We start from the raw sequence: 51,313 nt of genomic DNA on the forward strand, positions 1-51,313 counted from the left end.
AGATAAGAATGATTTGACCTCGTTAATCATGACAGTGTTAATCCCAAATATAAGTATATCATCCACATACAAGCACAAGATCATTGTTTGATCCCCACCATGGTGATAATATACGCACTTATCTGTTTCGTTTATGGCAAAACTAGTAGACGTTAAGGTTTGATCAAATTTTTCATGCCATTGTTTGGGTGCTTGTTTTAGGCCAAACAATTATTTTAACAATCTGCATACTTTACCTTCCTGTCCCTTAGCCACAAAACCGTTAGGTTGCTCCATATAGATTTCTTCCTCCAACTCTCCATTAAGAAAAGTTGTCATTACATCCATTTGATGAATGTGTAGACCATAGGAAGCAGCTAATGCAATGAGCACCCTAATGGTGGTTAACCTGGCCACAGGTGAATAGGTGTCAAAATAATCTTCACCTTCTTTGTGAGTAAAGCCTTTGGCCACAAGCCTCGCTTTATATTTTTCAATCGTGCCATCTAGTCTCATCTTTTTCTTGAAAATCCACTTACATCCAATATGTTTGCACCCAACAGGATTTTCAGTGATTTCCCAAGTCTCATTTGCCATGATGGAGTCCATCTCACTACGGACTGCCTCTTTCCAATACTCAGCATCTGCAGACGCATAAGCATCAGCTAGAGTAGTAGGCACGTCATCCACAAGGTATACAATAAAGTCATCTCCAAAAGATTTCTCAACCCTTTGTCTCTTACTCCTGCGCGGAGTGATGACTAGATTATTATCCTCCTCATTAGCCTCTCGCAGAGGTATGTTCTCAATTTGTTCAGAGTTAGGAATGACTGCATCCACATTTTCTAAAGTACTGCTACTTGGTCTCATAGGAAAGATATCCTCAAAGAAAGTAACACCCTTAGACTCCATTATTGTATCTACTATAATCTCTGGAGTATTGGATTTAACTACCAAGAATCTATAGACAAGACTATCCTGAGCGTATCCTATAAAAATGCAATCGACTGTTTTTGGCCCAAGTTTTCTTTTCTTCAGCTTTGGAATGTTGACTTTCGCCAAGCATCCCTACGTTCGCAGAAAGTTGACATTAGGTTTTCTGCCCCTCCATGCCTCGTATGGAGTTATGTCACTTCTCTTGGTGATAACTCTATTGAGCACGAAATTTACGGTCAAGATTGCTTCCCCCACCACATCTTAGGCATATCGTCACTCTCTAATAAGGCATTCACCAAATCTGTAAGTGACTGGTTTTTCCTCTTAGCTACACCATTTGATTGTGGTGAATAGGGTGGTGTAAATTTATGGATAATCCCATGCACAGAACAGAAATTAGAAAAATCATTAGAGATATACTCTCCTCCCCAATCATCTCTAAGTCCCTTAATCTTCTTTTCTAACTGGTTCCTAAAATAGTTCAGCGCTTCATTTTTAGTCTTGAGCAAGTAAGCTTCAGATCTACCGTACTAACACCAAGAACAGAAGCACGTGTTCCGTTTCCCATTGGGATGCTGGATGCCCCTGCTGCCTGATATGAAAAAACAAGGAAGCATCAGAACACATATGAATATTTGCATCATCAATAAAAGTAAGAAAATACTTTTTTCCTCCTTTAATCAAAACACCATTCATCTCATATAAATCAGAATGGATCAAATCTAGTGGTGCCAGATTCTTCTCAAACTCTATTGCCTTAAAAGGTTTTCGAGGTTGTTTTGCTTGCACACAAGTTTGACACTTAGAATTTTTGACTATATCACATTTAGGAATTAACTCAGATCTGGACATTCTACCAATTGTATCAAAACCAACATGACAGAACCTCGAATGCCATACATCTGCAGAATTTTTATTCAAACCAGTAGTAATATTCAAACTATAACAAGAATCCATAATACTTAGCCGGAACAAGCCTCCGTTGTCATAGCCTTTTCCTATAAATGCCCCAAATTTAAACATTACAACTTTATTTGACTCGAATACTAGCTTATAACCACTCCTACACAGGAGAGACCCACTCAACAGGTTCTTGTTTATCGCAGGCGTGTGCTGGACATTCTTCAATTGGATGGTTTTTTCTGAAGTAAGCTTTAGATCTACCGTACCAACACCAAGAACAGAAGCACGTGTTCCGTTTCCCATTAGGACACTGGAAGCCCCTACTGCCTGATATAAAGAAATCAAGGAAGCATCAGAACACACATGAACATTTGCACCAGTATCAACCCACTAGTCGATAGACTGAAATGCAGAATAAACAACAGGAGATTTACCATACCCTCCTGGAGTCGAGGCCTCGCCAATGGTCACATGTGTGAACTTTTTGCTCAGTTCAGTGGTTCTGTCCTTGCGGTCACGCCAATCCTTGGCAAAATGATCAGGATTACCGCACCTGAAACAGGTGAGATCCTTCATATCCTTCTTCTGTGTTTTCTTCTTTTTAAAGCTAGTAATCTTATTTGCCTTGGGACCCTTCTTCTTGTTAAATTGTTTCTTCTTTTAAAAAGAATTGGCACTGCTCTGCACGTTCTTCACCTGCGCATCTTTTGCCCTTGCCTTCTCTTCCACATCAAGAGCTGCAATGAGATCTTCAATAAAAATCTCTTCTCTTTTGTGCTTCAGAGATGTAGCAAAATCACACCACTCTGCAGGAAGTTTAGCAACAATCATGGATGCAACAAACTTTGGAGGTAGAGCACATCCCAAATGTGCAATCTCGCCAACCAAAAGGTGGAGGTCGTGTGCTTGAGTTACAATTGATTTAGCACTGTCGATGCTGAAATCAAAGAACTTTTTGCACACATACAGCCAGCGATCGGCTTCGGGTTCTGCATATTTTTTGCTCCAAAGCCTCCCACGGCATGGTGGCCGATGTGTAATTTATATACACATCATAGAGTTGGTCCACCAAGATGGTGAGGATGCAGCCCAATGCAGTGTTATTCGCATTATCAAACTGCATAGTCTGCTCCTCTGTGAAGGGAAATACAGGGTATGTCACCCACCACAACCCCAATGACATGGGCCAAAACTTGGCCCTTGTCTGCCATCTGCGGAAGTTCTCACCACCAAACCTCTCAGGTTTCATGTCATCAGATGCATTTGCCATTGCTAGATCACAGAAATAGGCACAATCAGATTTTTGAATTGTTTGAAATATGTGCCTAAAATACATTCTAGATTTTATTTGGAGGAAAAACACATAGATAAAAAATGATACAAGCATATAACACATGTAAACAGGGAATATAGTGACTAGAACAAAATTGCGCAAGGAAATTACTCAATGATCCCGCGCAGAACGTAGTCGAACGTGTTGAAGTAGATGTTGCAGAATCACCAAGCGGTCGCGTGTATATGCTGCCCAAAAACCTGATTGCCACCCCGTGCAGGAGTCTCGTGGTTGTGGTTTCGGAGATCCCGCTTTCCTTCAAGTTCGGTGCACGCCGATCTCAAAGGTCGACGAGGCACAACAACAAGAAGTTCAACACAGCAAAAATGGAATGCGCATGTGGGGAGGCGAGCGTGTGACAGCGTTACTATCAACCAAGACGTCTTCTGGTGTTATAGGCCTCATAGTGCATCAATTCCCCTCATCAAGCAGTTGAAACTGCCCATTTGAATGACAGAAACTGCTGCAATCAAATAATAGAAACTGACACAGCTGTTTAAAATGGTAGTTTCAATCACATTGAAGCGCCATTAGGCTCAGCATAAAAAAATAGAAATTGCACAAACAATAGACCATTGTACACGTACGCGACGCAAGTTACGCGATTTTTCACACGAAAATATGCGCGGGCTGCGTGTGCGTGTAGTAATGGTCTTCTTCTCTCATTTGCACCTATTTTGCACAAAGAGGAGACTCCCATATTTAAGTAAGGCAACCTCTCCTTAACTTAGCAGTATGGGACTAAAGGTTATACATGCTTTGGAATTTTCAGATTGGGCCACACATGAGCCTAAATCCAACAGATCCTGTAGCAGTTATAGCAATTAAACTGCGGCCAGAGGATTGTTGTACACTTGCACCATGTCTTTATAAACTCTAGATCATATTTTACTTGTCAGCATAGGGTTTTCAATTTCATTTTTCACTTTTTTCGGTCGCCTTCGAAATCAATGAAAATCACGAAATTCAGTGTTATTTTCTCGGTCAAATATTTACTGAAATTTGGAAATTTTGAATATTTTTAAAGCTTTGCAAACCTTCTACACAAATGATACTCATAAGTTTGGCAGCAGTGGAATGGTTTGGTGATTTTTGCCTGCAAGTATGGCCCCGAGTCAGCCATTCCTTTTTTTTTAAGGCGAGAATCGATCCTCCAACCTCTAGGTTCCCAGGAAAGCACTAGACCACTCCCAGGATATGCGAGCTCAAGACCATATCTGCGCTATATAAACCTATTTTATTTCAAAATTTTCGAAATATTTTGGCCGAAATTGATATTTTTCGTTCGCCGTGGAAAAGTGCAAAATTTCGCAGAAATTTTGTTGGTTCTGACGTTTAAACACGTTAAGGGAGTTGTGATGTTTAAACACGCCAAGAGAATAGAGGAACGAACGCGGCACCACCTCGAAGTGCTGCCCGGTGAAGCAGTCGACACAGCTGCCCTCGAACCGCTCCGGGTTGCACTCGTCGCGGGGTTCTCCCGCACGTTGACAAAGAAACGTCACCGAGCTGGTGGTGTCCACGCCGCCGAGGACACTCCTAGCACCAGCAGCCCCCACCGCCGCGTGCCTGCGGGCACCACGAGCCCCTGGCCGCGGCGTCCAGGAACGCCTCCGGGAGCGAGCGCCACCTCCTCGCCGCCCACCGCGCTTCACCCACAGCCAGAGGAACGGGAAGCTGGCCTGTTTCCCATTCATATTGGGCCAAGATGTTTTTTTAGAGGTAGGTGGGCCTAGATTTTGTTGTACTGAGGCAACAGGCAAGCCCACATAAGAATGTAATTCCAATACAGCCCGGTAAAGAGACCCGATCCAAACAAGAGAAGTTTTTCACACAGCCCAGTAAAGTCCTCCCTCTTTTATGACACCAGCTTTTCTTATCGAGAAATTTCGAAAATTGATCCTGTATTCGAACATTTCAAGATTCGACACCGTGATCCACGTGTTAATGACTCAGAATGGCCCCACGTGTCATTGTGATATGATCTCTTTCTTCTCGGCCGCCCCCCAAACGCGAAATTTACCAAATCTGCCCCCTCCCCACATCTCCCCGAGAAAATTCGCGCTTCTCCCCGCGGCGAGCCGGCGAACCGACGCCTCCGACTTCGTCCCATCTTCCTCTTCCCCTTCCCCACTTCGCAGCGGCGTAGCGAGCCCACCGCGGCTTGCCCACTTCCTCTACCCGCTTTCTCCGAGTCTGCACAAGCACAAATCCTAGCCCCCCACCCCTTGGGCTGGCCTAAACTGGTGTGATCCCTCCGGACCTCTCCAGGATCGACTCTGTTTTGCCGGTAAGGTAACGACGCCTGGCTTTGCTTGGATGGGTTGCTGTGTTAGTGCCGCGGGATCTTCTCTTTGCTGTGAGCAATCAAATCCGAGTAGTTTTTTTCTTGCTGCCATGGATACTCCGAGCCATCCAGATCCAGTTTGCTGCTGTTGTACCGGTGGTTTTTTTCTTAACAATAACACAAATTGAGCTTCAACCGAACCCCTACACCCTATGTTTGGTCCGATCCTGTTCACATTATGCGTTGCGATGCGCCTTGGTTGAGGGAGCTAGAGATGCATTGCGGTTATTGTGTATGTTGACTAAACTGGAGTACTTAAACACATGCAATGTTTTTATTGGGAACAATATTTCGGCGTCGATAAGCATGATCTTGTTGTTTCAGGAGCTTATCCAACAACGTGACTCTGTGTGAGATTTGCTCTTTATTCAGTTACATGATTCAACAACGTGACTGTGTGAGCTTATTCAACAGCGTGACTGTGTGAGCTTATTCAACAACGTGACTGTGTGACCTTATCCATGTTTGGTCCGGCCTTATTCACACTGTATCCCAATCCAGTTTGTTATGTTTGTTTGTTAGTTGTTGTATGTGAAAATATTTAGCCAACTATATCCTTTTTTTTGTGCTACCCTGGGAACTATGATGAATCTTCATGGAGCATGTAACTGATTTTGTTATCATTTCTGCTAGTGCTAATAACCTTGGATACAAAAATGGAAGGGTGTCCCTCAAAAGAAATATCATCTGCCGAAGCTGTCTTCGTGGGAGCATTGTCGTCTGGTGTTAATGTAAGAACATTCTTTTGGTGGTGCAGAATTACTGCAACGAATTCCACATTCAGTGTCTTCCATCTCAATTCAACTTTTATAGTGTCTCTTTTTGCTGCAATGTAGTGTTCTTTGCTGTACAGTGTTCATTATACTAACTCTCATATTCAACCTTGTCTCTCTTTGGCCCTGTTTGTTTGAGCTATCTGGCAGCTTCTCAGCGTGAAAAGCTAGAAGCTCAAACAAGCTCAAACAAACAGCGATCTTCTTGTGTAGCTTCCGAAAAGCTGGAAGTCTAGAAAAGCTGAGTTTATATGGAAAGCTGGAAAGCTTAGTCTTATGAGTTTTTCGTAGCTTTTTGAGCTTAGAAAGCTAAACACATTTTGTAAAAGCTAGTCTTGGCTTTTTAGAAGCAAAAAGCCAGCAGCAATTTTCAGAAAAGCTCAAAAGCTGCAGCTCAAACAAACAGACCCTTTATCTGGTTTGGTGTTACACAAATTGACAAGAAAGCTTAACTGATGCTGTCTTGCTGTGCAGGCTCCCACGTGGTTTGTGCTGAAGATCACATTTTTGCTCCTGGCTTTCTGTTTTACTGCGATGCTTGCTCTAGCATTTTCATCGAAAAACTTTGTGATTGTTGGGCATGTTCTTCTGCTCGTGACTATTGGCACAGTGCTATTTGTTCTGCTTAACAGGTCAGTCCTCCCCCAGGTGGATCCTCTCGATGAACACCATTACTCTTGTTGATGAATGGTTAATTGAAGTGTCGTTTCTGTATTGTAGGTTTCTAGCAGAAGTTGGGTTTGTGCCTGTTGAACAACAGATGCAGGAGATGGGCATCCACAAAACAGAAGCCACAGATAGGGACAAAAGAAAGTAAACTGTGACAGACTTTTATTGATATTAGAAACAGCTTAACACCTTACATCACTCGAATGTGTTTTCAGTTCAGAGTTCAATCAGTACAATTTTGCACAGATGGTCATAGCTCTTTGGACATACTTCTTAATGCAACCTCTTCCTAATCTGAAGTGGAATGGATGTAGCAGCAGTGCAGCACACATCAAGCCTGCTTTCCCTCTTCCTTCGGTTTGCTCTTCTTCTTCTTGATGTAGCAGAAGCATGAGCAGCAGGGGAATTGAAACAAGAACTTCATTGTCAGATAAATCACCAATACTTTGTTTGGAGAAATGTTTTGCGGAAGGGATTTGCATGCAATGCAACCCTTAAATATACAGCTTGGATGCGTTGCCTTATCAATCTGACATTAGAATTTGTGGTCCAAATGTCTTCGGCTTGAAGTTTGTACCACCTCTGATACTTTCTTTTGTTTGTGATCTTAACGTAATGTCATCACGTTAAACTGTTAGTGAGCAGAGGATATTTTCACAGCAAGTAATTATCGTTCCTTTGGCTGATTCTTGTATTAAGCTGTATTACGTGTGATGTCTAAATCCCTAAACCAGATTCAAAAGTCAGGAGGGTTTCTTATTCTTGGAAGCTTGTTTGTAAAGGTAGGAAAGCCATCCGTCGCCCATGATGGAAGGCATATTCTTTACTTTTAGTCTTTTGGATTCGGAGGGCAAGTGCATACGTGCAACTTCTGAAACAAATTGTTTAAGTACACATTTCTTTTGGGTTGTCATATAAACTCTATTTAAAATAGTCTTCTTTCATTGTTTATGCCCAATATTCTGTTACATTTGCATCGTCAGATGCTTCTTGCTTGTTACTAGCTGCCCAAGTAGCATCAAATATATTCATAAATTTCCTGTCCTGAACCACACACAGCAATCTAAAAGAAGACAATTGAACTGCGTTTCTAGGTACGCCATAATTTTGAATAATAGAAGACAATTGAACAACGTTTCTAGATACGCCATAATACTTGCATAGTATACCATGTAAACTGTTCAGAGTTTCGCATTCACCACTTGGACCCAAGAATAGCTAAAGATAATTGATTTGTGCCACTTCAAAGTTCAACCCAATTAAATACGTCTCTGAGGTAGACACAAAATAAATCATATCCCAAGAGCATACATTCGCCAAAATGTACATCTCCGTCATTACAGAGGGCAGTTACAGAATACAGTTCAGACTTCAGTGTGTGCAGGAGTGGAACCTAAAGGCAACAGCAGGTACTCAGATATTGCAAGCAGCAACATATGCCCAGAGAAACATCAGCAGTTCAGCACCCTCATCACACTGACCTACGCCACCACCATCGCCTCCTTCAGTTTTGGCTGCAGAAACCCTCATTTCTCCACATGCTTAAGGATTCTTTTTCTCTACTGCATTACATTTCCTCTTTTTACCATGGAGCTTTGCACATGGGTGACACAGCGAAACACAATCCTATCCAACTCTGCAGCACTCTTCCTCAAACATTCATCGGCATCCTTCACTTTCAAATACCATCCGCTCTGTGTTGGCCCATTGGACGAATGCACTGGTTTACTCCTACAATGACAAAAATATACATATAATCATTCACGCAGCCAATGCATAGCAAAACCCAGCCATTCATTCATGCAAACATACCGCATACAGGCACCAATCCTGCCAGTGTAGAACCACTGGAGGCCACCATCCCCTTTGTCACCAGAAGCTTCAATATTGGTCTCAGTCTCTAAGAGCAAACCAAAATCACCAAAGCAAACCCTAACCCACTGCCACATACACTTAGCAATTCACCAGATACGCAAAATTCAGCATATATTCCTACCAGTTCAACCTGAAGTCTTGCAACCGAAAATTGAAACCCCACAACACATTTTTTTTTCTTGAATAAACTCTGACACATAACTGAAAACCCTTCACCCCTACTCTTCCAACCTAACCAAACGAAACAAACCCTTGAACAACAACATGAACTACTAACCTGTGGTTGCTCCTCACTCTTGCTTCCTCCATTTGTACTGTATCCCTTGTTACTCCTGTAAGATAAGAGGATCATTGCCAATTTGAGGAAGGTGAGGAATGGCAAGGTCAACTACCGATCCAGTAAATGGGAGGAAAAACATCGGATCCATGGCCTCCATGTGCAGTGTCATCCAGCGGATCTGCTCACCTAATGCGCATATCCCTGTTGCCTCCAGGCATACCATGTTTGTCAGGCCAGGGGCTAAGTAATGGATTGTGGCTATGGAATGAATTCTACAATATGTGTAGTTATGTAAGAAGATAGCTTTAGCTCTGTGGCTTTCTGCATTTTACTCTTGTTTTGTTTACTTGAGTAAGTCAAATGACCCTTGCCCATACTTATTTGTAAAACTATCAAAGATGCTCTGTTTCTGTATCAAATTGCATACAATGAAATTAGCTGCATTCTATGTTTCCTTATTGTGACAACTACCAAATCCACTTTAAAAGGGTGTGTAATCACTCACTTTTCACCAAAACACTATTCAGTTGGGTGATTCTTCAAAAAACTATTCAGTTGGGTGATAGCTTGCATAGGTGCATGCTACTTTTTTATACATTACTAATAAAAGAACCTCATTTCAAAAGCCTGAACTATGAATGAAATCAAGTCCTTAATCCTCCATAGTATCATGTGTTGTTTACTGATATATGTACATTTAAATGGGAACAGCATACAAACCTTCTATAATGTTACCAAACATAGTTGATATTAAGAAATGATCATGCCTCCATTTTCCTATTTGGGGTACAATTCTAGGATGGACAAATTCAAGCTTCTGAACTTTCCAACAGTGTTTCTCATCACATGTAAATATTAAAACACCAATCATTATAAAAGAAATTCATGTACTCCAAAATGACATCTACTCCTGGTCTCCATGAATGGTCAAGGCTGAGCCACTATGATACAAGCCCTTCAACCTTCATATCGTGATGAAAATCATGTATTGCACACAAAGGTGCAAGTGTATTAGGACTATTGAAAGTGCCCAAAGATGTGCTGCCCTTCATCTTCAGCAAGATAAGTTGATCCACTGCCTCATCCAGCTATGTATTCCAGCCGTCCAGGCCATTTCAGCTTAATCAGGATGAAAAGTGACAGACTATATCATTGATATATTGGGCCTTACATCTTGGACAAATGCAGTCAAGAGTGTCATAAACAGTGATCCCAATATCTGACATTCTGATGAGTACCAATATGGAGTCACAACCAAGGCCTCTTTGCATAATGTCATCACTCACCAATAATCCCCACATGAGCACAATCCATCCTTGAAATGATGAAACCGCTTTATATCTCTAACAATGATCTCTCGTCCAGTAAGCTTTGTAATAATCTTTATTGCTGTATGACAATCAGTGCATACCCGGAGATTCTTTATGACATGGATTACTGATCCTTGTACAGAGTTCATTAGCGCAAAAGCAACAGCAAGCTTTTCACTATGGATGCGCAACGTGGATTCTTTTTCTTCTTCATCCAAATCATGATGAACAGAACCTGTGTTTGGTGCATAGCCTGCTTCTTGCATTCTCTCAAGAAGTTTATCCAAATAAGCATAGATTTCCTTGTGCTGTGGGTGTCTCTTGTCTCCAACATAAAATAAATGGGTTTTACCTTTCAACTCAACTGAGCTATACCCTGGAGGCTTTTCCATCCCTCTTGTTTTAAACAGAACTCTCATTCTTTCCACATCTTTCCACATTCCTGCTTCTGCATATATATTGGACAAGAGAACATAGTACCCAGAGTTAGTTGCATCCAGCTCGAACAATCTATTCGCAGCAGTTTCTGCCAGCTCAACATTTTTATGGATCCGACATGCACTAAGTAGAGCTCCCCACATGGCAGCATCAGGTTTGACCTTCATTTCTTTAATAAGTCCATAAGCCTCATCAAGACAACCAGCACGACCAAGAAGATCCACCATGCATCCATAATGCTCCACACCAGGCTCAATTCCAAATTCTTTGCTCATGGCATTGTACCAATGACGGCCCTCATTCAAAAGACCGGCATGACTGCAAGCAGCTAAAACTGAGATAAAGGTTATGTAGTTGGGCTTTAACCCTGATCTCCTCATCTCACTAAAAACCTCAAGGGCTTCTTGCCCATGACCATGCATGCCATAGCCAGCAATCATGGCAGACCATGAAAGGATATTCTTTTCCTTGATTCTGCAGAAGGCCTTCCTAGCCATTTCAACTCTCCCACACTTGCTGTACATATCAACTACAGAAGTTCCAACATAGACATTCTCCTCCAAACCCATTCGTACCACCTTTCAAAAATATAATTAAGAGGAAGCTACTTCAATTTCATAAACACTGAACAGAAGGAATTGCATAGCAAAATTCTATGATTAAAAGGCATGGAAACTATGAAAAAAAAGGTGAACAGTTGATTCAATCAAATGATCAATATCCTTCCTACAACACCAGAAGAGAGTTGCTTGAGCTTAGAATAATTTGACTAATAAATTAATGTAAATGACCTAGTATCAAAATGATTTCTAGATCCATAAAAACAGATAACTTATTGGTAAGGCTTAAACATAGTGACAAACAATTTACTCAAGATTCTCAAACACATAAGTTTACAATTCGTCCAAATCCAATCAATTGGAAGTGAAAAATTGCTCACCGTCATGGCGTCATGAAGACTGTTTATCCTAAACTCAAAAATTTGTTGATAAACAAATTTTGACAGACATACTAAAGATCTCCAAAACCAAAGCAACAGTTGAGAAAAGTTACTTTCTACTCTGTTACTAGAAAAAAAAAGGCGATAATGTACTTTGTTACTATGCTTCTGTGTTTACATTTTTCAGTTTTTTTTTCAACACATGCCTATCTATCGATCGAAATATAGTTTTATTTCATATAAGACTTTCCTGAAACAAGGCCAGGAACTCCTGAACTATAGAGACAATATTTACTAATAGGCAATTAGTAAGCAATGTTTATCCAGGATAATGCATATAGGTACAGTTGGTACTGTAAAGCCATCTCACTCAAAAGATGGCTCGTGAGGTCAGACTTTCTTCAAGGATAGAACTGCAAGCCATGCCCTTGACAACTACTGTAGGACCTCTAACAGTTGCAATAAGCTCCCTTTGTTCAACAAAATAATGTAGACTGACGTTTTAATGGTGACATAGTCATAGTGTTTGATCCCAACAATTAATTCAAGTGGTCAATCAACATCTACCTGTAGACAAGGAGCAAGTAATTCACCTGATTATGAATGCGCTTTCCAGTCTGTATTGCCCCAGCATGCGCGCAAGCCAGTAGCACAGCTGACAAAGTCACGGCATTGCACCTAATGCCACCACCAACATTCAGCATCTTACCATACAATCCGAGCGCCTCTGTCGACAGTCCATTCTGTGCATACAACGCAATCATCGTGTTCCAGGACACTGCGTCCCTCTCCATCATATCAAAGAGCTTCCTCGCAGCGCCCAGGTCATGACCACCGCCTTTTGCATAAGCGTCTAGCATCGTGTTAGCCACACCAGCATGCCCGTCCAAGCCAATCTTCACAACAAGAGCATGAATGCCACCAGTAATGCCGCGGTCGGGGACGCGTGCGGATGCAGAGAGCGCCACCAGCGCAGCGGCCTCGTCGACCACCCCGGCGGACTCAGAGGAGACCATGGAGCGGAAGATGGCGAGGGCCGGGTATACGAGGTTGTTCCGCACGCAGCCGGACGCCATGGCAGTGACAATGACGGGGTTGGGGGCGGGGATTTCGTCGAACGCCCTGCGGGCGTCAAGCGGGCAGGAGCAATGGTGGTACATGTGGAGGAGGGCGGAGGCGGCGTACGCGTCGGAGGGGAAGAGGCCCGAGCGGAGCGCGAGGAGGTGGAGCTGGCGGCCGGCGGCGAGGGAGGTGGCGGCGGCGGCGGCGCGGAGGGCCGGGGGCAGGGCCGGGCGGAGCGCGGCGGGGTTGGCGCGGAGGGCGGCGGCGAAGGCGGCCAGAGCGGCGGCGGGGTCGCCGGAGGAGAGGAGGTCCGCGACGGCGGCGGACCACGACGAGGGGCGGGAAGGGTCGACGGCGCGGAGGAAGAGCGCGCGGAGGGACGGGGTGGGGGCGTCTCGTCGGCGTTGGGGGTCGGAGGTGGGAGCTGTGCGGTCACGCGCCATGGCTAGTGGTGGTGGGTCTGCGTGTGGAGGCATGACGCTTGCTGCCGCCATTGCCGAGCAGCCGGTGCACTGCGGTGGTTGTTTCCCGGAGTCGGAAGGGACGAAGACGAAACAAGGTTTGCACGGTCTACGCTAGAAAAACGAAAATTCTACCACTGTACTACAAAAACTTTTTTCCCCCACGACCTTCAAAACTCACACACATGTTCCCCTATATACAACTCCAAAAAATTATACCGGAAATCTTTAAATTAACAAATTTGGTAGGATGTCCTATCTCGAAAATGTAAGATCCTACTTAACTGTACCAAAATAAAAATAGGATAGGATAATGCATCTGGTTGTGAAACGGTAAGGCAAGTACATTGGTGTCGTCTAATAGACGGTTTCATGCATTGACACGTAATCTTGAGACGATTTAACAGGCAACCTGTACAATGGGTTGTCCTATAAGTTGTCTGGTAGTGGTATATAATTTCTTAATTTGTGCATAAGAAAAATAAAATATTATGAGTTGCATGGCAACAATAACTCGTACAATGGTTGTTAAGTTGTCTCGTAGTCCTACAATTTAGCTCATGAGGTGGTTGTTTCGCGAAGCAAGGACCTCTTTCTCTCTCCTCGCTCTCTCTCCTTCACATCATCAAAAATTCTACATGGCACTGCATGAGACGACCTATGAGACCGCTGACGTGTAGCATATTTACTAAGGATCCAATTTTATATATAAAGAAAAGAATACATAATTAGAGTATCCTAGGTATCGGACCAAACAAACATGGTGAAAAAAGGTTAGTAATTTTTTAAAAAACTTTCAAATACAATATAAAACGAAATGTCTAACCATTATTTAAGTAAATTTCTGATCAAAATTCCTTTCTCAAAGGAAATTCTGTAGCAACAACTGAGAAATTTGTATATGCATGTAACTGAACTTTTCATTTGGGCTAGGTTTCTCATCTTCTTTTGAATTTCCTTTGTCCCGAAGAAAATTACTTGGAGCCCCCTGAACTTTGTTTGTTTAGGGCGAAAACCGAATTGTCTGCTGCTGCGGTGTTGCCTTCCACACCGTCCCACCACGTTGACCGCTCGGCCGGCTGGGCCCCAACCCAAGACTGCAAAAGTGAAATCCAGTACAAGACCGCCAAACGTGATCTGCTCCGTCCGCTGGAGCCACCTCGCACCCTTCCCCGCCGTCCGTTCTGCCAGCCCCGTCCCAGCGCCTTCCCCTTCCTCCCGCTCCGCCGCTCCGCCCTCGCGCCATGGCGGCGGCGGCGGCGGCTCTCCGTACCCCCGCGCGGCTGGGACTCAACGGTGCCGCCGCTGGGGAGAAGTGGCTGCTGCAGCGGCAGCGCGGAGCCCCGGCGCCTGTCTTGGTGCCGGCGGCGCCGTGCCGGAGGAAGGCGGCGGTCCGGTGCCAGCGAGCCGTCGGCGCCGCCATTGTGGAGAAGAAGGATGCGCAGGAGGGAGCGAGTTCCGGTGGGGCCGAGCCGGAGCTCACTGTCGTGATGAAGTTCGGCGGGTCGTCGGTGGCCTCGGCCGAGCGGATGCGCGAGGTGGCCGACCTCATCCTCAGCTTCCCCGAGGAGCAGCCGGTCATCGTGCTCTCCGCGATGGGGAAGACCACCAACAAACTCCTCATGGTATTGTCCACACCGCCAGTCCCTTGCTCCATTTACCTTCGTACGCGAGGTGCTAAATGTTTGTGAAATGGAGGTGGCTGTTGGGAATTGAAAGTGGGTTCTTGTTTTTTGGATGCAGGCTGGGGAAAAGGCAGTGCACTGCGGCGCGACCAACGTCTCGGAGCTGGACGAGCTCTCCTTTATAAAGGAATTGCATCTTGGGTATGGTTCCACGAACTGCAGTGCATTAACTTGGGTTCAGTGGATTGGTCTGGAATGCTTTTGCCTGATTCATTTTTCTACTGTTGCTTTGTCTAGGACGGTTGACCAGCTTGGGCTAGATAGTTCAATTGTTTGTGGTAAGATGTTGCTCATTTTGCCAAATAAATTTCCAAGTCTTCTTTGTGTTTCATCATCTTCAGGGTTACACAAATGTCTGTTACCTTGTAGTGTGGTCAGCTTCACCCAAATCATATTTCCTCAATAAATGACTCCATATAGGGTATGAAGGTGGAAGACTGGTGCATGTTATGGACATTTAGATCCACCAATAATGTTAACCTTAGAATTACTGTGTCAAACATAATCTAACAAATCAATTTCTGACACCAGTAACAATAGGAGTGTTCACATATATGAACTGACAGTGTACTTTTCAAGCTTATGCCTATATATGTTTTAAGCTTTCTCTTTATATCACTCATGTTTACTCAGAACCTAGTTTCTTAATCTGCTACATGAATATTTCACTTTCTAGCCTTTGTCTGTGTGCTGTCTATTTTTCTTGATACCGGATAAATAATACCACTTCAAATATTAAATGTTGTAGGTTTGCTGGATGAACTTGAACAACTTCTTAAGGGAATTTCTATGATGAAAGAGCTGACTCTTAGGACACGAGATTATCTAGTCTCATTTGGTGAATGCATGTCTACAAGAATATTTGCAGCACTTTTAAACAAAATTGGGGTAAAAGCTCGGCAGGTACGTTCTTGAGCTTTGATTTTGGATGGTCTTTCTCTTTTTTTTTTCAAATTTGTGCTTCTTACTTATCTAGTTATCTTAGTGCCATGCAGTCTAGTAGCAATTAGCAAATTCATTAATGCACTGCATACAGTACAAATACAAATTTATAGTTCCAAATTTGTTTTCTGTGCAAGTCATTATGATCCTTTGAGTAGAAAATATTGGTTGTATTCTTGTCGAGGTACTAATAATAATTGTTTCCTAATCCAAATTTTGTTCTAGTAGATTTATGTCGATGGACAAGAAATTCTTCCTGTAAATCATCGACCAAGTGGATGTCTAATTAAAGCTATATGATTCTCGTTGCTTTGCAGTATGATGCATTTGAAATTGGTTTTATAACTACTGATGATTTCACAAATGCGGATATTCTGGAAGCAACTTATCCTGCCGTTGCAAAAAGGCTACATGGGGACTGGATTAACGATCCTGCTATTCCTATTGTCACTGGCTTTCTTGGAAAGGTTGGCCATCTTACATATTTCATTTGAGGGGTATCAATGCTCCATTTGTCCATATAATGCTTCTGGAGTAATGAGTTTGATTGCAGGGATGGAGATCTTGTGCGATAACCACCTTAGGCAGGGGTGGTAGCGACTTGACAGCTACAACCATCGGCAAAGCCTTGGGATTAAGAGAAATCCAGGTTTGTAACTTGTATAAGGACGTTGTATTCATTAAAGGAAGCATGGATAATTTACGATGAAAGATAGGTTTATGTTTCATCTTGTAAATGTAAAATGTTGTTTATTGAAGAATTTTTTTTTGAGGGAGAATATGGTAGGGAAGGACCCTACTGTAAGAAGAAAATGTTGTTTATAGAAGAACCTTTTTTTAGATACGGGAGAGGACCCTACTGTGAGAAGAACAAAATTTTGCTCCAGAAGCTTCACTTATAAAAACGAGAGAGTACACCTTTGCAAATTTTAAACTTTTGTGTCGTTGAATTATAACTCGTCTTATTTCTATTAGGTTTGGAAAGATGTTGATGGTGTTTTAACATGTGATCCTAATATTCACCCAAAGGCAAAACCTGTGCCATACTTGACATTTGATGAGGCAGCTGAACTTGCCTATTTTGGTGCACAGGTATGTGTTGTTACCCACTAACAAAAAAATTGACAATTGGACCACTCCTTCAGTGGATTTTTGTTAATAGTTCTGGTGTTGTTTTTTAGCCTATCAAATTACCAAGCCAATGGTTTTCTATGATATTTCTTTATTGACTGGTTTCCATCAACTATTACTTTTAGGTTTTGCATCCACAATCAATGCGACCAGCTAGAGAAGGTGATATACCTGTTAGGGTTAAGAATTCGTATAACCGTCAAGCCCCTGGTACCCTCATCACTAAAGCAAGAGATATGAGTAAGGTTTGTTGCTTGGCTAAATACTGATCTTGGACTTAGCTAATTGTTCTTACTCTCTGATTCTAATACTGACACGTTTTATTCTAGAGTATTTTGACTAGCATTGTATTGAAATCAAATATTACGATGCTTGATATAGTGAGCACGCGCATGCTTGGCCAGTATGGTTTTCTAGCTAAGGTACAACTATTTAGAAGCACTTTTCTTAAGTTTACTCTTGGCATTTCAATCTGTTAATTGTAACTTTTATCATTTTTCAGGTCTTTTCGATATTTGAAGATTTGGGCATCTCTGTTGATTGCGTGGCTACCAGTGAAGTCAGCATATCTTTGACCCTGGATCCATCGAAACTATGGAGTTGTGAATTGGTTCAGCAAAAGATTGTATGGACCTCAATTCATTTTTTTAATGCTATATCAATAATTCTATATGTTGGCCCAAAATGATCTTTTCCATTAACCACAGCCACAAAGGGGCAGTTTGGGGTACATATAGGCCAACAATGGGTAGGTGGCTTAGAAGCTAAGCAAAGCATCTAAAGAGATAAGGTGCACACAGGCACAAAGATAGATAGATAGAAAACCCAACACACACATGACTTAGTTTATCACTATATTTCTTCAATCTTTGCTTTCTGCATAATCTACCTAAACCACATATCACTTTTGCTTCAAAGTTTTCCTTGTCAATTTTCCTTTTGTTCTACTGACTGTACTATGTTCTCACCTGATGTTTTGTGGGGATAGACCTATAGCAGCACCCTATGATTTCCAAGCCTGTCAATGGTGCTCTTCGTAATAAATTAGTTAAGCTTAGGATATTTGGTTTGCTTTGCTATTGAATTATTATTGACGGGGCCTTAAGCCATAATCTTAGAGATTAGATTCCTAATTCCTTTTATTAGGATAAAGAGACACTTGCAATTGGATTAACTGAAAAATATTCAATATCATTCTGTGTATTTCTCTATTCCTCTCCCTACTCGGTGCCCTTCCCAACACTACGGCTATAAATCCTTCCGTGCCCACGTCTACAAAGGTGTAATGCACCAAAGCATATAACATATAAGATTCTCAGGATCTGGAACAACTCCAAAGATGTAAATAAGCATGCTTGTCGATGTGCTGAATAAAAGGCATGTAGTGGTTATTATAACAATTCATGTCCTTTGTAATATGAGAAAATTAGATATTCGGCTGAGGCAAGAGTTGTCCTTTATAAAGCAGACTAAAGATATGATGCATCTTGACAAATCTAGTTTTGGCTTTTAAACTTACTTGTATTCATACGTCATGACATGTACCAGGAACTTGATGACGTCATTGAAGAGCTTGAGAAGATAGCAGTTGTTCATCTGCTTCAGAACAGGTCAATAATATCTTTAATTGGAAATGTGCAGAGGTCGTCTTTGATTCTTGAAAAGGTAAAGTGTATTTCACCTAATCTTCAAAGTTGAGCTACAAACTGTGGTCACAGTTTTAGGTAGTGTGCACAAACACATGTTAGAGTAAACCTAGTTGGTCAGTTGGTCTACCATAGAAATGATTCAATACTAAAAAGTAAAAACTCACATACTGTCTCGAAAGGCAATTCCAAATCCACTTTGTCTATGAAATGAGGAAGCTCTATGTTTATGATTGATATCCACTGCTGCTGCATGGCAGGCATTTAACGTTCTACGAAGAAACGGCGTCAATGTCCAGATGATCTCACAAGGGGCATCCAAGGTACTTTTTTTCTTATGTTTGATGGGGCCACCATACTTGTTGTGAAACTCCAATCTGATGTAGGTTGCATCATCCTTAAACAGGTGAATATTTCCTTGGTAGTCCATGACAGTGAGGCAAAACAGTGTGTCCAAGCCCTCCACTCTGCATTCTTCGAGAACGGCTTCTCCTCGGAAGTCGATAAAATGGATATTCTGCACAATGACTTCACATCACATTCCGAGGGAACCGTTCACATCCATTAGCTGAGATTTTAATAGTGTCCCCCGTTTTGCTACTGTAGGGTCATTTGTAGTTTTTCATATAAGTATGATTAAATATTGATATTGGGTCGACATTCAATGTTTCTTGATGCCAGGAGGGGTTCTGGTTTATAGCTATTATATAGTTAGCCTGGTCAACTTAGCACGATCAACATGCCATGGAACTACCATTTTTTGCTGTCAACTTATTACTAGCACTATGAATTTGTCCCGGCAAGATCATTCTGCAGCTGGCAGCATTGCTGGTGATGTATTATAACTTAATTTTGTAGTTGTGCTACTTTAATAGTCGGGTGATCTTAACTAATCGAATGGAGAGATTCCTGGGGCTCGTTCTGTGAAACGTAAGCACATTATTGGATACAGTGTGCTTGTTTAACTCTTAAGCTAGTTAGGGCATTATTGTTGACGCTGGAATTCCACAATGTTCTTGCAGAAATTATATCTGTCCACGTAAAATTCTTACAGAAGTCCAATTAAAATCTTGCCGTTCAAGTGGAGCCTGACTGTTTATAATCTGTCAGTTTACAAGGACACTCTGTTGCTGCTGAAGGATCTTTTTTTGAAAGTAATTGCTGCTGAAGGATCATGTATCGACTTGTCTTGGTATTTCTGTCGACTGTCAGGTATCTTGCAGGCAGTTGTTGTGGACCTCGTTGATCGCTACACAGGCAGGTGAGTGCCCCTGCTGAGGAATCGAGGTGATGTGTGCTTGTCTTTTGTACTGTGCAAGGAATGCTGAAAGGGAACTGCCTTCCGGTGTGGTTGATCCAGTGTGAGACGGACGGTCAATTTTGACAAAAAGGGTATCAGATTTTGTGCAAGGATGAACTCGATCCGGTGTCTGTTCGATTACACCATTCACTGACATGTCATAGACACAGTGCTCGATTAAATTGTATAATATCTTAAGGCTACGTTTGACGTTGAGGTGGATTATGATTTTGCTAAGGCCACTTCAGCAATTTCATTGTTTGGCTGATTGATTTTCTGTTTAATTTAGATCTAAAAAAATATCCATTTAAAGCTACCCGCAAAAAAAACTTAGGCAGCCACATAACATGATATAATTTTTTCCAGTTAAAACTTAAAAAAAATGGATAAGATCGTAAAACATAGTGCCCTGTCGCCCTGTGAAAGGATCACGCACAAAGGATGTCAAAAAAAGAAGTTACACAAAAATGCGCCGTCCGTGGGGATCGAACCCACGACCACGTGGTTAAAAGCCACGCGCTCTACCACTGAGCTAGGACGGCTGGCACATCTAAATTTGTTTGGTTAATAAATTAACCGTTTGTAGACTTTGTCTGCACGTATGCATGGAGACATGTCCTTCAAAATGTGATTTTTCATATTTCATTGAGGTCATCGAATTTTGGAAATCCAGCATTTTGTAAGTCTTGTAGGGTTGTCAAATGATTGCTGCAAGCAATATCGCCATATATAATTATTATTATTTAAGAGTCTGTTGGGTAGTTATTCACGTATAAGTATATAGCCATGTTTTCCCTATAAAAAGGTACATAGCCACGATATGGTTGATGCAACTTCCTTCCCTATACTCACTTTTGATATCTTCCAAATGTAAGACAAAGTCTCTCCATGAAGTTTCAAATGGGCGTGGTTGCTTGCTGGCCACCGTCAGCCATGCCACAAGTTGTGGCGCCGATTTCTCTCGCCACAGCTACCACAAGTTGTGGCGTGGTGAGTTGTGGCCGTAAGCCAAGCACGCCCTGTATCCTCTTTTCTATACTTATTGATCTTCCTTTTTCGTAAAATGAGTAAACTCAACTGTATATGTTTTATTTCGATAAAATTGTGATCCCATTATCAGAAGACAATGACTAAAACATCAGTCATTTCTTATTTCCATTTGGGTAGGAGGCCCTAATTCCCGAAAGCCATGAACAATCATCCAAGGTTTCGGGGGAAGATGGCGATTGAACTCCAACCCGTCATCTTCGTATACAGTCATCAAAATTCAAGAACCAATCAAATTACATCTTTCAGTTCGAACACCACAATAATCCAACTGAAGTCAAATGAGAAGGGTCTTTGAACACACATGGTTCTCTCTTCCCCAACAGATGGTGAGGTGCGAACAGCGGACTCGTGATTGTGCGCTCGGTCGCTTTAGGGCTTGATTGGTTTCGTAACGAGCTCAGCCTAGCTCGTATATGGGAGGCTGGCTCTCGGCGGCCAGGCTCAGCGGATGCAATATCAATTTGATTGATTGCATGTATTTATCCAGCCAGGTTATGAATAGAAGCTGTTTGGTTGCTTATACAAGGATATGTTTGCATAAGATAAAATCTTATAACTGAGTATCCTTATGATGTTTATGTTGCATAAATATATTTTAATAGTTCTGAGTTTATCTTATTAAACTTTAATCATCTTTAGAAAATGCTAATATCACTTGAATACACGCTAATCACCTACTTAATATGATCATTAGCTAGTGCACGACTGCATCCGACGAGCCTGGCTCACGGGAAACGGACTTCATTTGCGTTTCCCGGGAGCCAGGCTCGCGGGTGCTTTTTGCATGCGCCGGCCCAAGCTCAGGCGACCCTCTAGCCAACCAATTAGCGACAGGATGCATCTCAGGAGCCTAGCCCGAGACTGCTGCAGCCAACCAATCGCCCCCTTACTGTGCTGCAGGATCATAAAGTTCTATTCACTCTTCCTTTTCTCTCCGGAAACAAAAGTCTTACACCTAAATGCCAGTCCATTTCGATGACTATTAGTACAAGTGACTCTGATAGTTTTTTTCCCCTCCAGGATTGGATTTTGGTTCATGACGCCAAACTCGCTCGAAACGAGAAACTAATAAATGATGGGTGCATCAGCAGGAAATATATTATAAGCAAACCCAAATTTTATGCTGGTGATAGCTTACTACCAGCTTCCTAGAAGTTCCAGCACCAAATGGTCAAGAATTCCAGCTCTTGGTCACCTTCATACGAAACTTATTTGCAACAGTCATGGAACTTTCGCCCAATCAGGTCAGACGATTTAAAAAACTATCATGTTAGTTGTGTGTGTCTTACAAAACAATTTCTAGAGACGATTTATCGTAGAACAACACACTTATAGTGAAGTCAGTTATGTACTCCCTTTTAAGTATCAGCAGGACACACACACATATATATATGTATCAACCGACAATATGATCCGTAAAAATAAAACTAGCTTATAGAAATCCGTAACTGACAATATGTTGCTATGCTTATTAGTTAACAAATTGTTACCAACAACCAGGCAGACTTTTAGAAATGAAGTTCGGTAGGGATCAGAAAAAACATTTTGTCTTGAAGGAGTAATAGTTTTATATGTGTTGTAAAATGTGTGTGAAATAGTGCAATCTATAAAATATTTTATCATGGTTATTTGATCATTGTAAAATTCCAGCTATTTTTATTTTTTTGTTTTAATACAGCAACGCTTATTCTGGATGTCCATGCAATGCAAGTGCAAAATTGGTCAAGAATCACCTGCAAGCATGCTTCAGAGTTCAGCAGGGGTTCTGACCAAGAGTTCTTGGCAAATGGCGGGAGCAAGTGTTGACGTATAGTAGACAACTCGGTATCGCTTGAACCTTCTTTTAAGCTGCCGTGCACTTTAGTTAAATCCATGACATTTTGTCAACACCTTGCTGCAATGGTAGTTTTAATTACACTGCATGTCAAGTTCTCGACAATATAATTTCTTATTTCTATTTGGTTGAAGTTTAAAGCTGCAGTATATATACATCCATCCAAAGCGTTGACTTTGTTTTTACCCACAGAATTATTAGTCTTATCTTATTAGGACTCGAACCTCTATGTGCACAGCATATGGATCAATAGTCCAACATCTAGATGCAGCATCATATGAGACACTAAAAGTTATGGCTCTTGTTCAGTTGTTTTATCTAAAGCACTGTCATAGAAATGGTCATTTAGAAGGAGGGTTGATCAGCTGAATTCATAGGTTGGCGGTAGATTGAACAGTCACATTTCCGGAACATTAACTCTTTTAAAGATTATTAAGCAGCTGCTTTCTAACTTATCAGCAATAAAGAAATGAATCTTATTATTAATAATTGGATGTCTTTTTAAAAGTTTTTACATTAATTCTCACAAGATGAAGTACATTCTCCCCACTGGTGTCCAACTGGGCACATACGCTCGAATGGTATGCCAACACAACAACAAAACCAGGTTATAGTCGGATGCAAATCGTACGTTTTACCTGAAGCAATTCCCCTAGAAAATGATAAATCCTAACAATTGCTATAAAAGTTAGAAATTATCCTAACATTCGTTTATAGACTATAACTATCATTGCTAATAATAGCCATAGGTTTGTTTTCTTTTCTAAAAAATATTATATTCTACCATTATGAAAATAGTCTAAAGTAACGCCCTAATTTCCATCTAAATTATCCATTTATATATCATCATGAAAATAATATAGAATAACCCTCTAAATTATCCACCTCCACCACCGTTAATAACAACTAATATAACTCATTAGGTTCCTTGTGGCGAAATGTACCCACCTTAGCAACGTGGCTCATTCACTTATGAATTTCCAATAATTATGTCCGTTAAAATTATAGCCGCAAGTTGATGGACTAGTTTATCGTAGCAAATATTTGTTAGTTAATAACATTGCACTGCGTGAGGCAGCCTCTTCTCACTAAGCTATTGCAGAAACCTATTGTTTTGGTACAAATTCTGGTTTTCGTTTCCAAGGATGACTCGAAGCAAAGGCTGTGCCAAATTGAGTCCAAGTAGTTTCGGCGTGGATCCTCATCCTTAAAATACCAAGTGTGCAAGTGAATCTCCAAAACTTCTCTCATTTACAATTAGAAGTTGAGGTGGATTTAACTTTACACTGGGTCAACACCAACTAGCTTGATGTTAATAAAACAATACAGTATTGTTGCTCAGGGTTACCTATTTTCCACACGAACAATGTTCAAGTTGGAGCCATGGAGAGATGCTCAGTGTAAAAGTGAAGGTTCTTCATGTCAAACCCTGCGTTACCCCAATCGTACAACAGGACTGTCCGTCCTTCAGTCTTCACCTTCAGACAGAGTGTTCTCCCTCGCGCGCATGGCCATGAGCCACCTGCTCCTCCTTGCTCTTCTCTTAGCGTCAGCTTGCACATCCTCCGCCGCCAGCGGGAACACGCTGACTCAGTCCGGGAACCTCACAGGGATCCGGACGCTGGCCTCGCCCGGCGACGCCTTCCGGCTGGGCCTCTTCGCCGCCAGCAACCGCTCCAGGTGGTTCCTCGGCATATGGTTCACTGTCTCACCGGACACCGTCGTCTGGGTCGCCAACCGCGACAGCCCGCTGACAAGCCCGTCCGGCGTGGTCGAGGTCAGCATCGGAGGAGCCCTGGTCCTCCGCGACGGCGCTAGCACTGTCTGGTCGTCCTCCGACTACTCCAACTCCTCCGCCGCGGCCGGCGCGGTCGCCGCGGAGCTCCGCGACACGGGCAACCTGGTGCTCGCGGACGCTGCCGGCACCGTGCTGTGGCAGAGCTTCGATCACCCGACCAACACGTTCCTCCCAGAGATGCGGGTCGGGAGGAGCCTCGCAACCGGCGCCGAGTGGTCCCTCTCGTCGTGGAGCGCCGCCGACGACCCGTCGCCCGGCGAGTTCCGCTACGTCATGGCCACGCCGCGCGGCGGCGCGCCGGAGCTCCACGTCTGGAGCGGCGGCCGCAAGGTCTACCGGACGGGGCCCTGGAACGGCGTGCGGTTCAGCGGCATCCCGGAGATGACCACCTTCGAGGACATGTTCGAGTTCCGGTTCACGGCCGCCGCCGGCGAGGTCTCCTACATGTTCCGCAACCGCGACGGCTCGCCGATGTCGCGGGTGCTCCTCAACGAGTCCGGCGTGATGCAGCGCATGGTCTGGGACAAGGCTTCGGGGACCTGGAGCAACTTCTGGTCTGGGCCGCGGGACCAGTGCGACGGCTACGGCCGGTGCGGCGCGTTCGGCGTCTGCAACGTCGTCGACGCCTTGGTCTGCGGCTGCATCGCCGGGTTCGTGCCGAGGTCGGCGGCGGAGTGGTACATGCGGAACACGTCCGGCGGGTGCACCCGGAGGACGCCGCTACGGTGCGGCGGCAGCGGCGGCGGGGACGACGGGTTCTACGTCCTGCGCGGCGTGAAGCTGCCGGACACGGAGAGGACCACCGAGGACGCCAGTGCCACGCTCCAGGAGTGCGCGCGGAGGTGCCTGGCGAACTGCTCCTGCACGGCGTACGCGGCGGCGGACATCCGCGGCGGCGGGAGCGGGTGCATCCAGTGGTTCGGCGACCTGGTGGACACGCGGTTCGTCGACAGCGGCCAGGATCTCTATGTCAGGCTTGCAAAGTCTGAACTTGCAGTTGCAGGTACGATGACTGCTTCACGATGCAGTGTTTCAGAATTCGTTGATGACAGAGCTGTTTGAAAATCTGATCCTGCAATCTGTTCTTTCTATCAATTCCATCTGCTTCGTTTCGACATCTTGAACCAATGCATGTTCGATGAGCAAAGATTGATTTCTTGACAGATAATTAGACACTAGAAATCATTTTGTGGGGATTCAAACTCGAACCAAATCAATTGACTTCAAGCAGAGTAGTACAAATTGTGGTTTTTAATTTGTAACTATGAATTCTTCATAATTTTAGCCGAAAACTAGTATGCTAATATGTAATGCTTCCCCAACGGCATCGTTATATTTTAGCTTTGTAGGAGGATAAGGGGAGCAGGCTGCTTACAGCAACCCTGTCCTGTTTTTCTCCCGCAGGGGCTTTAGTTGGCTGTCGGTACTGCTAAGCATTTTGTTTTCTTGTTCGAGAATGCAACTCCTGTGTCTGTATAGTGTATACTCACCACCTACTTTTATTGGCCCGTTTGGCATAGCTTCATCTTCAAGTATTTATAGAGCTGCTCATTCTTGGCTCCAAAAATTCTTGAAGCTGGAGCTGTGTGCAAGGATATTTAAATTGAGCCATTTTGTTCTCATTTTGGATTAAAAATGAATTGCTCAAACCACTTCAATTTATCATATCAACTACAAAATCTGCGTGGATCTAGGGGTTGAAACTCTGCAAACAGCCCTTATGTACTCGGGTCTTTTTCCTCCTATAGTTCATATGAACGCGAAGGTCTCAAGTGCATAATCCAAGAAATTAAAAATGTGTCAAATGGGAATATGTTGTAACTAAAAGTATCATACAAAGACATGAAAAAAGTCATTTTGTTGCTAGATACTACAAAGTTGTGTATATTTGCTGGAGGATACAATTTACGAATTTAGTGTCTTGAACCCGGCCATGCACATGCTCGAGGTGCCACGAATTAATTTCCTGGTATACAGTTACATACTAGATATTTGATTGTGTGGCGATTCAAACTCAAACTAAATAAGTTGACTTCTAGCCGAGTAGAAGCACACATTGCCTCTCTAAATTTTATCCAAGAACTTTTTCATAGTTTTAGCTGAAAATATAATGTACACAAATTGCTAGACACTAGAAATTTGTGTATATTAGGTATTTGCTGGACGATATGCAATTAAGTCTCCTCCAGCAAAGATCCATATTTTATCAAAAGACATTGCATTGTGTCCTCCATCAAATATCCCCATTTGGTCATTTTAGATGTGTCCTGCGGCAAAGATGAATACATCCAGCGTCTTATGACAAAAAAAAAACACAAATTAAGTCAGAGAGTCTTGTACCAAATTTTGCCAACAATTAAATTTCTGCAAGTGGAGGTGGGTTTTATGAAAGCTCTTGTTTGACTTGGCTTCCCCTCATCCAGCAAGCTCTTGTTTTCTGTACTGTGACCTCAAGCAAATATCCACACTTTGGGTGCGTCCTACAGTGAAGATGAAAATATTCAGCGTCCTATGGCAAAAACCACAAAGTCAGAGATTCTTGTAGCAAATTTTGCCAAAAACTAAATGGTGCAAGCTCTTGTTTGACTTGGCTTCTCCTCATCCCTAGCCCAAGCCAGTATAACACTAGCTACAACAGTAGTCAGTAGCTGGGAGTTGGTAGTGGATCTACTCATATTATTGCATAATCATGAGTCATATGGTCACATTATTCTGGGGGAATGAAAGAGATGGTCATACGGTCAAACCTGTACGTGTATGTATGGTGCAGGGACATTCGAAATTTCCTTAAGTCAAATAGTGGCGAATAATCTCATCGGAAAATTAAATGAAACCCTGCTAGATCTTTCGGCCTAAGTCAGCAGGGAACAAATGTCTCCATTCCCTCATTGATCGATGTTTTCATGCTTTGCCAAGTCCTTTTCAGTCGCCTACCAGGACAACTAAGTCAAGTCATGCTTCACTGCGATGATGCTGTGTACACTATGTGTTTGTCCATTCTCTGACCTCATGCCGTCGCCATAGAATTCTAGGTTAGAACTCAGAATATGATTAGTCTCAATGCCATCACCTTCATGTTTAGAAACAATAATAATAACAATAATGCCATTACCCTCAGCTCAGTATAGCAGCTACTACCTGAGCTCTAAGAATTTGTTAGATCGAACTAACCACTGTCTCACTTCTGCTGCACCTGCATATTTCTCCTCAGATGCTCCCAAGAATACCCGGAAGTTTGTGGCTGTCATCACCCTGGTGATTACCGGGTTCGCGTTGCTTCTTCTATCCCTTGCCTTTGTGATTTGGAGAAAGGTGCGGCGCAGTGAGAGAGGTCAGTTTTGTGGATTCTTAATCATCTGACATAGACAGAACCATATATATATCCCTTCCAAAGAATCTGTTGTTGAGATGTGCTCCTTCTTTCTCCCCATTTGCAGTTACCATGCTTGATGGCGCAGTCGAGCTTATGAGCGGCGAATGCCCCACGTACCCGATGGGGATCATTAGAACAGCCACCAACGGATTCTGTGCAGACAATGTGATTGGGCGAGGCGGATTCGGCGTGGTTTACAAGGTACCCCGTCCGTTCCTAAGGGGGTGTTTGATCCCCGGGCTAAATTTTAGCCCTTGTCATATCGAATGTTTGACACTAATTAGGAGTATTAAATATAGACTAATTACAAAATCAATTTCACAACCCCTAGGCTAAATCGCGAGACGAATCTATTAAACCTAATTAGTCTATGATTTGACAATATAGTGCTATAGTAAACATTCGCTAATAATGGATTATTTAGGCTTAATAGATTCGTCGGATTCTGCAATTAGTTTTATAATTAGCTCGTGTTTAGTCCTCCTAATTAGCATCCGAATATTCGATGTGAATGGACTAAACTTTAGCTTCAGGATCCAAACACTCCCTAAATGCTCGTCGTCGTTGACTTTTGATCACGAAGTTTGACCATTCGTCTTATTAAAAAATTGTTGGGATGAGATTTCTATATATTGCTGCGATTCTTGTATGACGAGTGTCTTAGTTGGGTTATTCAGGGACAGTTGCCGGATGGGCAGCACGTTGCTGTCAAGAAGCTCTCGGCGGAGAACACGGCGCAAGCCCTGAACGAGTTCATGAACGAGGTGGTCCTGATCGCGAACCTGCAGCACCGCAACCTGGTCCGCCTCCTCGGCTGCTGCGTCCACTGCTCGGAGAGGATGCTCGTCTACGAGTACATGAGCAACAAGAGCTTGGACTTCTTCATCTTTGGTATATATGCAAGTCGTAGCTGCAATGCAATGCTAATAACCATTTCAGCACTACTTGTAAGTTGTAACTATATATAAACAAGCAAATGCGTGCGTGATGCAGACGAAAGGCGGCGCGCGTTGCTGAGCTGGAAGACGAGGCTGGACATCATCCTCGGCATCGCGAGGGGCGTCCTGTACCTCCACCAGGACTCGAGGCTCAACATCATCCACCGGGACCTGAAGGCGGCGAACGTGCTCCTCGACGGCGACATGGTCGCCAAGATCTCCGACTTCGGCATCGCCAGGCTCTTCAGCACCAGCGCCGACCGCCAGGAGACCATCACCGGAAGAATCATCGGCACATAGTAAGAAAATTAAATCGAGTACAACTCGACACCTATATATTCTGAAAAATCTGCGGTGTAAGAATCTATGTACTGACCTGTTTCCATGGCGCGACGGCGACGGCGGCGGTGGCGCAGCGGGTACATGGCGCCGGAGTACGCCATGGACGGTACGATGTCGTTCATGCAGGACGTGTACAGCTTCGGCGTGCTCCTGCTCGAGATCGTCAGCGGCAGGAGGAACCAGAGAAGCTTCAATCTCATAGCTCATGTAAGCCGCAGTGCCGTTGTGCATCCATTCGATATGAGGAAATAAAAACGAGAACGGATTCAATTTCTCTGAGGAGTTTCGTTCGTTCTCTATCAGGCATGGGGGCTCTGGGAAGGAGGCCGGAGCCGGGACCTCACGGACCCGGCGATCCGCGGCGGCTGCACGGGAGGCGAGCTGGGGCAGGCGGCGACGTGCGTCCACGTCGCGCTGCTCTGCGTGCAGGACTGCCCGAGCCGGCGGCCGCCCATGGCGGACGTCATCCCGATGCTGTTGCAGCAGACAGCGCCGGGGCGGCCGCAGCGGCCCGTGGTTTGCAGCAACCCGGCCGCCGCCGCAGCCGCCGCTCTCGCCGTGCTAGCAGAGATCACCGGCGGCGGCAACGAGCTGACCATCACGAGCCTCGAAGGCCGGTAGCGCGAGATACGGCATGGATCAATGGACGCATCAGCTGATCAGTACCACAGCACGCAAAGGTGGATTGTGGGTCGTGGATTCAACTGTTTCAGTTTTTCAGGCTTTCAGCAGGTTTTGATGATCTTGGTCCGTAGCTTTCATGAATCATGCATTCTTCTTCATGAAAGCAAAGAAGAAGTTTGTTCTGAATTGTCAGAACCAGTCTACCACTAGTGGCACACTTGGCAGTTGGCACGGAGTGCTGGGTTTCCTGAGTCGTGCTGGTGGGCCATGTGGGCTTTTTTTTGACACGGCCATGGCCCATGTGGACTTGGTTGGTCTCACCGTCAGCACCTCGCTCGGTCCGAATCGCTCAAGAGTATAGGCACACAAGTTATGTTTCCCCTCGGCACTAGATCGATCTAAAACTTATTCAATTGATTTTTTTTTGGATTTTGAAGAAAACAAACTACCAAAATTACCCATAAAAAGATAGCCATACTCGCATCTCTAGCCGCAGCAACCCGCATTTGCTTGGAGTCAGCGTTAGGGAACGGGGTCCCCAAGAAGACGCTTACAAATGGGGTCCGCCTGCTGAAAGGGGCTTCCTCACTCATGGAGCCCAAATAGGGAGATGGACCAAGAAATACGAAGCGTAGGAAGGACAAGGAAATTATCACCCCCGTATGGTGGGACCTACTGAGGGCCCACACAATTGGGACAAACGCACCTGGGGCGGCTTCCCAGGATGGCCCCAGGAAGGATCGCTTCAAGGCGAAGCAAGCGGTGGCGTATCCTGGCACGGGTAGGGCACGATAGTTGAGGCAGGCTGTCAGCAGACGCCCTATCCCCCATAAAAATACCATCATTACGGTTGATGGGACGCGCTTGGGCGCCTCGAAGACTGGCGGCCTCACCCGTCCCATCCAACAGGCGGCGTGCGCCGCCCTCGTGTTAAAAGCGCCTGCTGGCTCCCGGAGGCCCTCTATTATGGGGAGCCCGCATGGCAGCCCCGGGAATTTGGGAAGGCCTCCCGAGAGTCGGATTCAACGCCACCCCGGTCCCGGGATGGTGGGGCCCGGTCAAGAGGAACAATGATTACCAGGGTAAAATGGTAGAAGGTGGAGATTGACGCACAAAGAACTTGGACAAGATACCCTGAGGCCGTACGCGCCAAGGCAAGGGGCACTAGAGCAAGTGGACGGCGCGTCAGAGGGACTGTAGTAAGGAGGACGGCCATTGGACCGCCGCATTCACACACAGTGTAAAGGGAAGAATTGGGGTGCAAGGTTTGCCCCAACCAGTCCCCCCAAAAGCCTGGTCTATAAAAGGCCTGCTCTTGTACGAACATAGACAGACAACGCTAGGAAATACAACATACAGGACATAAGGTATTACGCTTCTGAGCGGCCTGAACTTGTCTTAAAACCCTCCTAAGTGCAATCACCCTAAAACTGCCCTAAACGCCTCTCCAAGCTCTTCACATGAACTAACCCCCAGGCCGGATTTCTAAAAGGGGGTCCCATCGGATCCCTGCTCTCGGTGCTTGACCACCGTTAGCTAGCACACTAGGTAGGGGGATAGTGGTGCGTTGAGATTTGAGGCATCCTAGCTGCACAGAGGCAATGGGGAGCCGATTTGACCATCGTCGGGCTCACCAAAGTGAGTTAGATGGCGAAGCCAGCGGCAGGCAAGAAACGCCCCACTGACGGGCTGCAGCGTCGCAAGCGGTGACGCCCGTCCTTGCTCTGCGGTGGCCAGACGCTGCAGCCTCGGCGTCGCCACGCATCAACACCCCACATTTGGTCTCCAGTGGAACTGTCTCCGCCATAGGACGGGTGGCCCATTTCCACGAGGAAGCGACCAAGCATGCAGAGGCAGCGGCCCGCCGACGCGACTCCCGTGCGCGTCGCCGCCACCTTGACTTCAACAACCTACTACCGAGGGACGCCCTGTTGGCTGCCCAGACTCTCCTCCGGCATCCACGGTAGAGGCTGGAATCGAGACCCCGGAGGGGCGATGGTTGGAGGATCTAGCCAAGTTGGTGGGCAAGGCTCAAGCTCCCTATGGGCCTAGTGAAAGCTCGTGCGGCCAAACTAGCCAGGACGGACGCGGGTCCAGTTTGGCCCGCCGCCTGTCCCCTAGCCGTTCGTGGAAGGACATCTTGTCCCCCCCCCTCCCCGCTTCGGGCAGCAAGACTTGCGCACCCTCCTTGAGCAAAACAGTTCAAGGAAGGATGTGCGAGTCACCTTGGAACGGAGCCGAGAGTGGCATCGTGAACCGCCCCGGACGAAAGACCAAGCCTCTTCGGGATCGGCCCCTAGGAGGGACTCTCAGCGTGAAGGAAGGACCTGCACAGATGGGGACGATGACGCTAGCCCATATGGGGCCAGGTGCCGCACCTTCACGGCTGACCTGTGCCAGGTCGATTGGCCAACCAAGTTCTGACCTGAGATCCTGGAGAAATATGATAGCACCATCGACCCGGAGGAGTTCCTCCAAATTTACACAATGGCCATCCAGGCTGCTGGTAGGGGACCGAAAGTCATGGCCAACTACTTCCAGGTCACCCTCCGCGGGTTGGCACGGTCGCGGTTCATGAATCTCCCTGTCGGATCTATCCATTCTTAGGCAAATCTGAGCAAGCAGTTCATCACTAACTTCGCGGGTTCGTTTACCTGACCAGGGATGGAAAGTGATCTTCACACTGTCCATCAGCGTGACGGAGAAACATTGTGGCAGTACATCCAGCGCTTCAGCCAAGTGCGCAACACCGTTCCCCACATGACCCCAACCTCGGTGATAGTCGCCTTTAGCCAAGGTCTTACCGACCAGTGGTTGAGGGGGACGCTAGGGACCCACAGCATTGAGACGGATCATTCGGGAGGTCCTCTACCCCAAGTGGCTGGCCAACCCTGTCATCGTGCCGAAGGCTAACGGGAAGCTCTAGATGTGCATCGACTACACCAATCTTGTTGACACTCATTATTGACACACTTTTAGTACCATTTAAGTGGTGTTTTCATACACATTCTTATGCTAACCCTCCACTTGGCAACTGAAATAACCCCATTTTCGCATATGCATTATATTTTGGAGGACATTCTGTTTTTGCGGGATATTGTACCTAAAAGCATATTTTTGGATAAAGCCTTGAACAAGCAATGAACCTGTCAAAAACAAAGGCCAGTGGGCTTAGAAAGAACCCAAGCCGATTGTCTTGGTGAAGCCCAAGCCGATCAGTCAGGGGTCTTGTGGCACCCTCCGACACTCATTTTTGGCAAGCACTCCTCCAAGATTACTTATGGGCTAAGAGTGTGAAGATATGCCAATTATCATTTTAGGATCAAAGAGGAATTGAAGAAGATCAAACGGAGATTTGGAAAGTTATCAAAGATCAATCTCATCCTGAAGCTATTGACGTGCCAACCCACATGCATACAAAAATAAGCTTGTAGAACATCAAAGGAGACTTGGCGACGAAGTTGGGTGTGAGGGGATAAAAGGAAGGGCCAGGCCAATTGAATATTCAGAAGCTCCATTATGTCTTCTTTCCAACGCATCAAGAATTTCTAATTTCGGAGATCCGTACAAGGAGTTATGATAGAATCTTGCAATGTTGCGCGTTCTGAAATCAGCTTGGGACAAAACATAGTGCCAGAGTAAAACGGGCATAATTCTTTCATCTAGAATCCATTTTAGGTAAATGACCACTTGATGGAAATGGAATTTGATTCACTTTGTAATGGAGTATAAGTTTGTTACATGTTCTGCACTTGATGTAGAGGAATTCAATGGAGAAGAGGCAACAACGAATGACGGAGAAGGTGGTGATGATGTTGAGGGATGATTGGAGGGCCTCTCTGCACAAAAGACAATGACTTGAAGTTGATCAAGATTGAAGGTAATAATATTAGAAGCACCATGATAGTACCAATCTTCTCCAGTGGGTTGCTCAAGAAGTGTCTAATTGAGTGATGCCATCAAGGAAGAAAACCACTCAGATCATCAACACAAAGTGCAGGAGCCCCCTCTAATCCCGGCACCTTAGCTAGAGCAAGAATTATGGAGAAGATGCATCATTGCCACCATGCTACTCACTAGTGCAACAATGCTGATGACCTTAAAACCAAAGGATGTGTGACATAATGCCCCAAAGATCACAAGATCAAGATCATCAACATCCCCGGATCAATTCATGACCTCAGAAGAAAACAACAAAATATTTTTGGATATTTAGAGGCCCCATGAAGTCTATGTTCCAATGAATCAAGAATAAAGGCAATCAGATATTCCTACAAGCGGTTATGGCCAAATCATCAAATGTCGCACGTTGTGAAATAATTCTGCACAGCACGCAGTGCTAAAATAAAACGGGCATAACTCTCTCATTTGAACTCCTTTTCAGATGAATGACCACTCGTTGGAAAGCTAATTTCGTAAACTATTCAGTAGAGCTATATTATGGTATATGTTCTATTCTGGGTGCAGGGGAAAATGCACGAAGAAGAGGAAGCAATAAGGCAATGAGAACAAGATGAAGGAGATGAAGATGACAACAATGAAGAGGAGCTTGGGCAATGCTTTCATCAAGTGTATATGATCAAATTAAGAAGCTTAGAACAAAATAAAAAAATGTCCGGAGCATTGTCACATGAAGACACAAGCGGGCTACATTCAATACATGAAGATGTTAGAAGCGAATCACGGAGGATTACAAAAGATGACATCAAGCTGCATGGACACTTTGGATTCTCACGCAAAGGACCATGGCTTCACATGAACATTATCGAGGTGAGAAGTCTAGCTATATGACTTTAGCTAAAGCGCTTCCGGGAGGCAGCCCATCTTTTTATTTATTTTGTTTACTAAGATGACGATCTATATTGTGCTTTTAAATTGAAACCATTGAGTAACTTTGTACCATTATTCTAACAAATTCTGCAACCACATGTTGTATGCTTTAAATAATATTGAGGGAGCACTTCGTTATTTGATCTTGGAAAACTTATAGACTCTTTTTGTATGCTATTAGTGTTTATAGTCTTTTTCTTTGTGTCTTTTTAGAGAGAAATATGAAGTATGGCACCACCCTTTAATTCTAAACTTGTGGCTAGTCAATTTAGGCTAACTTTTGTTTTATTTTAGACCACCTCCATATCATGTCATATCATTTTGTTTATCCACCTCCTGTTGCATTGCATTTTCATGTTGTTTTTATCAAAATCTTTTTCCACCTAAGCCTTCCTATCATCCCAGCGGAAAACTAGAGCCAACAGAGGTTGGATTAACTTGTGTTGATCAACTTGCTGTGAAGGTGTCTTTAGGGCAGTGTTTGTTGGGATCGGTAGAATCAATACACATTCTCCATTCCTTATTCTTTTTCTTTACAAGAACTGGATTAGCTAACTAGTGGGATGATACACCTCTTTGATAAAAACGACCGCTATCAGCATTGTAACTAGTTGGGGTGAACAACGAAGCTTTTGCCTGATCAGTTTAGCCTTCACATCGACCTTCAAGGAGTGCTCGACAAATTCCTTCGGAACCCCTGGCATATATGTTGGTTTCCATGTAAAAATATCCTAGGTGGCCTGAAGGAATCGACGAGCGTGCTTTCCTATTTGGGGTCCATGTTGGCCCTAATGGTCACTGTCTTTGATGAGTCTCCGAGGTCGAGCGACACCTTCCTCATCTCCTGCGGCTTTGCCTTGATTGCCTCCATCGCAGGCTTCTTCGTCGGGATCTCCAGCTCTTTCAGTGAGGGTGTCGGCGAAGAGGATGTTTAATCCGCTGCCACCGACAATAAGGACCTTTCCAAGGCACATGTTGCGGATTGTGGGGTTGATCACCAGGGGATATCTTACTGGCTTGGCCACCACACCTGGATGCTCGGCTCTGCTTAAGGTGATGGGAGCCTCGGACCACTGCAAGTATTCTGGAGTGGCTAGCTCGGTAGTGTAGATGATCTGCCTCTGAGTGACCTTCTGCTTCCTTTTAGACTCGAACTGCTCAGGCCCGCCGTAGATCATGTTGACGGTCCTGTCGGCCATCTGGAAGTCTTCATCAGCGGGATAGTACTTGCGCGACTCTTTGTCCTTGTTGACCTTGAGAGGTGGCTTCTCATAGCCTTTTCCTGAGAAGGCCCTCTTGAGGTCGAAGCACTATCAGACCATGAGCTTGCGGTCCTTGTGGTACGGGAATTGCATGTCCAGCATCTTCTGGAACTCCTCGGGGCTGATACATCCTTGCCCTTACTGCACTATAGTGATGTCTTCAGCCATCTTCCGCTTTCGGCCGCACTGCTCCCCCCTGCAGGAGGATTCAGGACGGTCAACGCATATTTCCACCTCACGGGCCCTTGGGCGATAGCGGCACTCCTCCTCCCATCGGGCCTTGAACTCATTGAGGTGCTCCTTCTCTGCCTCTTCTCTGTCCGGCATGCTATTGGTGATGGCGAACATCTCGTTGACATTCTTCGATGACTTCCTGATCCACTTGGTGATCAGCTTAACATTGGCGAGACCATTCTGGAAGGCACTCATAACATCGTGGTCCTCAATGAAGGGGACCGAGTCCTTCTTCTCAGAGAACCGATGGATATAGTCTTGCAGTGTTTCGTTCTTCCGCTGGTGAATCTGACCTAGGATCCTTTTACTTCCAGGCCTTTCCCAAGTGCCGATGTAGTTGCCGGTGAACAGCAAGCAAAGCTGCTCCCAGTTGTTGATGGCATCCCGTGGGAGCCTTGCCAGCTAGTTGCGGCAGTCCTTGGTGAGCATGATGGGTAGGTAGTTAGCCATCACGTCATTGTTACCTCCCGCCACCTTGACGGCGGTAGAGTAGATCTGGAGCCACTGTGCGGGGTCTGACTTCTCGTCGTACTTGTCGACGTCAAAAAGCTTGAAACCACGTGGCCATGTGACTTGGCGAAGCCTCTTGGTGATGTAGAGGAATCCATCGTATGGCGGAGCTCTTCCCCAACCTTTATGGGAATGGTCAATTGGTCTTTCTCCAGACGTATGGCCGTTGCTTGCGGAGTCTGGGTAGTCCAAGTAGTCGGCTTCCTTGTAGCCGCTCTCCGACTCAAGTTCGGGCGTCTTGCTATGATGTTCGCCCCACCGGGGAGGTCCGTGCTCTCGATCGTACTCCTCCCTTTGCCAGATCTCCTCATCATCTCGTTGGGAGACGCAACGATTGATCGTGTGCCTCGTGTCATGTCCTCGGTTGATCGGATCACGGAGGACTTTGTCTTGCCGTGAGCCAGATCATTAGGTCTTGGAAGTTTTGCCCCGCTTCTGTCAAACCAGCGGAGATGGGTCTGTACAGTTGATTAGGGTTGCGGCGGTCTGGACCATCACTTGCGCTCGAGCCAATCCTGGAGTGTCGGGGAGAAGTTTGGCGAGCTCTTTGTTGGTAGCGACAAGGTTCTCCTTCAAAGTCATGTAGACCTTATGACCGTTGTCTTCCATGGTGAACTTCTGCTCGAGGTTTCGAGGGCGAAGGGTGCGCTGCTTGCTACCTCGTGGCCTCCTCCTCTTGCCTCGGCGGGACTCAGCATGGTCTCCATCGCCATTGGCGTTCCCAACAACGTTGAGGATCTATTGTCGCCTAGCGGTTTGGTTGGCGTTCTTTTGAACGCACTGTGCCTTGGCCTACTCCATTTCCCCCTCCACGGTTCATTCATCATTACAGACCGGTGCCATCGGGGCGACAGCGTAAACGAAACCAGGGGCGAGTTGCTTTCGGAGTCGTCAGTATATTCAATGGAAGTTTCCAACTGGTCTTCATCTTCTGCCTCCAGCTCTGGACCCATCGCAGATTATCGATGTTTAAACTTGGCAACCTACCGAACGGGTGCCTGAGGTAGTGTTTTGGTTAGTGGGGCTCGTCGAGATCAGGTTCTCAAAGGTAAATGCAGACACACGATTTAGACAGGCTCGGGCCGCTAGATTGTGTAATACCCTATGTCATGTATGTTGGTTGGATTGAATTGCATTGGAGGGGATACCTACCTCACCTTATATTGCCGGGGTCAGGGTTACAGGTCGGTTGGTTACTAGAATACTAGTCGGATACGACTAGAGGAGTTCTACTCTTATTACAACGAGTACTTTCCTAATCCTCGACTAGTTCCTATTTTTCCATGTAGACTACACCGTCCTGCGCCATGGTCTCCATATCAGATGTGTCTCGGTGTCCAGCCCCATATTTAGAACTGTCCAAAGCTTCTAGTGGACCCATAGATGTATGTACGACAAGCCCTCGAGTACTTTTTAGTCAAATGCAGCAGTTCCGAGTACTTTTGTAGATTTCACCGACTAGTTTTGGTGTTCTTTGAGTACTTCATCTAGTTGAATCTTCAAAGGTAACTAAAAACTACCATGCAGCTAGAATGTGCTCAAATCTCATTTAACTCAGTCTCACATCCTTCAATCTTGAATTTTATATGGTAGTGCGATAAAAATCGCATTCCATATGGAGTAGCCCCCGAGCCTTAGGTTGAATCAAAAAATCAAGTTGAGGTTCAATCTGTAATTTGCATCACTTTCCCCTTAAAACCCGAAGTAAAAAACTTTTTGTCAATGGACACGTGGCACACATCCCCCGAGCCTTTAGCCGACTAGTTTGGTGGGTATAAGGTTCACCCTTCGGTCAACGTGACCATCTCTGGAAGGAGATCTTATCTCTTCCTGAAATAAAGGTTACCGCCAATCAGGTGTCCGAAATTCTGGGATCCTTTAAATCAAAAATCCCTTTATTTGCGCTGTTGTTACCGCACCGCTCTGATAAATAATAACGGAGGAAGTTATCCCTTCCATTTTACCTTTGCCAGTTGCCTTTCCAACTTCCACACTTTAACCCTAGCGTCACCATCATTGTTTGATCTTCGAACACTTCCACCATCGTCTCCCCACCAAGTAGCCCTCGAGCGTATGCGACTGAAAACGCTCGTGACATCAAAGATGGGAAGGAAGGCTGTTGCATCCAAGTACCGGAAGACCGCTCAGGCTGCGCCGCCAAATCCCGTCTATGCCTGGAAGTAGTTGACTCTGAAAGAGGAGTTAATCAAGGTGCTCGTAGCCACCAAGTTACTCCAAGATCAGAACTTCATCAACTGGAGATCTGCTTATGGCAACCCCTGCCCGTTGGAGATCTATCCCAATGAGACGATAAAATTTGCCCACTTCATTGAGTGGGGTCTCGCATTGCCGACTTCTAATTTCCTCTGGGGCTTGCTGGATTTCTATAAGTTGGAGTTGGTTCACCTGAACCCCAATGGGATCTTCCCAATTGCTATTTTCATGCACTTCTGAAGCTTTTCTGGGGATCAGGCCGCATTTCTTGTTATTCCGGAAGTTTTTTCGTGTGAAGTCACAACCCTCAAAAGATCATACTCTCTTGGTTGAAGGCGCCAGGATCCAGATGCGAGACAGTGAGCAGCCAGTATCTGGAATACAAGTTGATAGACTCCAATGCCAGGTGGAAGGAAAAGTGGTGCTACATTGGCAACCATGATCCAAAACTACCCAAACTGACAGGGCATCGCACCTGTCGGATTTAGTAGCCTGGCAGTCCACCAGGGGGTTACCCAAGTGGTAGATTTGTAGGCAGGGAGGATTGTGAGATCAAGAACTCGAAGGTAATCATGAGAACACAAAGGTTTAGACAGGTTCGGGCCTCCAAAGAGTAATACTCTACGTCCTATGTTTTGCTGGTTTGTATTTCTTTGCGCGGGTGCGAAGAATAGATCGGATGCCCTCAAGGGCAGGGAGAATTGTGAGATCAAGAACTCGAAGGTTTAGACAGGTTTGGACCTCCGAAGAGTAATACCCTACGTCCTATGTTTTGCTGGTTTGTATTGCTTTGCGCGGGTGCGAAGAATAGATCGGATGCCCTCGGGAGGCGCCCTTAGCTGCCTTATATAGGCTGACGACCTAAGGCTACAAGTCGGTTTGAATCTAATATAGTCAGTTGTTACACGGAAAGCAACCCGAGTCAGATTACAATAAGTATCCCACAATATCTGGGCTGATTTGAATCACCCGACCTCCTTAACTTGCGCTCCAAGCATCTTCACATCCTTGGCTTGCATGTTATGGTCGTGCGAGCCCACTTGCCAGGGCCGGCCAGTATCTTGGTCGGTGGGGATCCATGGGGTACCCATATTCCTCAGCCCCTCATGGAACAACCGTAGGCTTGATGAACCAAAACATAGAGATCGCCTCCAACTACCCGAGCTGATGAGTAGAATAGCGCAATTGAAACAAGAGGGCCTTACTAGAATCGGAGTGGCGTTCAGCTTTATGAAGCGACGCATCCAGCCCCTCCAGCAAAGGTGTCACTATAGCTATCAATACACCGGCCTGAACTATCCCTCCAGATTCTCTCTAGAAGAGGTCAGTACTGATGAAGTTCTGGTCAAGCTCAACCAAATATTTAAGAATGTGAGCGGGATCCCCATAATTGTTCGGGACTTCAGCGCCGTCAACCCGCCAAAGCCTGTAAGTACCCGTGGCCGTAGCCCCCAGTACTTATTTGAAGTTGTTGGGTTTGCTAACTTATCTTTCTTTGCAGGAAGATGTTGATTTGTATTTCTCTACTCCTTCTCCTCCCATATCCGAAGAATCCTGTGAAGCTGCTCCTTGCGTGGTTACGCGGGAACCTATGATAGGAGATAAATAGGAGGAGGAGGTACTCAAGTCTTTTAGTGGCACTAGTTCTAATGCCACAGATGATGTCAAGGCTCAGCCATCTGCTAAGGTTGGGTCTTCCTCTGCGGCGAAGAAACGCTCAGCTGCTGATGATCTTCAAGCTGCGATTCCTCCAGCACCGAAGAAGAAGCGAACCATTATTGCAAAATGGGCCGTGAAGGAATCTGTCATCACAAAAGATGTGCCTCCCACGGTAATTACTTATGAGGATCATGTACTCCCGATAGGTGTTTCCAATATCACCACCGTGTCTACTCAAGATGACATTGGTGGTTTGCAGGTACTCGACAAGACGACCGAAGCAGAGAAGGTGGCTACTGTGGCTGCTCAAAACAAGTCGCCGATCACCGAGGAGTTGATCGAGATTGAGGATGATCCAGAGCCTCAAGATGCCATTCAGGTTGATTCGAAGGTGGTAAACCCCACTAGCGCAGACACAACTCAAGCAGCAGAGGTGAAGCTTAAAGTTGGCCAAGATCCTATTGTGGATGTGCAGGCCGCATCGAAAGCACCGTCTTCAACTGTGCCACTGCGATTGTTTGGCGAACCCACCCTACGGCTGAGGAGGTCTTCAAAGTAATATTTATGCTCCTTTTGAGTACTAATTATAACTCAAAGTCGACTTGTTGTGTCGCTAAAGCTTTGTCTTATGCAGGAAATCCTCTGATATGGACCTTAGAGAGCTGGCTCAAGACCCGTGACCGATGGCAATGGCCTCTGAGCCCAGGACGTTGTCCGGGCCCAAGCAAGTCCATAGCCTGAGGAATACCCTGCAACGATGAGTAGTCCAGGTGCCATTTTCTTTGTAGCAATGTTGATGCGAGAAGTTATTTCATCTTTGACTAATGTTGTGTTGCTAGCCCCCAAGCAACAAGTACTCGAGGAGACGGTGGTTGCCCTAGACATGGCGACTGCTTCTGCAACCCCTGAGCAACCGATTGAGGGTGAAGCGACAACTACCTCTGGCATCGTGGCTGCACATATGGACCCCCAAGCCAGAGATAGAAGTCGAGGCAGCGACAACCCTTGAGGCCATGGCTGTTGATTCATCCTCCAAGCCTCGGACATCTGGTGGTCTTGCTGTGGTTCCACATGCGACCGCATGTGCTGAAACTGGCGGGGCTAGGAAGATAACTCTAGAGGATATCTAGCTGATCAATGATCCACTGTTGAACCCAGAGATGATAGCTGCTATCATGGAGATGCACCGTCATCTCAGCAATTATGGAGAGGTGGGTTGAAATTGTTTTGCTTTGTTGGCATAATGACGAGCACCCATGTGTTAACACGAGTATTGATTTTTGAATTCCGGGACTTGATCAATCGCTCCCGTTGCAAGTCGGAGATGCTTGAGGGGCATTGATACCATACTTCGTGTTGAGGCACTGGAGAAAGATCTTGCCAAAGAAAAAATGTACATCTCCCGCTTGATGATGAAGCATGACAGCTCGACGGCAGCCTTTTGGAATTGGATTCAAGTCTAGAGGATAAGAAGGAGCGTCTTGTTGCTCGCAATAAGTCTCTCAATCAAAAAATTGAAGGTAGTCTCTTCTCCTTTGATGTTCGTTGACTACTGATTTTATGTTCATTCTTATTAACCTCATGCTGATGTTGCGCAGAATATAAGAAATTGGAACCAGAGCTTCAAGCGTCAATCATTGATTGGAAAAATGCCTTCTATCAGGTGACAGGTCAACACGACAAGCTGGTGTTTCATGTTGAGAAGTTGGACCATGATCTGGAGAAAGAGACGCAGATGCATGAGGATGGCAAGGTTGATCTGGTCAAATACCATGAAGACCATCCGAGAGCGCGAAGCTGAGATGGAAGTTGTCATACTCACTCTGAAGGAGATATATGAAGCGGCCTAGCCAATAACGGACATGGTGGAGCCTCCAGGTGAAGGTGTAGAGCCCCGTCCGCTATCTGAAATACTCAAGGATGTGCTAAGGAAATTCACCAGCTACATTCAAAAGATAGCGAAGTCTGTCTCCAAGCAACTGCTGGACTTCGTCAAGTCTTTCTATCCTCAAGCTGATCCGACTCTTGTTGCAGAAGGTATAGCAGAGGACTGCTCTGACGAGCTCTTCAAGCAGTACATGCAGGAGATGGACCCCAATGCAAAAGAAATATCCAATCATCTGGTCTTTGAGTAGTTCTATATTAAAGCAAACATTAGTTCTGTATTGAAAACATGATATGAATGCTTTGTAATGTAAATTTTTTTTAAGTTTTGTTGCAATCTTTGTTGCTTTCGACTTGTTATTTTAGTGCATCTTACAACCTTCTCTGATATTTGTTCGTACGGTAGATGTGACTGTTTATGCACAAGGCTTCTTTGATGAGCCTCATCAGGCGTTAGTTGTGAGTACTCTTGTTATATGTTCCTTTGTTGTGGTGCACGAATACTCAAGCTGCCTGGGCTGTAGACTTCTTTAATAGAAGTCTTTTCAGGGTTTTGATGACTAGAGCCTACCTTTCCAACCTCTCTGAGTATTGATGTTATGCTCTAGAAAGACTGGAACTGCAGACTTGTTATTACAAGCCGCGACTAGATAGATTTGTCTAGTGGATAGTCTTTCAGGTAGTTAATTAACTCCTGAGGTACTGATGGCTTCTTTTTTGCAAGCCGTTGAGGGACACATGTGTCCAATGAGTTAACTAACTCATGAAGTTTACTGCAGACTTGCTTTGCAAGCTGCGATTTGGACAATTTTGAGTTGAATGACTCATACACTTGTTATTACAAGCCGTATTTGGGCGGTTTTGCTCTGGGAGCTGAATAGCTCATTAGAATTTTGCAGACTTGTTATTACAAGCCGTACTTGGGCGATTTTGCCCATGGAGCTGAATAGCTCATTGAAATTTTGCAGACTTGTTATTACAAGCCGTGATTTGGGCGATTTTGCCCAGGGAGCTGAATAGCTCATTTAGGATTACAGCGAACTTGCTTCAACAAGCCGCGATAAGGTAGAAATAAGTAGTCGAATTACGATGAGAATATGACTGCTTTGTTGAGTTGTAATTCTACAACTAGGGCTGATGGCCGATTTACATGAATATGCAAATCTAAATTACGGATAAAATCGACAGAGATACTTGATGTTCCATGAGTTGTCAATGTCTTCACCGAAGAGATATTGGAGCCTATACGACCCAGGTCCAGTGACCTTGGAGAAGATGAACAGTCCCTTCCATGGTGAGTTTAGCTTGTGCAGCCCCTTGGTGGCTTGGATACGCTTTCGAACCATATCGCCCATATTAAAGGAACATTCTTTGACGTTGCGATCATGATAGCGGCGGATTCCTTCAAGGTACCTTGCAGACTGGATGAGTATTGCACAGCGAGCTTCTTCGAGGCCGTCTAAGCCTAGATGCCTTATTTCTTCCACTACACCATCCTCGTACTGCCCAACTGTTGGAGATTTCCACATGACATCGGCAGGTAGGACAGTTTTGGATCCGTAGACTAGGAAGTAGGGCGATTGCCCTGTAGGCTTGCATGGCTGGGTAGGAACCCCAGCATTTTGGGTAGTTCTTTGAGCCACTTGCCTCCTGTCGTGTTTCCGATATCCTGCAGCCTTTTCTTGAGATTCTGCATTTTCTTGAGATTCTGCCTTTTCTTGAGAGCATCCCTCCGACAGCTGATCTGGGTTGATGGTGCAGTCCGTCCCCACACCTTCCTCCAAGATAGGAAAAAGGGAATTGTCGGCTGGTGGATGGATGCTGATAACAGCCCTGGGAGGAAGCGACGGCGTTCCTCAGACCATAAAGGAAACGGATCTGAGGGGTGGAACCAATCAGCGCCCCTCCGAGAGTAGACTCGCAGAGGGTTATGCACTTGGCCAGCTGGGATGCGATCCGATCCATAGCTTGGACAAGATCATCAGCGGAGAGAGCCATGGGGGCTCCGTCTCTTTCCGCCATAGGGTACAGTAGATTATCCATCGGAACTCATGGGTTCCTAATCTATAACAGTCTGTCGAGGATTGCTTGGTTAGCTTGGGCCTGGTTGCCAATAAAATTGGATCTGTTAGCTAGACCTGAGTTACTGCGACCAATGTCGTAGCCCGATTGGAGGTTTTGATCTTCTCGACCGAGGGACTACGGATGATGCAAGGCACCTCCCTGATGAGAAGTTGGCCCCTAAGAGGGACCGAGTTGTTGGCCGCACGATCGTCGGTGGCGAAGGCAGTGTGATGTCCCCATAAGGAAATTGCCACTCCCATCATGGCGAAGATGATGCAGCTCTTTGGGATCTTGACAGCGTCCATCAAGCTCGCCAACTGACACAGCGAACCCCTACCTAGCCCGCCAACTGTCGGGGGAATAGTCCGGCAGTCCACCACGGGGGTAGATTGTGTGGAGGGGATCAACACAAGGACACAGGGGACTTTACCAAGTTTGGGACACCAGATTGGTTTAATACCCTACGTCCTGTGCTTGGGGTTGTATTCTCAGCATGTAGCGTATCGAATATGGCTTGGGTTTTTGAGGGGGGTTCCTGCCGCCCTAATATAGTACAGGGGGCAGGGTTATAGATCTGATTCGACCTAATTCTAGTCAATTACAAGGAAATCTACTGCCTTTCGGTACAAGTTATTTCTTTACATATTTAAACATGCTTATCTGTAACTATATCTCTTGATGTTGATCCGTACGCCTATCCCAAGTCCCCCTCATATAGGCCATGGCACCCCCTTTGGAGGGCGGTTAGGCCCATCTGAGTGGTACCCAGGGGTTATATCCCCCACAATGACTTTAAAGGAAAAAAGTTCTACAAGGATGAAGGGAGCTCCACAGCGCGCGAACCTGAGGTTCTACGCCATAGAGAAGGGGAAGTCCACGAGCGTGGAGCACTACTCGAGGACAGGAGCGCCCCACTGCAGCTGAAGATGAGAAAGAGGGTAAAGGAGACACCCTCAATCAGCAACAGCACTAGCAACAGTAGATAAGGCCTCAACCCTGGGCAGAAGGAGCGCCTCCATGTCCACCATGGACACTCCGTCCACCCGGGTGGAAGGCGACCGGCAAGGAGTAGACACGTCAGGCACCTGCGAGACGTGCGGCAGCTATCTTCCCAAGGCGCACGACCATAGCATGCCAGGCATCTCGGCCACTGCAGGCACAGCACATTAATAACATCCCCCGTGGATGGAGATGTAGAGATGGGCCTACCCCTTTTACCATGGCAACCACCATGGAAAGCCGAAAGGTGGTAGGATAGGTGGTTGAGAAAGGGAAAGAGAGGTAGGATAGGTGCATAGACCTGAGGATCTGCACATCGCACCCCTGTACATTGCGATCCGCCGCACCTCCGCCTCCGCTCCTAGAGCACCACAACTCCCCAGGGTCATGGCGCTCTTTCAACTCAGCTCTCCAATGCTAAGAATGGTAGGATGCATATTGCGGCAGCCTTCCTTTCGGCACCCCCACCAGGTGAAGCGCTAAGGGAGAGATGAGGTCCAGGGGCAAAACCACCAGATCCCTTAAGAAGAACTAAGTGAACTGCGAGCTCCATGGCAGTGGTGGTGGACAAGGAAGGTGTTGGAGGTATGCCCTAGAGGCAATCATAGAGATGATGATATTCCATTTGTATCCATGATTTGTATACTGTGTTCATTGAATATCATTAAAGGCTACTTGAATTGATCTACAATTATATGAATTATATGTGGAACTCCTTACTTGTATGATTATTCTAAAGTTGTCCCTAGTCGGAGTTCATGTGAGGACATATATGAATATTAGACTAGCACATGTATTAGTTGATGACTATGTTTCACAAGTCATGGACATGGAGATGTCAAAGTAATAATGTGGGCACATGTGGAGACATGTGTTAGGACTGACCCAACACGAGAAGTAGTTCTCTCTTTACACAACATGTACGCTTTGTCCTTAGGCCTGAGATTATCGCATGTACTCAACATGTGGATCGACTTACTTAGGGGCTATCAAACGCTACACCGTGACATTGTAGTTAAAAAGGTAGCTTTCGGGTTTGTTAATAAGTATGCTGTGAGACATGGTCAATCAAGATGGGATTTGCCCCTCTCTGATTAAGAGTGATATCTCTGGGCCCCTTGAGTGATCGGATCCGAAAATGCATGGTCATGCTACATACAGTTAAGAGTTAACCTACAAAGGGATTCCGAATCATAGGATCGAGAAAGAGCGGTCGGCTTGAAGCTAGACCAAATATCGTGAGGCAAAGGGAATAGCATGTACGTGATGTTGTGACGGTTCGTCTCATATGATCTTCGTGTGCGTATAGGAGTTGGCACGTCTTGCTAGAGGCCGCTACCGACTATTGGGCCGAGTAAGAGTACTCGAGCCATGTCTATACGTATCCGAACCCATAGGGTCACACACTTAAGGGGCTGGAAGCCCAATTCGGATATGATCCGAGTCGGATCAGGTTTAGGAGTACTAATGGACCTCGAACCCAGAGGCCCGTTAGGAACCTCCATAAATAGAGGGGTGGGGTGCCCTAGGGTTTTATCCCTTTGGCCGAAACACATCTGCCGCGCCTCCCACGCCCTCGTCCTGTTGCAACTCTCGGACCTAGTAGTCCGGCTTGCGACGCTTCCTCCCTGCACGTGTGGATACCTTGGAGGTGTTGCACCTGCAGCACTTGGACGAACCGCCGACGAGCCATGACGAGCCGACGACGAGCTGCGGCACGAGAAGGATCTTGCTGCACGTGGATGAGCTGCTCGACGTTGACGTGATCGACTACGCTGATCGACTTCGTTGCCCCGACGTGATTCTACATCTTCCGCACTAGTGCGTCAAGTGGTAATCCCGTGATCCATATACGGCAGTTTCCTGGTTTACCCGGTAGAAAATTTTGTTTTGCGCTAGTGTAGCCTATCTCGTATCCCAACAGAAGGCAGCCCTAGGAGCTATTTATAGTGGGGAAAGCCACGCTACCTGATAAGGCTGCCCTGTTCATGGGGCAGCCATTTGACCAGAGACAATGCACGACCCATTGGTCTGAAGGATGCCTGAGCAGACGGTCTCCAGGTGCCGCTCCTCCTCAAAAGAAGTGTAGGGTGGAGCCAGCAGTCGTATGCTGCCTTTTGCAACACGAGGACCATGGCGGACAAAGCAAGCAAGGCTAGCGTGACACGCAAGCACGTTCGATAGCATGCTTTGGCACGGGACCACCAGAAGCTACCACGTGACCAGGAGGTTCCCTGACTGGGTTAAAAGAAAGGAAAAGGACCGGGACAAGAACAAAAGCCAAACCCGGAAGCCAAAAGAGGAAGTCTAGTTTATTACAAATGTAGAGGGGCACAACACAGTAACCCCAAAGTTCAAGTGCCATACTCGGACAAGACCGACACAAAAGAAAACAAGACAAATAAACAAGACTAAGAAGACGGGGGGGCCGTCGGGGGCTACTGATGCATGGCGGCCGTTAACGAGCCGTCGGCCCCTTCATCGGCTGGAGCAGGAGCAAAGTAGCCGACCACCTCAGCGGCCATGTCGCAGACGGCGGCACGTGCCGTTTCCTCCTCCTCAGCAGCCAGACCCTCACGCACCACCTCCACTAGTAGCTCGACCAACCGAGCCTTCTAACAGGCAAAGATGTGCTCCGCGATGCCTTGAGCCAGGTCGCGTGCCCCTTGTAGTACGGCGGTGTCCACTATCGACCGGAACGCCTCCAGATGCTCCACCAACCTGGTGAAAGTGGGAAGAAGGTGCTCCTGCCCATGATCGGTTGCAAGGATGGGCAGAGAAAACCATCGCAGCCCACCGTCAAAAAGGACATCGCGAAGGTGGATGGCAAGGTCACGAAAGCCTTCAGCAGCCATCCGGCGAGAATGTCGGGGCTGCATGACCTCCTCCTGGAAGCCATGCAAAAGGGAGAGCAGAACCTCTCCTGCTCCTAGGCAGCCTCGCGGGCAATAGACACAGCATCTCCTAACGCTGAAGCTGGTTCGCGTGCTCCTGCAGCTCGAGCTCGTAGGCCGCCATTGCCACATCAAACGAGTCGAGCCACTACTCACGTGTAGTAGCCGCCTCCTCACACGCCACTAGGTCCGCCTCCCATAGATGGGCCTATTCCTCGTGACGAGCAAGATCAAGCACCAAGGAGTGTGGCTCCTCTTTCTGCTCCTGGAGTTCCGCCATGCGCTCCTCGGGGGGTGCCCCGCCAAGGACCACGGCCACCCGCCAAATATCCTCGAGGGCTGCCTCCAAGGCACGCCACACCCGAGGAAGAATAGCAAGAGTCTATTCACTACCACCGGGACCTACCACAAGCGACGTCATCATCAAAGCCGCGGCTGCGCCGGCCAACTCCATCAGCGATGGAGGCTCCACAGCCGCCGCCGTGACGGTCGCGACAACTTCCACCGCCGTCGCTCTGGCATCATCGCTGCTCGAAGCAAGGGGCAGGGTGGGAGCGGAAGCAGGCTGACGTGGTCACTCATCAATGCTCGGGTCCCCACCAGTGGGGGTCCTAAGCCCCAACGGGCTGACGACGTGAGGGCGCGGCGAAAGCAGGTCGGATCCATTAGGGTCGCCTGCACTTGCAGGGGCTCTACCCACAAGGGACTGTTGTCTAGCGGGAAGAGAGCCCCCTACGAGGGAGATCCGTCGGACCGAGGGGGGTGAAGATGGTAGGGCCCTTCCGCCGGACTCCCCAAGTGGGGTCTGCCCCAACGAACCACTCGTACCCCTGGAAAAGAAATGGTGTAAACAAAAGGAGAAAAAGAGAGAGAGAGAGAGAGGCATGAGAGGTCGTATCTACGCCTGGGGCCCATGTAGATCCACGGCGACGCTAAAGCCACCACAGTTATCCCTACCCTTGGATGTTTGGGCGGTGGGGAACAGTCGACGGATACACCAGTCCGCCTCTCCACCGCCGTAGATGATGGTCCTTGCCTCGGGGCAACCGGAGTGTTTTGAGGAGAAGGCGGTGGTGATGACGACGAAGAGGAGCCCACCGGGACTGGAGAGGGAGGCCGCCGGCGCTTCCCCGCACCTTCGAGCGCCTCCATTCCAGAGGACCTGTCCGGTCTCTCCTCGATGCGAATGCCGCCAGAGGGTCGAGCCGCACGAGTAGGAATGAGTTCGCGCGCGTCGGTCTCTGGAAGCATCAAAAGAATGACGAGCCGTGCTGGCTCGTCGCACAGCAGCACGATGCCATCCGGAAGGATCGCCGTTGCGGGCTCCCGTACCTCTACAATGAGCATCAGCAGCTCCGAGATCTCCACCTCGGAGAGGTCCATGCCATCTCCTCGGCATGTGCAGGTTGTGTCATCGATGCCCATGAAGAACCACGCTGGGCGGACCCAAGCATGCAGGGGAGCGATGCAGAGTTGAATGAAGTCCGCCACCACCATGGTCAACGTGAGCCCAGCTTGACGAAGTTGGGCGATCCGATCCGGCACCAATCGCCATTCTTCCCCGAGGTCCGGCGAAGCTAGCCACGTGTCGGCGACAGCGACCAAGACGACGAAGAGGAGCCCACCGGGACTGGAGAGGGAGGCCGCCGGCGCTTCCCCGCACCTTCGAGCGCCTCCATTCCAGAGGACCTGTCCGGTCTCTCCTCGATGCGAATGCCGCCAGAGGGTCGAGCCGCACGAGTAGGAATGAGTTCGCGCGCGTCGGTCTCTGGAAGCATCAAAAGAATGACGAGCCGTGCTGGCTCGTCGCACAGCAGCACGATGCCATCCGGAAGGATCGCCGTTGCGGGCTCCCGTACCTCTACAATGAGCATCAGCAGCTCCGAGATCTCCACCTCGGAGAGGTCCATGCCATCTCCTCGGCATGTGCAGGTTGTGTCATCGATGCCCATGAAGAACCACGCTGGGCGGACCCAAGCATGCAGGGGAGCGATGCAGAGTTGAATGAAGTCCGCCACCACCATGGTCAACGTGAGCCCAGCTTGACGAAGTTGGGCGATCCGATCCGGCACCAATCGCCATTCTTCCCCGAGGTCCGGCGAAGCTAGCCACGTGTCGGCGACAGCGACCAGAGGGGATATAGGGAGGCAGAGGCGCTGATGGGACACAATGGTGCACATATGCAACCACCGCCTCCTCCAATCTTCCCACTTGTTGCGGAGTATCATGGCGATTACTCCCCCTCGGGCTGCGAAGCTTAAAGAAGCACAGCCCCACCATGCGGGGAACGCTGTTGGCCGGCACGATAGGACACTGGATGTAGAAAAAGTGGCGGAAGATCTCGACGGAGGGAATCACGCCGATGAACATCTTGCACAGGTGCGCAAAGATGGCTAGCGTGAGGACGGCGTTGGGCATGAGGTGCACCAGGTTCACCTGGTACTCCTCCAGCAGCGGAGGAAGTAGGGGGAGAACGGAGGGATCAGGCTGCAGAATAAGAAGGGGAGGAACATGACCACTTCCTCCGGCTCGTTGGGGGTCACCGGATCCGTCGCCCCAAGAATCACCGCACCGGCATCCGGCCCAACCGGGGGTAGCATTACCCGATCAACGCACCGCCATCCGGCCCAACCGGGGTAGCATTACCTGGATCCGCTCTAGGGCATCCACAGTCGTGATCGTGGAGCGTGTGAGGTGGACGACCCGAGGGTCGCGCTCCAACATGGAGGCGCGCAGCGGCCGAAGTGGTCACTCCTAGACATGGCGTTGAGCGGAAAAGCAACAAGGAGTTCGT

At 46.5% G+C, this 51,313-nt stretch overlaps 4 protein-coding genes and 1 non-coding gene across 10 annotated transcripts; 3 read left to right on the plus strand and 2 right to left on the minus strand.

Moving 5' to 3' along the window:
• The first annotated feature begins 5,153 nt into the window (after positions 1-5,153).
• Positions 5,154-7,626, plus strand: LOC117844654 (uncharacterized). 2 transcript variants are annotated; one of them, XM_034725389.2, is made up of 4 exons: positions 5,154-5,446; positions 6,132-6,229; positions 6,746-6,903; positions 6,992-7,626. In XM_034725389.2, exons 2-4 carry the CDS (start codon positions 6,155-6,157, stop codon positions 7,086-7,088), a joined length of 330 nt encoding a protein of 109 aa, XP_034581280.1. In that variant the 5' UTR covers positions 5,154-5,446; positions 6,132-6,154; the 3' UTR covers positions 7,089-7,626. The 2 variants fall into 2 exon arrangements, with proteins under 2 accessions (XP_034581280.1, XP_034581279.1); XM_034725388.2 differs by having other exon boundaries at positions 5,155-5,441.
• A 529-nt stretch (positions 7,627-8,155) lies between these two features.
• LOC117844653 (pentatricopeptide repeat-containing protein At3g26782, mitochondrial) lies at positions 8,156-13,471 on the minus strand. 5 transcript variants are annotated; one of them, XM_072292101.1, is made up of 5 exons: positions 12,377-13,471; positions 9,816-11,421; positions 9,208-9,296; positions 8,753-9,147; positions 8,156-8,671 (listed from the first exon to the last, which is right to left on the minus strand). In XM_072292101.1, exons 1-2 carry the CDS (start codon positions 13,337-13,339, stop codon positions 10,378-10,380), a joined length of 2,007 nt encoding a protein of 668 aa, XP_072148202.1. In that variant the 5' UTR covers positions 13,340-13,471; the 3' UTR covers positions 8,156-8,671; positions 8,753-9,147; positions 9,208-9,296; positions 9,816-10,377. The 5 variants fall into 5 exon arrangements, with proteins under 5 accessions (XP_072148202.1, XP_072148203.1, XP_072148200.1 ...); XM_072292102.1 differs by lacking the exon at positions 9,208-9,296; XM_072292099.1 differs by having other exon boundaries at positions 8,753-9,296.
• A 986-nt stretch (positions 13,472-14,457) lies between these two features.
• On the plus strand, positions 14,458-19,603 carry LOC117846378 (aspartokinase 2, chloroplastic). Its single transcript, XM_034727529.2, has 13 exons — positions 14,458-14,931; positions 15,050-15,132; positions 15,229-15,269; positions 15,740-15,894; positions 16,251-16,400; positions 16,487-16,582; positions 16,909-17,025; positions 17,190-17,309; positions 17,394-17,486; positions 17,567-17,689; positions 18,613-18,729; positions 18,971-19,033; positions 19,117-19,603. The coding sequence occupies exons 1-13, from the start codon at positions 14,551-14,553 to the stop codon at positions 19,276-19,278; spliced, it is 1,701 nt and encodes a 566-aa protein (XP_034583420.1). The 5' UTR covers positions 14,458-14,550; the 3' UTR covers positions 19,279-19,603.
• Positions 19,604-20,480: 877 nt separating this feature from the next.
• TRNAK-UUU (transfer RNA lysine (anticodon UUU)) lies at positions 20,481-20,552 on the minus strand. The gene has a single exon. It is a non-coding gene; the product is annotated as a tRNA-Lys (tRNA).
• A 3,673-nt stretch (positions 20,553-24,225) lies between these two features.
• On the plus strand, positions 24,226-30,220 carry LOC117843284 (receptor-like serine/threonine-protein kinase SD1-8). Its single transcript, XM_034723852.2, has 7 exons — positions 24,226-25,695; positions 27,904-28,023; positions 28,130-28,266; positions 28,743-28,956; positions 29,059-29,302; positions 29,420-29,552; positions 29,649-30,220. The coding sequence occupies exons 1-7, from the start codon at positions 24,261-24,263 to the stop codon at positions 29,964-29,966; spliced, it is 2,601 nt and encodes an 866-aa protein (XP_034579743.1). The 5' UTR covers positions 24,226-24,260; the 3' UTR covers positions 29,967-30,220.
• Positions 30,221-51,313: the final 21,093 nt, after the last annotated feature.

The sequence above is a fragment of the Setaria viridis genome, chromosome 2 (assembly GCF_005286985.2).
Source record: "Setaria viridis chromosome 2, Setaria_viridis_v4.0, whole genome shotgun sequence".
Lineage (NCBI taxonomy): Eukaryota > Viridiplantae > Streptophyta > Magnoliopsida > Poales > Poaceae > Setaria > Setaria viridis.

Bases quoted from the DNA above. Each gene is read 5' to 3' on its own strand.
- LOC117844654 (XM_034725389.2), top strand. From the start codon at position 6,155: ATGGAAGGGTGTCCCTCAAAAGAAATATCATCTGCCGAAGCTGTCTTC. The intron at 6,230-6,745 runs GTAAGAACATTC...CTTGCTGTGCAG, and splicing joins CATTGTCGTCTGGTGTTAAT to GCTCCCACGTGGTTTGTGCT. The intron at 6,904-6,991 runs GTCAGTCCTCCC...TCTGTATTGTAG, and splicing joins CTATTTGTTCTGCTTAACAG to GTTTCTAGCAGAAGTTGGGT.
- LOC117844653 (XM_072292102.1), bottom strand. From the start codon at position 13,339: ATGGCGGCAGCAAGCGTCATGCCTCCACACGCAGACCCACCACCACTA. The intron at 11,422-12,376 runs GTGAATTACTTG...TATTTTTGAAAG, and splicing joins GAAAGCGCATTCATAATCAG to GTGGTACGAATGGGTTTGGA.
- LOC117846378 (XM_034727529.2), top strand. From the start codon at position 14,551: ATGGCGGCGGCGGCGGCGGCTCTCCGTACCCCCGCGCGGCTGGGACTC. The intron at 17,690-18,612 runs GTATGGACCTCA...GACATGTACCAG, and splicing joins AATTGGTTCAGCAAAAGATT to GAACTTGATGACGTCATTGA. The intron at 19,034-19,116 runs GTACTTTTTTTC...ATCCTTAAACAG, and splicing joins TCTCACAAGGGGCATCCAAG to GTGAATATTTCCTTGGTAGT.
- LOC117843284 (XM_034723852.2), top strand. From the start codon at position 24,261: ATGTTCAAGTTGGAGCCATGGAGAGATGCTCAGTGTAAAAGTGAAGGT. The intron at 28,024-28,129 runs GTCAGTTTTGTG...CCCCATTTGCAG, and splicing joins GGTGCGGCGCAGTGAGAGAG to TTACCATGCTTGATGGCGCA. The intron at 29,553-29,648 runs GTAAGCCGCAGT...GTTCTCTATCAG, and splicing joins GCTTCAATCTCATAGCTCAT to GCATGGGGGCTCTGGGAAGG.